Genomic DNA, 72,089 nt, shown 5'->3' with positions numbered 1-72,089 from the left:
TGGCGCATCTGCCCGGCCCTGGCGACCGTCGGCAATCCTTAATGTAGCAGGGGTGGGTGTTGTCACCTGCCCTGCTGCTGCTAAACTCGAGCACTGAGACCACTTGTGTCCCCTCTGATTGCACTGAAAGCAAATCATATATGATACTATCGTGGTAGTGGTAGTAGCTGTACCATCTCTACTCACATGTCCAGTTTGGTTGCACTTGAAGCAGCCTGAACTTCCTGCCTTGCACGTCCCCCCGTGCAATTTGCCGCATTTTCCACAACGGCTGCGGCCCTGCTGGCTCCTAGGTCGGTGGTCTGATACCTTGGGCTTCTTGCCGAAACTCCCTGACTGAACCCCCTCGGGTTTCCTCTTCCTCTACATCCCAAAATCCAACTCCCTCTCTCGAGCCCTAGCAATCATGTCCTCCAGTGTCTTGCAGTTGAAGCGGCTCACAAACTGGCAGATATCACTCTGCAACATCTCGTGATATCGGGCCTTTTTCATCTCCTCGTCTGCCATGTACTGCGGAACGAGAAGGGCCCTCTCCCTAAACATTGCGGTGATCTCCTTCACCATCTCCGTCGTCTGCTGGAGATCCTGGAACTCCCTAGCAAGTTGTTGCACCTCTATCACAGGTGCAAACTCAACCTTGAACCTGGCCGAAAAGCCACTCCAAGTCATAGCATCAAGAGTTGCATCATCACCAATGGCATGCCCGACCTCCTCCCACCAGTCATGTGTGCTGTCCTTCAGACGACATGACGCAAGTCGAACCTTGTCCCCCTCGGGACATCTGCTGGTGCGGAATGCGTTGGCGACATCTGCCAACCATCTGGTACTCGCAATAGGGTCCCGAGCCCCATGGTAATCAGGAGCTCCACAAGCTCTGAACTCCCTGAATGTCAGTGTGCGCGACCCCATCATGGCCGCCATCTCAGTACGGAAGGCACTCAGCTTCTCATCCAAAAGATCTATAATACCCTCCTTGATCGTGCCAAAGATCACATGAGTCTGATCCAGAATAATGCATGTAATATCAGAGGAGATGAACTCCCTAGTCTGATCATCTAGCTGCTTGGCTCCAGAGCCCGAGCCTGATCCCTCACCGGTTCCTGAACTGCCGACTGGTCTAGTGCGTAGCGTCACCATACTGAAAATACACCATAACAAACATCAGTATATTCATCATAACTAGAGGGATCTCACATACTACAAGTTTCCTGGGTTCATCTCAGCCTTCCTTGATTCGAGTACGGAACCTCTACTATCAGTAGTACGGGCCCATACTACCTTCCACATGTATCCGTACTTTCCTGAAGAACTGTCTTGACTCCACCAAGTCCCTTCTACTACTACTGCTCTCTGCTAATCTCATCCTAGGCTTGCCCTAGGGTAATCACCAACCCACTCTCTGCCATTAGCTGCGTAAGAAGTCCATGCTATCTCCCCCTAATCAACTCGCGAATACCATTACATATCACTAAGACTAGATAATTCTTCGAATGAGAGGTCCTACCCTACAACGGTTGGACTCAGACAAGAGCTACGAAATAAAGCTAAACCTATCCTTCTGAAATTATTTAGTCCTCGTAATATGTAACTTAATATATTCATTTACTAGTTAGTTGAAGATAAATAGAACCCGTAAAAGAACAAAGCAAGCATCATTCGGGCATTGAGTAAACATAATCAAGCATATCCTAATCAGGCCATCACGTCACTGACTAATCTGTACTAGCATGTAGTTCACAAAGCTGATATACATATAACAGGCACATAAGGCATCCTTCCTAGATCCTTAGTCATAATCCAGCATGCAGTTCTCATAAACATATCATAACATAAACTTGTATGGGTAATTTAGGGGTACTTACTTGAGCTCACTGATTGTATGCACCACACCCTTTTCTCTTTTCAAAGTTCTTTTCTCTTTTCAAAATTCTTTTTTATAAAAATGATTTTCTTTTGAAAATTTTCATACCAAGTCCTCAGTTTGAGTCTAGACACACCTAAGGGTGTGCCCAAATCCCCCAACCCAAGGCTCTGATACCAACTTGAAACATCCCAAAAATACGGTCCAAAATTTTAGTTTTAAAATCATTTAAGAAAACCATAATTCATCAACATCATAATAAAATCACAAGTCATGTATCCCCAAAACATCATATCAAAATACTGTATCAAAACCATTTTTCAAAACATCATAGTCTAAAACATACCAGTCTGAAAGCTGTGGTGTGTGCCATGCAGTCATCCCGAGCTTTTCCCCTTACTAGCGGAAGTAACTGAAACTAAAACTGATAACTGTAAGCACGAAGCTTAGTGAGTCTCACCAAACTACCACATACCATGCACATAATCACATAATAACATACATTGGGCCTTGCCCGCTACATCGGGCCCCACCTGGCATCGGACCGAAGTCCGGCATCGGCCCCGCCCGGCATCGGACCGAAGTCTGGTATACATATATCATATCAACAAGCATATAACATAAACATATAAACATTCCTCAGGCTTGCCCCGGCATCGGACCGAAGCCCGAAACACATAACACATAACATATAAGCTAAAAATTACTCGGGCTTGCCCCAACGTCGGACCGAAGTCCGGAACATATAAACAAACACATGCAAGAATCACGAAGACATCAAGCATACAAACATTCCTTGGGCTTCCCCCGGCATCGGACCGAAGTCCGGAAACATATAGACTACATCGGGCTAACCCCGACATTGCTAACATACATAAATGGGCCGGCCTTGGTGCCTTAGATCCGTTCCTACTTGAAGAGGACTCATCTCTCAAGCTGGCTACTGAAATATCGAGTGAGGAATCTCTGATGGATGCTCCAACGACCCCCCGACTATCATTAACACAATAATCACTTAGTAAAAAACTGAGGATATTTCTAAGGGTAAAATGACCATTTTACCCCTAGTCAAAGTCAACATTCTCGTCAAAGTCAACCTTCTGGTTGACCCAACTCGTCGAGTTGCTCCATTAACTCGCCGAATCCTAGAATCCTGAAATCGTGATCTAACTCGTTGAGTCACCCCTGACTCGCCGAATTCCATGGCTACTCATTGTCACGATTTATCGAATCAACTCGTCGAGTCCCTTCTCCGACTCGTCGAGTTCTGCCTTAAGCTAGAACGGGAAAACACAAACCAACTCGTCGAGTTCCTTTATGCACTCGACGAGTTCCTCTGTCAGTTTGGCCATCTTAACAGATTAAGCCTCTATTCTCCAAATCCAAAGTCCATACTTCATCTACATACTGGAAATGCCCTTTTAAGGATAAAGTTTCCAACTTTACCCGTTGATAACCATTCTTAATGGGTTTAGCTAAACCCCTAGTTCTTTTAGGACATAGATCTTTGTCCAAAAGCCTTATCACTCCAAACCAAAACATGAAAACCCAGATCTAGGTCCTAGATACCAAAAGGACACGTAAAGCCTCAGACTTTCCTTCCATGTATGGCCTTTTGGGGCTAAAAATGCCATAACAACACCTTAGAGCTTGCATGGGGGCTTGAATGGCATAAAGTTTGCACCTTTATGCCTTAACAACCGTTAATGATCCCAGATCTGAAAGGATCCTTGCTTGGGACGTCCAAATCCCAAGGGTTAAGGTTCTTGAACCAAAATCCTCAAAAAGTGGAAGTAATGAAATCTAATGAACAAATGATCAAGTTAGAGACTTGATTACCAGAAAGTGAAGGGAATGATATGTTGCTTATGGATCTACAATCTTCTCATGGGATTCCTCTAGATTCTTCTTCTTCAATAAGCTTCAAATCACACAAGATCACTCAAAAATGGCTCACACATTCATACAATGCTCTAGGGTTTCGTGGATTAGGGTTTGGGACTTGGAGGCTCGAATTGAGGCCAAAAGTTGGGGATTAAGATGCTTAAATAGGGTGCAAAACCCCGAATAATGGGTTTCACTCTGGCAGACCTACTCGCCGAGTCGAGGGCTCTCGACTCGTCGAGTAGATAACTTAAAACCCGCGTCTAAAACTCGTTTCTACTCGATGAGTCTGGGGTTTCAACTCGTCTAGTAGCTCTATTGAAATGAATAATTTATAAATAAAAGTGTACCAGAAACCAGGCGTTACACATCTCATTGAACATGTGAAGAACTTGATCATTAGTAACTTCATAGAAAGTACCTGAGACAGGCAACTTCATGATTTGGGCAAAGTGTTTCCTCGTGAGCTTTCTCGTCTTGGAATTTTTCAGTTGAAACGTGATGACCTTCGTGGTTTTTTTGAACATTGTTATAGAACCACCAAGAGAAATCCAAGTCATTGGAACTGCAAATGAAGAAGATAACGTTGTGAGAAGAACATAGTTATTTAGGTTTTGTATCAGCATTCGTAATTGCTCTGGATACTGATCAACCGTTGGAAGAAATCGTAGATTCAAATTCTGAATCTTCATCAGAGGTTATGAGATTTCTTCTTCATTAGTGGTGTTTGTGGGATCAACATTGGTTTGAGGAGCAACCATTGTTAAGATTGCAAGGATTGTTGAAGACGATGAACAGTTAGTAACTTTGGGAAATTTGTTCTGAGAGCATAAAGTCTGAGAATGATACCACCAATTTCCTTTTATAATCGACAATATTTTTGAATTTGAACTAGTAACCAATAATACACTGCCACGTAGTGCGTTGGTTACTTAACCGGCACCGTAAAAATCTTCACATCTTAAAAAGTGATCATCACGTTTTCCTTGAATCTCGTGAAAATCTTGAACCATCATGTCCATTGGATCATTCACTGTTCCCAATCGGATAAGAACCACCACTTATTTCGAACTGTGATCAAGTACACCTTTGTTGTTTCGCTACCAAGAGAACATCATTCCTTCGCATAGAGGATAGGCTCATTCACTTTTGGGATTTGAAAGCGAAATCATATGCCAGACTTTGCAAAATCTTGGTTTTGTGTTGGTAATACCCAAAACCTCAAGGATTCCAGTGCAATTGTGTGCCAAAGAATGAGAAAGAAGCAAATTTTAAACAAAATTTTGGGTTTTGTGATATCATATTGCACTTTGATACGAAAGCAGTTGGATCCCGGGAAAAGATCTCTTCATTCGACATCATGAGAGATGACGGATTGCTTGCGTGCTTTCCCGTGAATTACAATCGAATACTCATTAATGAGCATTGAAGGGCTTCTTTTCCATTGGTTTCACGAAGGTTGTAAAAATCGTTCGACAGTAGCTCGACGGTCAACTAGTGTTAAGGGACTAATCAGTCTTGGCGGGGATTAATCGTGGATTAATCGGGGACCATAGATTATTAATAAAATATTAAAACTGATCAAATATTAATATATCTTAATAAAAACAAGTACTTCAAAATTACAAAATAAGAAATTTTGTAATTTGAAAATTTGAAAATATGAAAATATGAACATTTTGGTATAATATTTGAAATTTTGGAGTAAAAAAAAGTTGATATTTTGAATTAGTTTTTAAATTTTAATTTTTTTGACTTTTTTGACTTTTGTTGACCGATTAATCCCGCCAAGACCGATTAATCCCGCCAAACCAGATTAATCCTAAATTTCCGATTAACACCCTAATCATCGACGGTTGGAGAAAGCCAAACGATTAATCCACGATTAATCGCCGATTAATCCCGATTTCTGCAACCTTGGGTTTCACCATCATCACAGAAGAATGATTCAGGATCATAAACACAGAGTGTTGCCATATCTAAATTCTGATAGTTTTCGACCAGAAATGTCAATGTAAGGCAGTTAAGTGTGTGATCATGAAAGAAATTTTGGTGAAAAAGATTGTGTTTAAGAACTCATTGTACCTCTGCGAAATATATGAACATTGCAGAAATCCCTTTACTCAACATGAGAAGAGTAAGGTAGCTCGTCGACTAATGTGAATATAGCCTAATTAGAAAGAAACTTTCATAGTAAGAGTTCCATTAAGGCTTCAAACACATAAAGTCTATAAGGCTTGAGGTCAACATACAACATCATGCTTCTAGGGACGCTTAACTATTACATTAGTTCGAATGAATACTTGTCCCCTTGATAGATCTGATCATTGAGCATGCACCTCATCAGCACGTTGTTACAATGAGACACGAATTGTTAAACAAAATATGAAATAAAAACAAGAAAATCTTTTTGGATTTTTGTTTTCGGAAATCAAATACAAAAATAAGAAAATCTTTTTGGGTTTTTGTTTATGGAAATCAAATAAAAAATAAGAAAATCTTTTTGGATTTTTGATATTTGAAACAGAACAAACAAAAACAAACTTATAAAATGTTACCAAGAGGCGTTAAACCTAGCAGTTAGCAACCACCGATTATGTTGCTCATCGAACAACTTTTTCCCCCAAAAATCAAATTGAGGTCGAAATGGTTTAGAGGAAAGTCGAATGCGAACGCTGAACTAAAACAGTAACCTCTTATTGGTTCAGAAAAACACAAACGAACAGACACCAATTCGATTAAGAAGAACCTGTAACAGAACTTGCTTCTGTCATTCCCAATCCATTCAAAATCCTTAAGAATTACTTTTCATCTAAAGGTTTTGTAGAAATATCTGCAAGTTGATCCGTTGTTTTTACAAAATGGACCTCAATATTCTCGTCTTCTACATGGTCCTTTATGAAGTGATATGGAAGTGCAATGTGTTTAGTTTTTGAATTTTGAACTGGATTATGGCATATACGAATGGCACTTTGCGATTCACAATACAAAAAAAAAATTATTTATATTGATTTCATAATCGCACAGTTGGCTTTGTATTCAAATAACTTGTGATGTGCATGTTGAAGTAGCCACAAATATGCTTCTGCAGTCGATATTGAAATGCATGTTTGCTTCTTTGATTACCAGCTCACAAGCTTTCCATCCGATAATTGACATCCTCTTGTTGTGCTTTTTCGATCAAGTTGACATCCACCTAGATCTGCATCTGAGAATGCTTGTATAAGGAATCTTGTCTTCGATGGATACCATAAGCCCAACGAAACTGTTCCTTTGAGGTAGCGAAAAATATTCTTTACAACATTGAGATGAGGTTCTCTTGGGTTTGATTGATACCTGGCACAATTACATACATCAAACATAATATCAGGTCGACTTGCAGTTAAATACAAAAGAGAACCTATCATGCTTTTATATGTCATTATGTCCACAGCAGGCTTATCCAACGAAGGATTCAAGTGAGTGCCAACAGCCATAGGTACTTTCACTTTAGTGTTATTCGTCATTCCAAATCTTTTAACCAGGTTGCGTGTATGTTTCTCCTGATTTATAAAGATTCTTTCCCTGCTTTGACGAATATGCAAACCTAGGAAATTATTAATTTTCCCCTTCATACTCATTTCGAACTGACTTTTCATGAGCTCATCATATTCCTTAGATAACAAAGGGTCAGTCGAACCAAAAATTATGTCATCAGCATAAATTTGAACAAGCATAGGGTGATTCCCTACTTTCTTTCGAAATAAAGTGGAATCAACTGATCCTTGTTTAAATTTAGCAACTTTCAAAAAATTGGTTAGAGTTGCATACCAGGCACGAGGTGCTTGTTTCAATACATAGACTGCCTTATCCTGAATACAACAGTGATCAGGATACTTATCATTGACGAAACCAGGTGGTTGTTCGACATAGACCGTTTCCTCCAGAATTTCATTGAGGAATGAACATTTGACATCCATTTGATAAACATCAAAATCTTTATGCGCTGCATAAGCAAGAAAAAATTTGAACTGCCTCGACTCGTGAAACAAGGGAAAAGGTTACCTCATAATCGATACCTTCTTGTTGAGAGTAACCTTTTACGACTAATCTTACTTTATTTCTAATCACATCGCATTCTTTATCGGTTTTATTTTTACAAATCCATTTAAACCAATTAACGAAACATCCTTTGGTTTAGGAATTAACCTCCAAACTTTTTTTCGCTCGAATTCAACCAGTTCAGATTGAATTGCAACAATCCAATCAAAGTGTTCTAATGCAACCTTTACTATTTTTGGTTCTAATTTCGAAATGAACACATTAAACATACAGTATTCTTGATGAACATTTAGTACTTCATTTTTGGCTCGAATTTGTACTCGTGTCAGATTTCCAGAATTTGGATCACCAAGAACATGTTCCTTTGGATGACTTCGTGTCCACTTATCCAACGATGAATATGAAGGATCAATATCTAAAGGCGCATCTTCGAAAATATCATCCACTTCTGAACATTCTTCTGCATTCAAAATATTGTAAGTGACGTCATGAAAATCATTAATTTTGTGACATCCCAATGATGAGATACTTCTAATTTTAACCCTATAATTTATTTATGTTATATTTTGGTCCCTAAGTTCAAGAAAGAGTGCAAAAAGGGCCCTAGTGGAATTTTCATAAAATTGGCCTTGTGGGAGTATACCATGCGTACGCATGTAAGCTGAGCGTACTAGGGCGTGCCCTAGTACGCTGGGCATACTTGCCAGATATGGAAACCCTAATATTTTGGGTTGTAGCTCATATTTAAACCTCATTATAGCCCCTTTTCCCCTCACTTCATCAGCCACCATCCTCTTAGAATGTTTTGCAATCCCAATTCACCGTGTGAAGCCATTCCAAGCTTAAGAGAGTGTGTGTTTTGTGCCTTGAAAAAGAGGGAATGAAGTAGAGCTCATCTTGGAGGAGTAAAGCACTTTGGATCTGGGATTTCTACCTCATTTGCAACCTTTTGAAGGTATAAAGTTTGGAAATTTACCCCTCCATCATATAGATCTAGAAATGGGTGTTTTAATGATGCTTTATGGTCCCAAAATGTTAGATATTGAGCATGACATGTTCTTGACCCATTGAGTTGTATTTCAGACCTTAGTAGAGGTATTAAGTCATAAAAATGGAGTCCCAATGGTTGGTGTTGTCCCATACATGTTATGGAGAGTCTGGAGGCATTAAAATGATGGGTTTTTATGGATTAAGCACTTATTGAGCATGCAAGGTCATAAAGTTGGAAACTTTATGACTCCTAACGACATTTTGACCTTGGATCTACATTTGGACATAATAAGTCGTTATATTAAGCACTTTATGGGAAGAAAATGAAGTCTGGGAATTACGCCCCGTGTACCTGGGAGTACTCCTAGCGTACACAGTCAACAGCTCGATATCGGTCAACAGAGGAGTATGCCCATCGTACCTCCAGAGTACGCCCCGCGTATGCTCACTGGGTTGACTCAGTTGACTTATGGATTTTGGACCAGTTTGACCTTGGACTTTGATTCTTATTGACCCCGTTGACTTTTGACCAAGTTTGACTTAGTCAAACTTGAGGGTTTGGATTAATGATTGAGATTTTACATGGTTTTGATGTTAGTCGATCCGCGGGGGAAAGCAGTGTAGCAGTGATCGGATCGCGGTGTTCTTGGGTTTCTTCATTCCAGGTGAGTTTCGCCTCATTGTACCAGGGTCGAAGGCACCAATGTCGGCCCACTAGTTTTCAGTTTTCTGTTAGTAGAGGGATGCCACAGGGACTGTGTATAGTCACATAGGATGGACTGTGGACTCTTGATCTAGGTCTCTTACCTGTTCCTTATTTGGTTGTGGTTCTAGGGTAGGTTCATCTGTCCGGGTGGCTATCTCACCTCTAGTTATATACAGTCAGGCATTTCTTAGATTGTTGCTACTTAGTATGACACGGTGCTGTAGTGATCTGTTAGATATGTATTCTAGTATCGAGTATGCTATTATGCTATAGTGATCTGTTAGATCTGTATTCTGGTATCAAGTATGTTGTTATGCTATAGTGATATGTTATATCTATATTATGGTATCGAGTATGCTGTTATGCAATAGTGATCTGTTAGATCTGTATTCTGGTATTGAGTATGTTGTTATGGTATAACGATCTATTAGATTTGTATTCTGGTATCGAGTATGATGTTATGATGTAGTGATCTATTAGATCGGTGTCCTGGTATGTAGGATGTTGTTGTGCTATAGTGCACAGTTGGATCGGTATGTTATCTGTACTTACTGTTATCATCTGATGGAGTGCCCTAGGGGCTATCTGTGGTTATGTAAGATAGCCTGAGAACTCTTAGTCTAGGCTCTCTTGCATGTTCCTTGTTTGGTTGTGGCTCTAGAGTAGGATCATCTGTTCTGGTGGCTATCTCACCTCTGGCTACTTATGGTTGTGCAGTTCATGGAGGTTATCTGGTAGTGGGACTCTATGTTGTGAGAGGATTAGTAGGCGTGGGTGAGTTGTATGATTGTTTTTTGCTTGTTTTATGTGCCTTCTTGATCCTTGTTTGTTTACATGTCGACATGTGGTGGTGGTGGTGGCGGTGGGTTGAGGCGTCCTGCTTTGTGCTGTAGGCCAACATACCTTGTGCGGTCTGGATGAAAGCCGAAGGCACGGAGGCTCGGGAAGAGCAGTTGGGTTGAGGCGGTAGGCCAACAAACCCTGTTAGGCTCGGGAGGATCGGTTGGGTTGAGGCGGTAGGCCAACAAACCCTGGTATTCCGGTCTGGTTAGACCGAAGGCCGAAGAGCGGCAATTATGCATGCTTGTATGTTTATCATATGGGTTATATTGGGGGAAACTCACTAAGCCTTATGTTTACCCAGTTGTTTATGGTTTCAGGTATCATCGGTGATTGCGGGAAGGCAAAGGCGGGACTGTACACACTCATCAGCAACATTGAAGATTCCGCGTTTTCTACGATTCTCTGATTTTTAATAAATGTAATTTGGAATAAATGGTTTTTCTTAAATAATGGACTAATAAATTGGAAATTTATACCTTAATTAAAATGGAAAATTTTGGACGTTACAAATTTGATCATTGATATTATCAGGATTCGATCCACTTGCCCCCCCCCCTCGACCAATGGATTTCAGTTCTGATGCTCCCCCTCGACATCAGCATGGTCCAACACATGCTCCCCCTCGACTTGAGTTGTATTTCGCATATTCTCCCCCTCAACAGTTGAATCATGATGTTCATAATGTAATGTCGAAATCAAGTGCTCCCCATCCAATTTATCATCAGTCGAAATCCATACTCGTTCGACATTCACTCTTGAAGTTGATGTAGAATGTGTGTCATCTTCTTCCCTTGTAACATTCAAATCATCAGAATGTTTCGATGCTTCAGGAACATGCTTATCAGCAGCTTGGTTTTCAACATCAATCGTCCAATCTGGAATTCTAAAAATCAAATCATAACCAATATCATAAGAATTCATGATTTCAGATTCATCATTTGTTTCAACAATGATAGGCTTTTGAATGAAAGACTGTTCGACTCTCTTGACGTAATATTCATCGAATGTAAGAATGAAAGTTTATTCGATCTTCCTTTTTCCTTGAAGTTGCATACGTAAGCATGGTTCATGCAGCTTCACATAGAGAACAATTACTCCTTTCGACAACACCATTTTGTTATGGTGTGTAAGGAAATGAAAAGTTATGCGAAATTCCCAACTCTGTTAAGAATGAATCTAGAATTCAATTCTTGAATTCTAAACCATTTTCACTTTAATCCTTCAAACCATCTTCTTCAAACTCAACTCTATGTTTTTGATGAAGTCAATCATCACTTGAGCAGTTTCAAACTTTTGTCGAAGAAAGAAAACCCAAGTAAAGATTGAAAAATCATCAACAATGACTAATATGTACTTCTTATTGAGAGTCTCAACATTCGAAGGTCCACATAAATTAATGTGAAGAAGTTCCAAAGGCTCGATGATTTTGGAATCGATGAGAATTGGATGACCTTGTCGATTTTGATTTCCTTGTTCACAAGCAGCACAAAACGAATCGTTATCAAATTTTAAGACAGGTAAACCTCGAACAAGATCATTTAAAACTAGTTTGTTAACATTTTTGAAATTAAGATGGGATAGACATCGATGCCATAACCAGTTGAGATCTTATGAAGCTTTCGACAACAGACATACTAATGGAATGCCCACGATAGTATTCATGTCGAGAGTGAACATGTCTCCTTTTCGTTTCGACTTGAGTAGAACCTCATTTGTCTCTTTTTTGGAGATGATACTTCCCTCTTTATCGAACACAACTTGATTGCCAGTGCCCACAACAAGTTGTGAAATACTAATCAGATTATGTTTTAATCCTTCGACATACGCCACTCTATTCACCGTGTATTTTCCATTCGTTAATGTGCCATATCCCTTCACTTTACATTTATTATTATTGCCAAAATTTACGACTCCTGCATTTTCTAGCTTTCGTAGATCTCTCAAATTCTCCTTTCTCCTAGTCATGTGACATGAGCATCCACTATCAATGTACCAATTCTCATCATATTGTTCGTCATATAGTACATGCGATCAGTTAGAAGAATTTAGGTCCCCAAGACCATTTAGGTCCTTGGACATTAGCTTGAAATGCATTATGAAATGATGAACCTATAACCCAACTACGAACTTTCGACTTGAAACTGTCAATTAAGTCAATTTCATTAGCTTTAGGCATCGAAATGTAATCATTTAATGGGAAAGGTTCAACATTGATTTTCACTTTTTCGTCATGTTTCTAAAATCCGTCATCTTTCTTCTTAGGAATTTCTCTCCACTTTTTCACAGCCAGATTAGACTGATGTGACGAAGAACTTCCACACATCGAATCATTCAAGTAACTCTCATAAGCAGATTGAATTTGCTCTTGAGAGTACTTTCCAGACTGATATATCTTTCCTTTTCCTTCTAGCCAATGATTGATGTTCTTCACATCACTTCTACCTTTTGTAAATAATAATTTCACCTTCTGCTTCTAATCAGGGTTTGGAAAGTGTGGATTTTTGGGTTTAAAAGGTTCATTTTGCTTTCCTTGAACGTCCAATTTCTCAAAATTTTGTTTTGGAAATGATATTTTTAGTGAATTTTGAAAACGATTTTGATAACCAACAACATTTCAATGAAAAACTTGTTGATTTTGTTGAAAACTTCTTTGATCATGAGTTGCACTAAGATTCCTTCCTCCATTATTTTGAACAAAATTCCTTTGATTCTTGTTTCGAACAAAACTTCCATTTTCATGATTTGGATCATAACTTCTGTGTCGTTGATTTTGAACAAAGTTCCCATTTCCATGATTTTGAACATAATGAGGTCGAAATTGATTTTGAACATTAGTTCGACCTTTTTGAAAACCAATTTTCTTTTGAGATGGTTTGTTTTTAAATGACGTCTTATTTTTAGAAAATGTTTGGACTTGTTTAGTCGATTTTTGCTTAAAAACCTTTTACTTTTTAAAAGCTTTAACATTTTTCCAAAAATGCTTTGTTTCGTGCTTTGGTATTCGAAACACCTTCTTCACAAACCAATTTTTCTATATGTTCCTTGAAAACTTGTGTTTTAGTCTTTTGAGATTTTGAAACATTGTGTAAAGAATTACCACCTTTTTTTCTTTGTTTTTATGATCAACATGATTTTTCATTTTTCACCTTACAAACACATTTTAGTTTTTGTTGTTGAAAAGTAGTTGAATTTTTGTTCAAACCATTTTCGAATGTGTTTTGATTCGAATAAAAACCTTGTTTTGTCACTTCTTTATTGTCTTCCTCAACCAGTTTGTTCAATTCTGGATTCACCTTATCACCATTTATTGAGGTGACAAATACTTGATTTGGAAATATAACATCATCTGTACCCTTGAGTCTTGGATAGACTACTAAGTTTGATTCCAGATAATGTTTTCCTTTTTCTTTCAACACTTTTTTGTTTTCCTTTGACTCTTCATAGACCTGTTCGACTATAACTCTAGGAATAGGTGTTTCATTCGAAGCACCATCCTCATCGCTCACATAGTATTCTACCACAACATGATCTAGAGGATCACAGACTTTGGATGTAGAAGGTTGATCACTGTTAACCTCCGCTATTGAATCATGACATATTTCTTTGCCTTTAGCCATCGAAGTGACATTAATAACAGAAAATTGAGAACAATCGACACTTTCCTCAGCCTCAATTTCACTGATATTATCAGAATTATCTTCGATATCAACAAAATTTTGTTGAGAATCAAATGTCGACTTCTCAATCATGTTTAAAATTTTAACTTGTTTGTTTTTAGTTATAGTTTCATTAACAATATGCACAAGATCATCAGCATTTAAGCATTCATCAATCTTAACTATTCTATATGCATACGAATCATTAGGTACTTTATCATACTTAGATCTTTTCTTTTCACAATCATAAAAATTTTCATCTACCTTTTCTCTCTTATAAGCTAAGAAAGGAAGAAACTTTCGATGTTGTTCTTTGCATATGTCAGATGAATGATGCAACTCGGTCAATTTAGCATACAAACGTTTGGAAGAATTACAGTAAATATTCCTCTGTTTAACTAACAACATGTTATCAATCCTAACAGAATCTCTATCTACTGTAACGTTCTTTGATTGAAGCTCTAAACTCTCAATAACACTCTTCTTAACTTTCAATTTGTTTCGAACATCATATAGCAATGATTTCGATTGTTCAACTTCTTTACTCATGGAAATCAACATATCATTAACATAAGAAAGAGTACCATCAACATCTGTTAAAACTGCATGATATTTATTTGAAGGAATATTAAGAGATTCAAGAAGATCACGAACCTTCGACATCATTGGAGATTTGTTAGCACCTATTGAAATAAAGCATCTTCCTGAGATCTTCTCATCATCAGAACCACCTTCTTCGAACTGAAAATATATATCTCCATGCGTAGGATTTCTCATCTCCTCATCATCAGACCCCGAAGACCAGATCGGATACGTACCTTCATCCTCATCTCCTCCTTTAGCCATCAAGGAGATTCCTTTGATTCGAGCCTTTATTTCCTCAAACTTTCCTGCATAATATGCTTTATCTTTCCTTCTCTCCTTATTCTCTTCCTTCTTTCTCAACATACAGTCCTTTGCTAAGTGATTTGATCCATTGCAGTAATTGCAATCATAACCCGAATCCCCTTTAAGCTTCATCTGCTTCTTCTCAACCACATTCTTTACTTCCTTCTTTTCCTCTTTTGAATCGACCTTTACACTTTTTCCTGTTGAGTTATTCCCCTTGAACTTATTGTTGCTCTTGTACTTCAGATTGAATGGCTTTTTGAAGAACTTTTTCACTTTGTTATTTGAATATTAAGCCACTGCTTCATCTTCAGAGTTAACGAGAAAGCCTTCTTATCCAAGATTTTCTTCTTCAACAGATCCGACTTCAGAGTCCTTGGCAGTCACTTTCGACATCAGAGCCAATGGTCCTCCCAAGTTTAACTTTCCTTATTCAGCGATTTCATTTATCTCACTTTCATGGGCCTTAAGAACATTATACAGATCAGCCAACGAATAACCATCAAAACTGTCTTGAGTATTTGTCATCAGGCTAATGTTTCTCCATTATTTTCTCAATCCGATCAGAGAATTCAGATTGTATTCCAGAGTCGAACGAGTAACACAATATCGTGTGCATTTGAATATCAATTCATTCAAATGATTATAGTAAGACTCCATTGATTCGTTATCTTTCTGCTTAAACTCAGCCATTTCCAACAAACATTGCTTCACAGAGCTTTTCTTTGTCTTTTCATTGCCTTGATATTTTTCTTTCAATGTGTCCCAAATCTCCTTTGTTGTTTTACAACTTTGAATGTAGTTATAAACTACTGGTGGAAGAGCACCACGTAGTTCACGAAGGCTTTTCTTGTCATTTGCTTCCTATTTATACTTTCGCACAGCCACATCAGCAGAAGAACCAACAGTTCCACCTTCCTCTAGCATGCCAGGATGATAATTTCCACTTTTGATGCATCTCCAATGATCTTCATCTATTCCATTTAGACAGTCCTCCATTTTGTAAGCCCACTGTTCGTAGTATTCAGGAATAAGCATTGGAATCTTCGTAGATGATCCAAGAATATGCGAGAAACTCGACATCGTGTTCATGTTAAAGTTCACCATTGTTGTACGGAAAAATGATATTTTAAATTCAAAAAGAGGTCTGAAAGGATAATCAAACAGAAATTGATCGGTAATCACTTGATCTAACAAACAGAGTGTTGAATCAAAAACAAAACAATCAATTGAAACAGTTTTCTGATTCAATATTTCGGAAAACTTTGAATAAGAAAGAGCGATTAAAAAAATATGAAAAACATGAGAAAACTGAAGTTGATTGAATGAATCCTGCTCTGATACCAATTGATGTGAGTTAGAATTTAGTAACGAATATATAATCAATCAAAGTAAACAGAAAGAACACATCGTTTAAATAAGATCTGATTGGCTCATATGTCTGTAAAGAGTACAAGAAGTTGAGAGTGTTTACAAACTTAAAGAGCACATAAGTTACTCTTAAGTCTAATACTTACCCTATTTATAGGGTATTACAGACACAACAAAAAATACAAGGACTACACATTCTAGCATCGAATTCGAAATGTGCCTTGTAAATACATATAGAGTCGAAATCACTTGGATTTCGAACCCTTACAGACTCAATGTATTTTGACTCCTCACTATCTACATTTTGACCCCTACAAATTCAAAATATTCATTTTCATCATAGTATTTATTACATTATGTGGAAACATGATTGTGAATGTGTGTATGTACAGTCGAGTCTTGCCCTTCTCACAAGTCAATGAATTTCCTAAAAAACATTTATAACGATTAGGTAAGCGCTAGGCTTAGTGAGTTCCCCTAATATACCATATACCACAATACACATACATGCATACAAATAATATGTTTATCTTAGACTTACAGCCTACACACCATTTCGTCATTAACACGAGTCTACATGTACTTACGACCTACATTCCATTTCTTTAACACGTGGGCCTATAGGCTCTCGATCTCTTTGTCGTTCCGCCGTCATCCCCTAACTAATTCGCAATTAACTTTTAAGCATATCACAATCACGTACATAGATATTACATATTTGGCTCTACTAAGACAGGCACATAGAAACTATACTATGGGCTCTACACTACTGATTCATATATCCTAACATACACAAATATATACTCGAATACATAATATAGTAAGATATACTAACCTGGACAGTTTCCCTGACAACTAACAACAATCTACTGTCGATACGTACCCGACAAGTATTAACCTATAATATTACAACTTATTAATCACTATGGAAAACTGGTGAGGAATTCTAGATCTTTCACTAATCCTAGTGAATACCGATAGTTCTATCAAAAAAGGATTAGCCAAGCAGGACAGTTGGGAGGCAAGATAATTTCAGCATATAGCTTTTCTGAAATCCAACAACCAAGCCAACATGACCATTTTAGACACCTCTCCTGTAAGTAGATCGATGAGTACTATAACTGAAATTACTGATATATATATATATATATATATATATATATATATATATATATATATATATATATATATATATATATATATAACAACGACTATGAGTATAAGTTACACTAAAAGCAAATGAGTATATCTTAACTTACTGAGTGTTTCTAGCGAAAACTGGGATTTATGATGGCAGAACTTCGATATCGAGAGATTCTACTGGCCCGGCCTAGATGCCTAAAGTCTCACTAAGCTAGGATATAATGAAATCCCGAAGGAAAATCTCAGAAATCGAGCTTATAGGTTTGAGAGAGAATTGAAAATCTCATAAATCGAGCTTATAGGCTGATTTTTCAGCATGTGCACCACGCATCGAGTAAGGTTGGGCACCCCATATGGGGGTATCAAGTTCAAACCTTGGGGGTTTTCAAGCAAGGGATGTGTAATGTCCCAATTTTCACCATAAAATTTTCATTTTTAAATAAGACAAATACTCATTTTCTTAAAATCATAATTAAGATAAAACCATTTGTTCGTAAAACCATAATTCAAGATTAGAGCATAAAGAAAATTATTGCAGTAGTCTAAAAATATAAAATATGTTGATGTGTGTGTACAGTCACGCCTTCACATTCACATGATCAGAAGAAGTTCCTGAAAAATATTTAACCAACAACTGCAAGTCGGAACATAGTGAGTTCTCCAAAATACAACATACCACAATATACATATAATGCATACAAACAAACTCTCGACTCTTGTGTCAATCCGCATACCAATAGGTCTCTCGGCTCTCGTACTAATTCTTCCGGCGCCAAGTAACGACTAACAACTCGGGTGATTGTCTAGTCACAACCAACAGCTCTAGCGCATGTCTAGCCATCCAAGCGGTTAATAGCTCTCGTGCACGTCTAACCCATGAACGCAAGTTATCTAGGCTCTTGGCTCTAGTTCCGATCCACCATCAACTCCCAAACATACATGCAAGGTTGTAAATAACGTGAGGTGTGGGCTTGGCAGCAAGGTCAAAGTTAAGCTTTGACAAACCTTGGCGAGCCATGACGTTTTTCAAGGCGTGACTATTTTACATAAATTAAAAAAGATAAATCATATAATTATTGAATTTTATCAAATACATCAAGTTTTTAGAAGTGTTATATTAATATTTAGTATCAAAAGGCTAACAAAAACTCAATTATTTTAGGACCGATCAGAAAAAACAAAAAAAGAACCCGCGCCTTGAAAAAAACTTGCGCCATAACGCGATAAGGCGTGCCTTGACATGTTATTTGGGTGTCACGCTTAACAAACCCGTCTCGGACGTTTTCGTAACGGTTAGGTCATGCCTCGCGCCATGGCACGCCTTGAGGCGTGCCATGGCGCGCTTTTTAGAACCATGCATACATGTCAGTATATCATACAATTACGAAATAAACATACAATCATACCCCAAGACTTTTGTTAATATCAAAAAATTACCTTTGCAAATGCATAATCATTTGCATTTAAGAGAGGTTATCCAATCGAAAAGATGTTCCTACCTGATAGCAATATATCAGACAAGAACCATGAAATAAGGTCAGATAAAGAGTTCTTAGGCTGTCTAACATAAACTACTCATGACCCCTAGGACATTCGCTCAACGATTTACCAATATTAAGACAATCCCAAATAAGCGATCCACATACAATAGACTATACTAGCCTAATTGCCTAATCAACGTACTACAACACCTTTACCTTCTAATCATACAAGGATGTATACTGTGACTTGAAGTATAGTGAGAAAACTCACATTGCAGTATAGTGACAAAACTCAAATTGCAGAAACCCGGAAATCACAACTGCGTGTCAATAAATGTAAAGGCCGATCTCATGAACCACCTATAACTTTAATTGCAGAAACCCGAAAATCAAAACTGCATGCCAATAAATGTAAAGCCGGTCTCATGAACCACCTAGACATTAGATAAAGGTCAAACATCAGTCTACAACCAAAACTCTAAAGTTTGACCCAAAGTTAAACATGGTCAAAAGGTCAAAAAGTTAACATGTTCGTCAAATGGCACCCTGCATCCCATTTTGGATGCCCAATGCCAACTACGGGACAAAATAGTCAGGTTTCAGACAATGCAAATGCGCATTAAGAAAACTCATATGTACTTTGGCGCCCACCAAAAGACACGACACATCTTTCCAGATTCAGCAAGCATTTTCGAGTAAATCCATTAAATCTAAGCCTCCAACTTCCAGATCTGGATGTAAATGATGTCTAAATTGATCAAGTCTCAAACTTTATCCATTAAGATTCCCCAAATCAACTAGATCTAAAACCCTAAGTCAACAAATGTCCAAAACCCCATTTTTCTTTATATGTGTAGTAAAGAGAGCTCTTGCATGCACTCTCTCACCATCTTTACCATTCGTTCTCTTCTTTTTCTTTACCTTGAGTTTTGTTGGATTTTTAGCTTGAGAACATGTAACCGTGTTATGTCCTACTTGCTTGCATACACTACATACAATTTTTTCCCAACCTTTGACACAGTGTGTCTTGCACCCCTTTCACTTACATCCTTTCTTCTATTAACTTTAGGTCTAGATGGCATTTTTTTATTCAATGGTGGCAAAGGTTCTATGAATTCAGTAGTTGGCCACATATTGCTACCATTCATCCCATACACTGTATACTTTTAAGTGTTCCTATAAAATGCTCCATAGTACGTTGGATCCACATAACTCCCAACATCTCTATTTTGGTATGAGATAGTTGCAACTGAATGCACACATCCATACATATTTAGTTGCCACACTCTACATGAACATTTCTTCTTATCTAGATCCACAACATAGGACTCTGCCAATTTTCTTGTTTCAAACTGGTTTAAACCAGTTGGTAAAACCTACCAATACTTGTTTAAATTGTATTGAAGTTAGTATATAGTATATATAATCAATTAAAATAAAAAATTAAAGTTAATACCTTTGAGCTCTTTTCAACTGATTCGGTAGGATTGTAATAACTGGACATGGTTTATAATCAAGCCATGAACAACCTTTCATGGTCAGATTAAATTTTCTCTCCATAACATACAACCTAATTTCTTCTAACATTATGATTATTTGTTTTTTTCTTACATCTCTAATGACATTGTTAAAGCTCTCAGATAATCCATTTTCAACTGCATCACACATCCTACCCCCTTGAAAGAAAGCTCTACACCATGATTTTGGGTTCTTTTCCATAAGGTAATCAAATGTTGTAGGATTAAGGAGTTGGAATTTATTCATGGTTGCATTGAATAAAGGCTCAGTGGATGCCTTGCATGCATTCCAAAACATGCTCTCATAATGTACACCACTGAATCTTTTCCTGAAGTTGGCAACAATATGCCTTGCACACTGTTTGTGTTCGGTAGTAGGCAATACCTCCTCCATAGCCTCCAACAGCCCCTACACAATTTAAGGTCATTTGTTAAGATAATACAAATTCATTAAGAAATTACATTAAGTTGTATAGTAAGTGACATACCTTATGTTGATCTGACATCAGGGTATAACCAAAACCATTTGCCATATCTTGGTCATCTTTAAGATTCTCCAAAAACCATTTCCAATTTTCTTTATTTTCCACACAAACAACTGCCCATGCTGTTGGAGAAATATGATTATTAACATCCCTTCCTACGACACATATCAACTCTCCACTACATAACCCCTTTATGAAACAACCATCCAGGTTTATTACTCTTCTACAAGTTCCTTTCCAACCTTGCTTCAACCCCTTAAAACATAAATAAAACTTACGAAATTATGTCTTCCCATCAGGCATACTGTTGACATCCATTTTGATTGTTGATCCTGGGTTGGATCTCCTTATCTCCTCACCATATGACCAAAGCTTGACATAGTGCTCAACTAGTGTGCCTTAAATTAGTTCATTTGCATATTTCTTTTCTCTCCTATACTGTCTCATACTCACATCAATTCCAAGATTCTATTTAACTTCTTCCTTAAGTAGCCTAACACTAATTTTTTTGTAAGAATTGTGTTGTGAAATGGCTACCAATCCATGCATAGTTAACAATTGACCCCATTTTCAAATTTCTTGCACAATTATGCTCATCTATAAGAGACTTAATCTAGAAAGAGTTTTCTTCACTCATCCATGAAGACCACATTCTAAACTGGCACTGCCCTGAACAAAATTTAATTGAAAGTCTCCTACTGTCATTTTTTTGTAGCACAAATGATAACCTTTAGCAACAACATAATTACACAACATATGTTTTAACTGTTTGGGACTTTCAAATCTCATTCCTAACACATGCTTTTGCTTTTTCCAATGAACATTTCATTAAAAGTTGTTAGCTCCTCAAGTATTGGCTCGTTGTTATCCATCTGAACATATGGATCCTCATGAAGTGGACTGTATGGGGTTGGCTGCTCCTTAGGGCAGAGCTTGTTCAAAAACGCATCATTAAAGGTCTTGTTCATTTGAATGCAATCAACATTTGCAATGTTATTGTCCAGATTACCTTGCACTTGCACTTCATCTAGTTCAATGCCAACTTCAATCACAGCATGCAAATCTTCTATTACTTCACCTACACCAGAAAACTTGTCCTCGACAGTACATGTAACATCCGGATTTTCAGATGTATTATGGTGTAGGTTAATCTTGTGATTAAAGGAGGGACTCGACGAGTTGAGGGTCCAACTCGCCGAGTCGAGTCGGGTTTCTCCCGTGGATTTAATGAGTGGACTCGACGAGTCCGAGGAGAGGGACTCGCCGAGTAGGCGCTGATTAGAGAAATCCTAATTTTCGGGGTTTGGGACCTATTTAAAGGCACTTATAGCCTCATTTGCGGCCACCCTTTCCCTGGAAGCAAACCCTAAAGGTCATTTGAGCTAGAAAGTGAGAGAGAAACTATCTTGCGATTTTTAGTGCATCATTTGAGAAGAAGAGAAGGAGATCAAGCAAGGATCAAGAGGGGGAAAGTTGAATCCAGTGATAGATCGTCCAGAGCTTTTGAGGAAGGTAAAAGTCTGCACCTTTCTCATTATTTTGGTTAGATCTCATGTGTTTGGAGTTCTAGGGCTTTTACCACCTTTGGTTTGGGACTTTGAGTAAAATGGATTAGCTAGAAGCCTAGTCCTCAGATCTGGACCTTGTAAGGTCCCTAGAGTCCAAAGGTCCCAACTTTATTCATCCAAATGAGGGTTGTTGTGCTTAACACCTTAAGAAGGGCTTGTTTTGGCATCTTGAGGCATTTGTGCCATGCATGAACGTAAAGGTTGAGACTTTATGTGCCTCTGGTGTCTTAAAGGCCTAGATCTAGGGTTTGGAATGAGAGATATGACTTTGGACGTCTGAATGAGGAATCAGACCGAGGGGACTCGTCGAGTCCATGAGTTGACTCGACGAGTCAGTGAGGGTTTGTCCCGATGAGCTTGAGCATGCGATAGCTCGACGAGTTGGGGGTCAACTCGACGAGCTGAGCTGGACTGTCACGAGATTTCTGAGGAAAGTAAGTGGACTCGACGAGTCGCAAGGGTGCACTCGGCGAGTCGGGTCAAACATAGACTGTTGACTCGAGTTTGACTTCTGTTGACTTTGGGGCTTTGATCAACATAAGTAGTAGAGACCATGGAGGGGTAAAATGGTCTTTTATCCACTTCAAAAAGTTAAAGAGAGGAAGAATAGCCTTCGGTCATTAGAGTTGTGATTAGAGTATCACTTAGAGATATTCATCCTTTGTGTTAGGTGGAGGCTAGTTCGAGATCCGGGAGCGGGGTCTTTACTTGCTGCTGGCCAGGTGAGTCTTCTCACTATACATTACCTAGAGTGGTATCTATATGTAGACTGGAGGGTCTTGTGTGCTATGTGTATGTATGAGATTATGTGCATTGTGATATATGTATGCTATGTGTTGTATAGACCGGACCGGAGGGTCCAATGATATAGACCGGACCGAAGGGTCCAACGATACAGACCGGACCGAAGGGTCCAACGATACAGACAGGACCGAAGGGTCCAACGATACAGACCGGACCGAAGGGTCCAACGAGCTATGACCGCACCAGAGGGTCCAACGAGCTACGGGACTGGAGGGTTCCGCTGAGACACATCGACCGGAGGGTCGCATTGTAGCCTCGAGTGGCGTATGTGTTGTATGTGGTATTTTGGGGAACTCACTAAGCTTCGTGCTTACCGTGTTATGTGTTATGTGTTTCAGGTTGTTCTCAGGAATCGCGGGAAGGCACCGGCTTGATTGTACACACCAGAGAAAGAGTTATGTTTTGAGGATCCTGGATTTTTAATGGAGTTGTGTTTTGTAATTTGAATAAACGAGATTTCCATACAATTTGTTATGAAAAGTATGCGATTTTAAAATGAAAAATCTGTTTGAAAAATTACGGTGTTACAAGTTGGTATCAGAGCCTTGGTTTGAGGGATTCGGATGCACCTTCGGGTAGATCTGGACTCAAACTGAGGATTTGAGAAAAGTTTTCAAGGAAATGATTTTTCTAAAACGAGCAAGAGTTTCTAAAAGAGTACGAGTTGGAGCAGTGTGTACAATCAGCCAGAGCCCGAACGGTGATTTCCCAAAATACCCTTACGTTTGTATTATGAGATATTTATGAGATATGCTATGAGATATTATGCATGCTAGATATAGGCTAGGTATTTCATATGTTAGGACTAGAGTGGCCTGATTTGTGATGCCTTAGCCTAGGAGTTATTGTTATCTGTGATGTGATTTCGAGCATGTGTTGAGTAAGAGTATCCAGCAGGAATCCTCTAGAGATGGATTTGAGTAGAGGAGTAATCTAGGAGAGATACCTAGATGAGCATTTGAGGAGTCTACTGAGAGAGTAGTCAGACGCCCGCGTGGGGTAAAGTTGCTTGAGTTCGGTGGTATCCTTTGAGTATGAGGAGAGCAAGTGGGTAATAACCTAGAGTGGTTTTACATGTTGGTAGAGATTACTCGATGCTCGAATGTTGCTTGCTTCGTGCTTTGTGGAACTCTTGATGATGAGAGTCAGCTACTAAGTGAATATGACGATATTCAGGAGGTAGATGACTGGCAGCATAAGGAGTTCTTCAGCAGCTGATGGCGGAGAAGTATGAGAACCTAGGAAGAGCCTAGGAAAGGGTGACCCTAGTCAGATGAGTACGCTGACAGAGTTGGATATTTCGCAAGAGGAGCAAACATGCATGACGGGGTTGGTGATTGAGAAGGTCGAGCAGCTACTTAGGAACTCGGGGATGGTGCGTGTGGAAAGTATGGGCGGATGTGGCAGGTAGTATGGGCCCGTACTACTGAAAGCAGAGGACCCATACTCGATACAGGGAACATTCCGGAGGTTTTAAGTAGCAGATCGAGAGGTGATTTCATGGTTCGAATACCATGAATTGTAGCAGATCGAGAGGTGATTTCATGGTTCGAGTACCATGATTTGTAGCAGATCGAGAGGTGATTTCATGGTTCGAGTACCATGATTTGTAGCAGATCAAGAGGTGATGTCATGGGTCAAGTACCATGACTCGTAGAGGATTGAGAAGAGATAACATGGTTCGGGTACCATGATTCATAGCAGATCGAGAGGTGGCCACATGGTTCGAGTACCATGACCCGTGGCGGTTAGTGTTACTGGTTCTACCAGTTATTCCGTTGAAATTGGTTAGACTGAGATCAGATGTGAAAGAGTATGGGGCCAGAGGGCCATGATGAACGAGTTTTAGTGGAGCATCCCTTGAGAGGGAAATCGAGTTAGCTCCGAGGGATTTTTGGTGAGATGCCAATTGGAGTCGCAAGACTCAAGAATGAGTAGAGATGGCAGTTATGGAGGATTACGGCATGAGTTGAGCAATCAGGCGATAGTGGAGATGTAACCTTTTGTGAAATGGATGGTATTATTTCCGTTTCCTGTGGGAAACATAAGAGGTGTTGAGAATTCGGTTTACGAGCTTGGGGGTAGAACCCTGCGGGTTAGCATTGATGGCGACCTTCCATCAGAGTATTTGGGCAGTATGTCCGCCGAGAGGTAATGTTAGAGCAAGAGCAGGTTGTCAGCGGGGACTGAGATGGTTAAGGACCAGGATACACCCTATTTGAGCATAGTAGGACATGTGTTAGCTGCAGCAACGGACGGTCAAGAGGAGTATATTGGAGCAATGGCTCTTAGTGTCTATGATGGGTATCGAGTATGGAAATGAGGTCTCTGCTCTTATGATAACTCACGTGATGGGACGTCAGTTGAGGAGTCGAGGATGAGGAGTATGTTAGTTCATTATTTTCAGACAGAGAGTCAGGGTTACTACTGAACAGTTGAGATGTCCGGTAGTGGGATGGCGCGAGATTTTGAATGACTAGAGGCAGTAATGATAAGAAGCTTCTGAGGATTCCATCTGAGATTCGGGGTATTTGGAGTTGTTTGATCTCCATCGGGGAGACCATCGAGCATAGTGTATCACCTTCCAAGAATAGGTGCGATTTTACTGGTAAAAAACAGTCTGTGGGATAGATTGTTGGTGAACCAATTAGTGATGGTTCGAACCCTGAGTGGGGGAGAACCGGGTACTTTTTTTTTAGGAGATCAGAGGTTTGTTCAAGAGTGGTTAGAGAACTGGATATAGAGACATGCGGTGCGAATTCCCGAGACCAGGGTTATCGGTGGTTGAGGTGAGTTGCAGAGGGAGTTAATACATGTTGTCCGCGTTCAAGGAAGGATGAGTGTCTACACGGCAGGTGGCCGTTGGTCAGAGGCCTTGTGGCAGATAAGAATTTTTTGAGGTGGATGGTTCATAGGGATACTTCGGTAGTTGGGAGATTTTGGTTCGATAAATGGACTATTCTATGCTCTTTGGAAAGGGTAAGAGATGATCAGGCAGCCAATTTCCGGGACGGCATGCGTAATCTCGCTTGGTTTTGAGCAATAGAGGAAAGAGTTTTGGAGGGTCATTTTCGTGTTCCGAGTCGTTGGGGATTTCTCTGTGTTTCAGTTTGGGAGATGGAGTATTCCGGGGTTACAAGTGGCACGAGAGAAAGACCGGTTGCGAGGCTCCGAGGAAGCAATTCGGTATCTGAGTATGATGCCATGAGTATGAGATCAGTGGTAGAGTCAAGACACTGCGAGGCGTTGTGATGGTATTCCGGGGTATCCGAGTTTAATGTCCTAAAATCTCGGATTATTTTGAGTTTGAGTTTGAGATGACGACTGGAGTATCAAGTGTCTATGGTTCCGGTGGGGGCCCTTCAGCTAATTGACATCAAATGGACTTATTTGAGAATGTGAATTGCAGCGATAAAGAGAGGTGTTGTCACGACGATGGTCGTCCGAAGTAGTGATGCTTAGCCCGGATGGGTGTGTGTGTACCTATTTATGCTGGGCCGCAAAGCATGAGTTAATGATCGCAGTATGGTGTCAACCTGAGGGTGAGATTGTGAAGTGGTAAGAGTAAGTGCGGTAAGACTGCGGGGAGCTGAAGTTTCAATGAGTCAGTGCAGAGAGGTGTGGTGATGCTACGGGGAGCCGTAGTACTCACTATTCAGTGAGAGGTTGTGGTGATGCTACGGGGAGCCGTAGTACTCACTATTCAGCGAGAGTTTGTGGTGATGCTACAGGGAGCCGTAGTACTCACTATTCAGTGAGAGATTGTGGTGATGCTACGGGGAGCCGTAGTACTCACTATTCAGTGAGAGGTCATTGTGATACTACGTGGAGCTGTAGTACCCACTAGTCAGCGAGAGAATGTTGTGATGAAGTGCTCTCTGATCAGAGCTTGACGCAAAAGAGTTTTAGGCTTGGGTAGCCCTAATATTTGACTTGTGGAAGCCTAGGGTCGAACCAGGGGCGAGACTTGGGTCTCCATGTTTGTCGGAAGTCGTTATATTCTGAATTGAGTAGTGGTTTTCGTGGCCAAAGAGAAGTAGATCAGTGAGGTTCGCATGGGTTGCGGGTCACGAGTCATGAGCTGAGTGGTTCATTGGGGCGAGTGGTTCCAGCTCTGGTTTAGATCGAACTCACGAGTTTGAGTTTGGCTCTGGTAGTGCGTTGAGTAGGCAGAATGAGATTCCGGATTCAGAGCTGAATTTCATTTGGAAAGGGGTATTGCTTCTATCTGGTGCCTTAGACCTGAGTGGGTCAATTCGTTGGTGTGAGAAAACCGTGAAATGCATGGAACTAATGAGTAGTAGACGACAGAGGTCGAGAGTGAAACGAATTCCGTATTCGCTTGAGGAAAAGCGAACTTCGTGACTTGTGTGTCACACTGGGCCGAGATAGCTAGTGTGAGAAGGAAGTTAGTGAGACATGTTGAGGTGTGCAATGGGTAACCTTTGGAGGTTCAACTGTGGAGTCAGAAGTTGACCTAGTGCTCAGTATTAAAAAAGGGGTATGAAGAACGAAGTTGAGACTTGTGATTGTGATGTCTGAGGACACTTTTGAGCGAGCCTGGTTATTCTCTTGTGTCTGAAGGGCAGAGTGTTGAGGATCCTTTGTTCGGGTGGGTTCTGATAGCAGTTTAGTGTATGATCCCTGGTGGGGTGTGGACCCTTCCGTTTTTGGAGCGTGATTTGGATCATTAGCATGATGATATGAGTGAGCGGTAACCGATGGTTGGATTTGCTCTTGTGAGAATCAGAGGATCAGTGAGTTATCAGGGTTTGATATTCGAGGAACGAATATCATGGTGATCGCTTGAGTAGGCGGTCTGGCGGCGGGTCAGGCCACTAGAGCTTCCGGATAGTGGGAAGGAGTATATTAGCGACGAAAGAGTTGGTTCAGTTCTGGTCTTGGGAGTTTTGTGTGGTTTCGGGTGTCCATAGAGAAAGATATCGGTGTAGTATGAGATCCTTTCGGTGGTGCCTTTTGGGTTGATGATTTCATTATGTGAGTGGTTAAGGAGTGATTTCGAGGGCGAAATCTAATTCAAGTGGGGGAGAATTGTAACATCCGGATTTTCAGATGTATTATGGTGTAGGTTAATCTTGTGATTAAAGGAGGGACTCGACGATTTGAGGGTCCAACTCGCCGAGTCGAGTCGGGTTTCTCCCGTGGATTTAATGAGTGGACTCGACGAGTCCGAGGAGAGGGACTCGCCGAGTAGGCGCTGATTAGAGAAACCCTAATTTCCGGGGTTTGGGACCTATTTAAAGGCACTTATAGCCTCATTTGCGGCCACCCTTTCCCTGGAAGCAAACCCTAAAGGTCATTTGAGCTAAAAAGTGAGAGAGAAGCTATCTTGGGATTTTTAGTGCATCATTTGAGAAGAAGAGAAGGAGATCAAGCAAGGATCAAGAGGGGGAAAGTTGAATCCAGTGATAGATCGTCCAGAGCTTCTGAGGAAGGTAAAAGTTTGCACCTTTCTCATTATTTTGGTTAGATCTCATGTGTTTGGAGTTCTAGGGCTTTTACCACCTTTGGTTTGGGACTTTGAGTAAAATGGATTAGCTAGAAGCCTAGTCCTCAGATCTGGACCTTGTAAGGTCCGTAGAGTCCAAAGGTCCCAACTTTATTCATCCAAATGAGAGTTGTTGTGCTTAACACCTTAAGAAGGGCTTGTTTTGGCATCTTGAGGCATTTGTGCCATGCATGAACGTAAAGGTCGAGACTTTATGTGCCTCTGGTGTCTTAAAGGCCTAGATCTAGGGTTTGGAATGAGATATCTGACTTTGGACGTGTGAATGAGGAATCAGACCGAGGGGACTCGTCGAGTCCATGAGTTGACTCGACGAGTCAGTGAGGGTTTGTCCCGATGAGCTTGAGCATGCGATAGCTCGACGAGTTGGGGGTCAACTCGACGAGCTGAGCTTGACTGTCACGAGATTTATGAGGAAAGTAAGTGGACTCGACGAGTCGCAAGGGTGCACTCGGCGAGTCGGGTCAAACATGGACTGTTGACTCGAGTTTGACTTCTGTTGACTTTGGGGCTTTGATCAACATAAGTAGTAGAGACCATGGAGGGGTAAAATGGTCTTTTATCCACTTCAAAAAGTTAAAGAGAGGAAGAATAGCCTTCGGTCATTAGAGTTGTGATTAGAGTATCACTTAGAGATATTCATCCTTTGTGTTAGGTGGAGGCTAGTTCGAGATCCGGGAGCGGGGTCTTTACTTGCTGCTGGCCAGGTGAGTCTTCTCACTATACATTACCTAGAGTGGTATCTATATGTAGACCGGAGGGTCTTGTGTGCTATGTGTATGTATGAGATTATGTGCATTGTGATATATGTATGCTATGTGTTGTATAGACCGGACCGGAGGGTCCAACGATATAGACCGGACCGAAGGGTCCAACGATATAGACTGGACCGAAGGCTCCAACGATACAGACCGGACCGAAGGGTCCAACGAGCTATGACCGCACCAAAGGGTCCAACGAGCTACGGGACTGGAGGGTTCCGCTGAGACATATCGACCGGAGGGTCGCACTGTAACCTCGAGTGGCGTATGTGTTGTATGTGGTATTTTGGGGAACTCACCAAGCTTCGTGCTTACCGTGTTATGTGTTATGTGTTTCAGGTTGTTCTCAGGAATCGCGGGAAGGCACCGGCTTGATTGTACACACTAGAGAAAGAGTTATGTTTTGAGGATCCTGGATTTTTAATGGAGTTGTGTTTTGTAATTTGAATAAACGAGATTTCCATACAATTTGTTATGAAAAGTATGCGATTTTAAAATGAAAAATCTGTTTGAAAAATTACGGTGTTACAGTACATACTTCAGCTTGCTCATCAATAATCCAGTGATGGACATTGACACCAAGATGATCCATGTACATAGAAATTACACAACCACAAGCATGCCCTACTTCGATCAACTCCTGGTAGTCTTTTTCAGTTGTTATTATCCTCAATCCATCAGGGAACTCAATACCGGACATGCAAAAGTACACATTAACGCATGTCTTGTTTGCGAATCTTTGAAGTAACAACACAAATTCGTTCTTGTCCATTCTAGAAAAATCGACATCCTCAAACCTCTACTCCACTCCATCTGAGTAATTAATCATTGGGTACCTCGTAAACATACCAGTAAAATGAAGATCTATCTTCATGTAGACGGCCATAGCAAGAATCCAAATTAAGAGTTTTTGCAAGGAATAGTAGAAAAAATAGAAGAAAGGGGCAGAAGAAAACGACTGCAGAACGATGTAGCTTCTAGAAGAATGGTTACGTACCTCATTTAACGATACATTAGGTGGCATCTGATTTGACATATGAGTTGGCATTTTTCAATGACATGTACAATACACCAGGTGACCCCTTCACTTTCTAGAAAATGACCTTAAAAGCAGGCAAAATGTGAATTTATACCCTTAGAAAGCCAAAAAAACCAATAGGAATGTTTTAAACCAAAATGTGTAAGATCGTGGGGATACAATGACATTTTCCCTTCTACAAACCCTACAAAAGTTCTCCAATTCGTGAAGTGGAATGGGGCAAGATAGGTGTAACAAATCTCTTATAAAGATTGACCTTTAGGTTTTACCATCGGGATTGGGCCAAAGGCCTATCACAGACCGTGCATGTTTTCTATATAGAAGGCAGAGACCATGCTACGAGCAGCTTGGGGTCAATTAAGTTCATTATTTGTTTTAGGTGCTGTTTGTTTTTCTGGGGCAAAATGTCTGCAGTCTGCGGACCACATCTGGAGACCTCTACTGTAGAAGAGGTGGACCAAACGTCTGCAGTCTGAATTAAGAAGATTGTTTGTTTTTTTAACATCTACAAACTACTAAAATAAACTAAAATCTAAATAAACTGATTTTTTTAACTTCAAAGTGGTTTTTAAATATTTTAATGACTTTATTATAAATAATTAACAAATCTAGATCAACTTTTATGTATTATTGTATAAAAAATGAAAATTAAATTGTACGAATACAACGTATATATTTGCTAAAAACAACAATTTTGGTCGTAAAGTTATACCTAAACATTGTAATTAGGGATCAATGAATTTAATAAAGTTATTTATCATTAATAAAGTTGGAATAAATATAAGTTAAAAAAAAACAAAGATATATGTGTTTATCATTAATAAAGTTGGAATAAATATAAGTTAAAAAAAACAAATATATATTTGTTTATCATTAATAAAGTTGGAATAAATATAAGTTAAAAAAAAAAAAAAAAACAAAGATATATGTGTTTTTTTTAGGTTAGAAGATGTCTGAAGAGGTTAGAAGACTATGGTCTACATCTGCGCCAAGAAGATGACGCACAGACCTTTTTAGGTTTGCAGTCTTCGAAAAAACAAACAGTCTGCGAAAGCTGATGTATGCGCGTGGTCTACGCGGCGCAGACAGAAGATGCCAAAAAGATGCCAAAAAGATCTGCAGACAAAAAACAAACAGCACTGTAGTGTGATCCAATATGTTCAGATGATGACGATAGCAATAACAACTTCTTGTTATATGTATACAAATACTCCAATACTCCAGCAATACGCCGCTAGGGCTATTATTATGCTAGGCACTTTTAGATATTAACAGTATTTAATAGAGGTATAGTTTTTGGTAAAACACGTTCTTTAACCATCTAATTCAATAGTCTAATCATTAGGTACATTTGATTCATTATTTTGCTCTCATCTTCTTCTTTTTTTTCTTAAAGCATTGAAAACTTAATTACAAAACTAAATACTACCAAATTTCATTAATATACTAGACAAACTTTAATTATTATAACCGATAAAAAATGAACCAATTAGAACATCTATACTCAATATTAGCAGCCTAATATTGCCTAATAATTTTGAGTCCACTGATATTTGACTGGGGTTTTGAACGAATATGGTTTTGTAATTAGATTTATATGAATTTTGAAGAAGTTCCAAAGGTATGAGGATATACCTGCCATTTTTAACTATTAATTATTTATCATAAAAATAATCAGTATATAATAAATAAGTAGAATATCGATATGAAAAGCGATTATTAATTAAATATTAGATTATCTTATATGACTATATGTATACCTAGCTATAACGATTTTATTCAAATAACAGCAAAACAGCCTAATCTTCATGGATTTTTCCCTTTTCACACCCATAATAAAATAATAAAAAGTAAACATATAAATAAATAATGATAATCCCACTTGCTAAAATACAAAGAGAATAAACTGTACACGAACAACTCCTCGATATAAGCAGAGATCACGTCTCTTACTCCACAAACACATCATCCTTTCAAATTCTAAAATATCTCTATACCTTATTCTTTATAAACCTTTTTCCAATTCCATTGCAACAAACTTCTTCTTCTGTCTATCAATCTCCATAATCTCAGGAACAATCAAAATCAAAAGCTTGTGATCTTCATAAAGATTTCAAGAACACTCTGTTCCATGGTACGTCTCAGTTCATAGATTTCCTATTTTTTTGTTTCAATAAATTCTTGTGTTTTTATGATTAATTGAGTTTTTCTGTTTTGGGATTTTGATGTTTGATCATTATTAGGCGACTGAAGCTTCAGATTTCAAATACGAAGAGGTAATATTCAATAATTTTGATTCTTTAACGTGCTCTGTTTACTGGTTTTGTTTATGAACATGCATGAACTAAAGAACACGTTTAATTTACAGTCATCTTGATGTGATAATTTTCAGGAATATATCGTGAATTCGAAAGGATTGCAGATATTTACGTGTCGATGGCTTCCTGTTGACACTGAACCAAAAGCTTTGATCTTTCTTAATCATGGCTACGCCATGGAATGCAGTGTCTCCATGAAAGGTCAGTTGACTTTCTTCTTAAACTCAATATTACGGTAGAGATTTTTTTACTTCATGCTTCAAAGTCAATAACCATAATAAACTTAGTGAGAATTTATCAAAATACAATCATTATGAGTTCCAAAATCGATGATGTGTGGATCGATTTTGAAGTTGAAATTCACTAGGTTTGACTTACTGTCCTCTATATATTAATTGGATTCAAATTAAATCTTAATAGGAGCTGCATTAAGGCTTGTGAAGGCGGGATTTGCAGTTTATGGGATTGATAATCAAGGCCATGGGAAATCTTCTGGGCTTCAGGGTTATATCCCATCTTTTGATGATCTTGTTAACGATTGTTCGGATTTTTTCACAAGCGTTTGTGGTAAGTTCTTTTGTTATCTTTTTTTTAAACAATTATAGACTTCTAGTTTATTAAATTAAACTCAAAATATTGAATTTTCAATATTGACCTAGTCAATCAAATTGAGTTGAAAATGGATTTTGAATTGCTTTCTTGTTTTATAGGATAGCTATGAACATATAAGATTATGAAAGTAAAAATAGTGCATCTTGACCGACTTCACTGATTATTTTATTTTGAATTTATATTTTAAATAAATATGTTAATTAATGGGTAATTTTTATTTCTTTCAGAAAGGAAAGAAAATAAAAGAAAGATGAGAATATTGCTTGGAGAATCCATGGGAGGGGGAATGGTTCTCCGATTACATAGAAAGAACCCAGAGTATTGGGATGGTGGAGTCTTGGTCGCACCCATGTGTAAGGTATGTGCTACTTTTTCTATCTTTTTTTATTCAAAAATGACAACTATATATATATATATATATATATATATATATATATATATATATATATATATATATATATATATATATATATATATATATATATAATCAAGTGTAAACTAAATACAATAAGAGAACATTGAACTAATATTAAGCATCATATATGAACAATCAACGATTGTTATTGGTTCAGGATTAATATTAACGACAGTTAATACTTTCAAAAAATAAAACCTTCTATTTTTTGATAAGATTTGATTGAATATCCAGTTAGAACTGATGATGCTCTGGATTAAATATAATGTTCTCACGTTATATTTGGTTCACACAAGAGATACTATTTATAATATTTGTTAAGTATGTTTATCATTCTTAATAGTTTGCAATTAGGTCATTATTTCGTTTTGATGTTACTTTATTTTACATATTTTTTTAACATATTACTTATAAAATAATATAATTTATGCACGATTTTTAAATGTTTGTGGTCAACTAGAATGTTCACATGCGCGTTACTATGAATGATGAAAAGAGTTCATGGTCAAATAGAATGTATTAAATGTGAAAAGTCGAATATCATCTTGAAGGCTCTCAAGTTGTCAATTTTCATGTTTAATCCTCTTATGTCCTGTATTTATTCCGTAAAGAGAGTGGCATCCAAGATAAAAGTCCTTAAACATATATCTTTAAAAGTACCACTTTTTAATCATGGAAGTTCTATAATAACAATTAAAAAAAAGTAAAAAAAAAAAGAATAAATTACATGAATGGTCCCTATGGTTTAGGTAATTTGCGTGTTTGGTCTCTAATTTATTTTTTTAACTCGGAAAGTCCTACTATTTGTTTTGTTACGCACTTGGTCCCTGTCTTACCTAAAAAGACTATTTTTCCCTTGATTTTTTAATTTATTTAAATACACATACCCCCAACCCCACCCCTCACCTTACCTTACCTACTCCACCATTTTTCCCTATTTAAATAATAGTCTTTTTAGGTAAGACAGAGACCAAGTACGTAACAAAAACAAATAGTATGGACCAAGCGCGTAACAAAAACAAATAGCAGGAACCTCCCGAGTTAAAAAAATAAGTTACAGACCAAACGCACAAATTACCCCAAACCATAGGGACCATTCGTGTAATTTACTCTAAAAAAAAGATATTCTTACACCAAAGATACCACTTATTTCTAAAAAGACCGCTTTAAGTATTTTTTTAGTATATCTTAAAAAGTAGGAAAATGACATAAAAGTCCTTAAGTTTTCACAAAAATGTCGGTTTTACCCTTGGACGTGTTTTATGTCCAGTAAAGCCCGAAGTTTTGTTTAATTTGTTCATTTTTACCCTTGTAGTCGGGTTCCAGGTAACTTACCGGTTACCTAATGCCAGTAAAGCCCTTGAATTTTCAAAAATGTTTGGATTAACCTTAAGTTTTTCAAAAGTGTTCGGATTTACCCTTACATTGATTGTTGTTGTTATTATTATTATTATTATTATTATTATTATTATTATTAATACATTTTTAATTATATAAAAATGTTTTATACATACATTTTTAAATGTATAAAAAAATTTTATACACACATTTTTAAATGTATAAAAATATTTTTACTAATATAAATATATTTTTAAAAATATATGTACTTGTATTTAGTATTTATATACATTTGAAAACCCTAAATCTTCATCTATAATTGTTGAATCGAACAGAAAAAGCTTGATAAAGTAAAAAATGTCGTCAATCACTGATTTTGCAAAAACAAATGCTTCAGATCAATATATAAAATGATGCATTTCGTGATATTTTTTTGTGAACTTACAACAAACATAAATGAAGTTTACACTCGTATTTGACATTTCGTTATCAATTTTTGAGATAAAAATAGTTAATGAATGATTTTAAGTTGATAATACTTAATTTTTACAGTGATCAAGTGTTTTTGTCGAGGGTTTTTTTAATTATATTATGTATTTTCCATTTACGGGTATTATTTGTTGATCATTTTTAAATTTTATACTAAATCTTATCTATAATCGAGTGTTTTTATTGAGGTTTTCTAATTACGAGGGTTTTATAATTGTTACGTTATGTTTTTAATTAACGAATATTTATTTTGCTTATCTATTTAGTATGATGTTTGATAATAAATACATATTTATACTTGGTAATATGTAGAAATACATATAATTATATCTTTTATATAATATAAACCATATAAATATGTATTTTTATATTTGTATGTATATAATATATTTTTATATGAAATAAATATATATTTATACTTATACCTACTAAATACAAATAAATACATTTTTAAAAATGTGTGTATAAAATATTTTTATACATTTAAAAATGTATTAAAAATAATAATAATAATAATAATAATAATAATAATAATAATAATATGTATAAAAATGTATTAAAAACGTATGAAAAATTTTATTCATTTAAAAATGTATGTAAAAAATATTTTTATACAATTAAAAATGTAATAATAATAATAATAATAATAATAATAATAATAATAATAATAATAATAATAATAATCAAAATAAAAATCAAGGTAAGGGTAAATCCGAACATTTTTGAAAAACTTAATGGTAAATCCAAACATTTTTGAAAATTCAAGGGCTTTACTGGCATTAGGTAACCTAGGTAACCGGTAGGTTACCTGGAAACCGGCTACAAGGGTAAAAATAAACAAATTAAACAAAACTTCGGGTTTTACTGGACATAAAACACGTCCAAAGGTAAAACCGACATTTTTATGAAAACTTAAGGGCTTTTATGTCATTTTCTCTAAAAAGTACTACTATAGCTTTTGAGAAAATTCCATGATTGATTTGAAATCTAACAACTATAACTTTTGAACAATTTCATGATTAATTTGAAATCTAACAACTATAACTTTTAAAAATAGAAAATTGTTTTAGTCTTGTAATCAGTTAATTGTTAAATATTGATAATTATTTATATTTTGATCATTTTATCCGATAAATTGATCACAATAGAATATAAAGATTTTTTTTATAGATATGATTAAAATATATTATTTTTACTTTTTTATATTATATTATTATTTTAGTATATTTATTTTGTGTCTCGAATTGTATTATCTTACTTTAATCTATTGTATTTTTTTTTTGTCAAACATAAAATATCTATTAAGAAACTAATTTTTTTTAATTAACCGTTTTTATAATATTTGTCTAACAATTATATTATCTTACATTAATCTTGTGATATTTTCTTTCATTTATATATGATTGTTTTTCTATTTTGCAAAATCGTGATCTTAAGATCTTATGTAGGTTTTCAGGAACGTAAAATCTATCAAAAAGTATTTTAGAACATAAAAAATATATTTTGTCTGTCAGTTCACCATTCAATTAACAATAAATATTTTAAAACATTAAAGATACATCTCTAATAGGGATCATTTTACGTAGGTGATCATACGATCATAGGATTAGAATCATTATTTTAATAACCGTGATATCATTTGTTTAACAAAGATTTTTTTTCTAAAGATAACATTTTTTGTAACTTTTAAATTCTTATGTTTATTTTAAAAAGAATATTGGAAGATAATATTAGAGAAATAAAATAAGATAAATTAAGATTATACTAAGAAAATAAGATAATATTATAAAAATTATAAATAATATATTTAAAAAAAATTCTTATATTTTGATTATATCTGCAAAACGTCCTCGTATTTTGTTGGTGACTAATTTAACATGTAAAAGGGTAAAAAATGTAAGCAATTTACAGTTTTTGTGACTTAATTGAATATATATATATATATATATATATATATATATATATATATATATATATATATATATATACGGTCCGGTTCTGGTGATGACTTTTTTTCGGTGAGGACTCGTGAGGATACCTTCAAAAAATTGAAAAAAATATATAAAAAATACAAATTATAAAAACGAGTATAGTACTATATCGGAGAGAAAAAAAATTGAGAAATTTTTTTTTGAATTATTAAAATTGAATCATGGATCATAAAAAGTGAATAATGGATCATAAAAATAATCCATGCTTAAATTTTAATGATCCAAAAAAAATGATCTATGATTCAATTTTAATAATTCAAAAAAAATTTCCAATTTTTTTTTCTCTCCGATATAATACTATTCTTGATATATATATATATATATATATATATATATATATATATATATGCCAAAATATAAAAACTTTTTTGGAGATTTTTCCTTTGAAAAACAAGCAAATATAGCGTATATTAGCGGTGAAATGATCTCGCCAACAAAGACGACAAGGATATATTGTTAACATTGAAACTAAGGTCATCCACATCAGTGCAATGCCACTAATCTTTCGATTGTGACACATCAGTTTTGCAATGACTACTCACATCAGTGCAATAACACTCATCTTTCAAAAGTGGTCCCCACTGCCACATCAACTATTACTTTATATATATATATATATATATATATATATATATATATATATAAATCAACATAAATTACATTAGTTAAATTTAAATCTTTTATTTAGTTAATAAAATAATTACGAAATAGATAATCTAATAATAGTATTTTAATCGACCAATTACTTAAGTAATTACGAAACGAGATAATGATTTAAAGATGTGTAATATATTAACTAGCAAATTAGTAAATAAAAATCACGATGGTGCTTTAATCAATTAAACAAGTGATTTAATTAAATAATTGAAAAGCATTGTAATATAATTATATATAGCAAGTAGCACGTTGATGAGTGAAGGGACCTACTTTTGCATTTGAAAGCCTTTCTATATTTGCAAGAACTTGCTGAGTTGGATTTGCCATGTCATGTTCACAGAGGTTTGCAAGTTCATTTGCAATACCGCTGTGGATGCTCTAATACCGCAAGAAGTACCTAATTTTCAATTTTTATACCTAATTTTTCATTTGTTTAATTTCTCAGATTGCAGACGACATCAAGCCTCCTCAATTCGTAATTAACGTGTTGACAAAGCTTACAAAAATAATTCCAACATGGAAGATTGTACCCGGTAAAGATATTATTGACGTTGCTTTTAGAGATCCTAAAATCAGGGAAGAGGTATGAATTTTTTTTTTGTTTGTATATTTGCTTTATTATAAAGATTTTAAACGTTTATGATTCACTTATATGTATGTTTGTGTGACATATAGGTTCGTAATAACCCGTTATGCTATAAAGGGAGATTTCGTCTAAAGACCGCCAATGAGCTACTAAATGTTAGTTTAGACCTTGAAAATAGGCTCCAAGAGGTATGTTAGTTGTTGTATTTCTACTTTTTATACAAAATTATCAACTATGAAAGTGTTTTGTTTATTTAAGTGCTGGTTGAATAAAATGATCTTTAAAAATGTTTGAGAAAATGACAACATTATAGATGAAATGAAAAATAAAATGAGTGCAAACTTGTAAAATAATTGAATTTAATAAGGCACGACTCATTTCATAAGTTTTTCTATTAAAACATTCTTACTGTATTAAATTAAACAATTTATATGTTGTTACCACATTAAGTGACGTGTTTATTAAGTAAAAAAGAACAAGATCTAAAAGATTTACAAGAAAAATTCCTTTGTAAAATATCATTTTACGAGATATTTTATTTTACTAAGACCACCATATACTGATATACAAATCCTATAAGTAACATATTTTTATTGAATCAGGTAACATTTCCATTTTTTGTTGGTCATGGAGAAGCAGACACGGTGACTGATCCGTCAGTAAGCAAGCTTTTATACGAAACGGCTTCTAGCTACGAAAAGACCTTTAAGTTGTATCCAGGAATGTGGCATGCTCTCACATATGGAGAGTTTCCTGAAAACACAAATACAGTATTTGCAGATATTATTGGTTGGATTGATGAGAGAATTTCAAGTGGCAACTCTAGATTAGAGAGAGAACAAAAACATGCAAATGATGAATTTGATAGCTCAAGCAAAAAAAGTGTACTAAATTGACCACAAAAATATCATACTTCAAATGTATACTTCAAATTTATCCTTCTCGACTCTAATTTGTATACTAAAACATGTTATTACAAAAAAAGGATTGATATTGTTTTTATGATAATTCTTTTTATTTCTTATGTCATGTCAATACATACTATTTATACCAATATTGATGACATATGAAATGTGGTCCTAATGCGATGAACAGTGTTTTAAAAACCGGTTGAACCGGTCGAACCGGTCGAACCGGGAACCGGAGGTGAGGACGGTTCGATTTGGACCGGTTTTATAACGATTTCCTGACCGGATAGAACCGACCGGTTTTGGTAAAAAACCGGTTCAACCGGCTGAATTGAACCGGAATGGACAGGATTGAACCGGAGAGTCTTGGATTTTTGTTTTTGTTTTGGGCTTCTTTGTTTGATTTTGGCTTCTATAATGACTGTTTTTATATGTTGCATTCTATTTATGTTTGTAATACTAAAAAGATGACAAGTTTTGTAATCAATGTATGCAGGATAATTAAAAACATATAAAAATATAGAACCGGTTTGACCATCCGGTTGAACCGGAAAACGTCACCTGACTTGTTCAATTAAAAAACCGGTTTTTAAAACATTGGCGATGAACAAGTTCTTTAAGAAGTCTTCTAATAACAACATACATGCAATGATAGCATATATTAATTTGATTGTTTATAAGGGTGCTATTCGGTTTTTTATATCTTAAATCTAACCATAACTAAACTAAATAAGATTTAGTTTAATCGATTTTGGTTTATTTGGTTCGATTATCGGTTAAACCGGATAAAATTTTATATTTAAAAATAAATATTAAACTATAAGAAAAAAACCTTACTAAACTTTTAAATGACAAAAATACACTAATATATAACATATTATATTCGGTCTTTAATCACTTGTTGTCTTGAACCGGTGATGTAATCACAAAAGTTGTTGAGATAGATCTTTAGTCGTATACAAGGATGAAAGAAAAGCTGTTGAGATAGATTAATTGGTGTCTGGCTTATTACTTGATGCTTTTGAATACAAAATATAAAAAAATATATATATAAATTATAAATTTATAATGGTTAAAAGTTAAAGAACAAGTTACGAAAATCTTTTGTATAAGAAATCTATAAATTTAAATATAAAATGTTAATTCAGATATATAAACTATAAAAGTATATATTAGTTAATAATTTATTTGGATTTTTTTAGTTTAACCAAAATAATAAAAATTTAACGAAACGAAACAAAATAACATTATTTAGTTAACCCCAAAATCAAATTAACTAGAAAACCAAATAACCCGAATCAAATAAAATAAACATCATTTGGTTCTCTTTAATTATTTACTTTCGGTTTTTTATTACAACCTTAATTCGTTAGGTCTTACCTTTGTCAAACAAAGAATTTAGAAATGTACTATAATTCGTTTCAAAAAAGTTGTTTTACATAGATCTAAAGAGTTAAGAAAAAAAAACAATTACACCCTTGATTAACTAATTTAAGTAATTTCAATATCTTTGGCATCTCGACTTTTTAGGCTTTGTTTGGTTATAATTAGTTGTTTTAAGTTTTTAAATTTCATTGATTATTAAGTATGTGATTTTACTATCATTTGATGTTTATTTTTATTGCGAGACTTTAAAACCTAATATATATTCATTATAATTATATTTCGAGATAGAATTTTAAAAATAATCTCTCGTTTCAAAAAGTGGCAATGAGATGATGACTTTCAAAAATGCTTTATAATAACCCATATGGTTTTAAAAAATGGCATAGATGATCCCTTTTTAATATCCATCTAATTGTTGTCGTTACCTTTTTAATATTCCATCTAATTGTTTTCGTTACTTTTTTATGAAATAACTAATATTCCATCTAATTGGCTTTCGTACTTTTCAAAAATTGGCATGTTCGTCCTTTTTTAACCACTACCACCAATATTACTTTCGGCCACTCTTATCGCTGTAACACTCGACTTTTTAACAATAATTTTTAAATGTTTTTAATAACATTATACAATATTACAAAAAACTGGTTTAACAAAAACCTCAAATTTTGTTCCCAAACAATACAACCAGGTGTACAAACTATCACAACCATAATCTAAAACAACTAGAATACATCATTACAAAAAACAAAAAAAAAAACTTTGTTTAGTCATTGTCCATCTTGTTGCTATTATCGCTTACCCTACTGCTTTATAATTTGGAACACATCAAAATAACAAAACACATATAAGACAATTTGTCTATGAGTTGAACAATAAACACATCAATATTAGAATAATCCTTCTATTTGCAATTCACTCATCATGTCCCATTTGGACTTAATCACATCTTACTACTCATATCTTTTGACCATTACTAAAAGAAATTCTCTTAACTAAAGTCTCACATACAATACAAAACCTTTTCTCGATGAACAAACCATCCGGTCGAGGCCCCATAGTTGGCTCTCATACAGACATCTATATACCCGACAAACACTTTCACTATGTTATCGCTTTTCCATCGCTTACTCTATGTAGCACATATTCAATATGTAGCACACATTCAATATGTTAATATACAATAACATTTCATTCACATAATCACAGTGAGTGAGTGATGTCATATTCACATAACATTGCATTCAACATATCATAAGACCAATTGAGTACTTAATTCATTAAGTACTAAGCTATATATTAATATAAATACACATATGGAACTCACCTTTCTAGTTAGTGATAACTAACTCTAATTCAACTTCTCGTTGCCCCTTCGATTCTCTTGTTTTCTTTCCTTGTCGACACCTATCAAATGATCATATTAAGCTCTTTAGAATGAATCCTAATTCATTAAGAGCTTGATTACAATTTCACTATATTATAATCTAATTTATAACCACCAAAGATATTTGATAATTTCTAATCTCCAACCAAGTTAAACTTCATAAATGAAGCTTCTCTACAACTTAATTCATTAGGCGCTTTACCTAATTTTTCAATCCCACACTTTTCATCATTTAAGGTTTAAAACCCTAATGATTCACTCTAAGATATAGAGCATGAAATCACTGTATTAAGCATGTAACTAATCGTTATACAACTACTATACATCACACCCAAGTTATTTATCAACTATTTTAAACTTCTAATTATAATTACATATCCACCATTGGGACTCATAATCTCAAATGAAGAAGAAGATTGTACCTTTTTATGCTCTTAGATGCTAATACGTCCTATTCCTTATTCCAATCACACCAAGCCTTCTTCTTGCCCACAAAATTGTCTTGACCTAGCTCTGGAATATTTTGAATGAGTTTTGGTTTGTGGAATTGCAATTTAACATATTAAATATCTATTTTGAGAACAACGTCCTCATGTTGTGGTGTTAATAGGGTCACGCAGCAATCCCTTCTAGTAGTGACTCTTTTGCCTTATGTTGTGATCTTCAACTTTTATATTACTAGTGTAGTTTCTAATTTTCAAATACTTACGTCAAAAATCCTCGCTTCTTTACGTCAATTTCTCCGCTTCAACTATGCGTAGCGACCCTCTGTTTCACAACTTCCGTATTTAGTTAATGCTACTCTTACTTCCATATTTGTAGCTAAGAATTTTCAAATCTTTCCATTCACTCACAATCACTTTTACACATAATAATAACCCCTATTAAGAGTAGATAAGATGTACTAATCACATTATAGTATGAATTCATAACTTTAACAAGACCAAAATACTCTTTGGTATCAAATTTTATACACATATACTCTTACATATAAAGATTCATTCCTATATGTTTCCAACACCTCTTACACACATTTCTAATACACATGATGTCATTTCAAATTCTTACACATTAACATATAGCTAAAATTGTCAAAAATGACAATTTTACCCCTTTATACACATAACACACCTTTACATCATCGTTTTCCAAATTTTACAAGTCGTTACAATCTCCCTCCCTTAAAGAGATCATGTCCTCGAAATCTTATCAAAATTAAGATGAGGGTAACGTTTCATCATTTCAACCTTTTTCCATGTTTGGTTAGGTCCTAAGGAATATTTCCATTGTACTAAAACTAAATCAATTTCCTTATTCATTAACTTGCTTATTTGAAAGCCAACTATAGTTTCCAATACCTGTAGTAATCCATTAGGAGATTCCACCTTCAAATCTTTTAATGGAACAATTTCATCCTCTTTTCCAAAATACTTCTTTAAATAAAATACATGAAATACACCATGTATTCCATTAAACTTTCTGATATACCTCGAACTTACTTTACCTTTCTTTCTAAAACACATGACTCCTTTCCAAGGATGTAATTTTAATATTACCAAATCACCGATATTCATCTCGAAAGGTATTTTTTTTTCAAATCCGCATAGCACCTTGACGATCTTGTTCCATTTTCATATGAGGTTAAATTACTTCAATCTTTTCATTGGTAATTCTTACCAATTCTGGGCATGTCAGTTTCTTTTCACCCGCTTGTAATCAACACAATGATGTTCTATACCAACTTTTGTATAACGCTTCATACATGGGAAATCCAATACTTGAGTGATGACTATTATTGGAAGCGAATTCCAAAAGCAGTAAAAACTCATCATATTTGCCTCTGAAATCAATTACACATGCCCGTAGCATGTCATAACTGGTTTGAATGGTCCATTCACTTTTTCTATCGATTTGGGGATGGTATGTGGTACTCAAATGATTTTTGTTCCTAATTCCTCTTGTAATGCTTTCCAAAATTTCAATGTGAATCTTGCTTCTCGATCAGACACAATAGTCAATAGTACCCCATGCAATCTCACAACCTCATCCACATATAATTTGGCTAACTTTTCCAATGAATTCATTTCTTGGATTGCTAAGGATAATGCACTCTTAGTTAATCGGTCCATGATAACGCAAATGGCATTGTGACCCTTAATGGTTCTTGGTAATCCCATGTTGAAAATAGTGATCTCATCTAGTTTTCTGTTGGTACATGCAATGATTTTGACTACCCGTATGGTGTCACAAACAGTTTCATCAGATGCCACCAATATTTACACTTTAAATCTCGATAATTCTTCGTTATCCTAGGATGAATTGGGTACTTGGATTTATGAGCTTCTTATAACACCAAATTTCGATGGCCTCCAAACTCAGGAACCTAAATTCGTTTTAAAAGGTTTTTAAACCTCGATCATTTTCTTCAAAACAAATTTTCTTCCTTAACTTCTCTTACTCTATATTTTCTTCTTTTAAAGCCTCCATTTGGGCCGTCTTTATTTGCTCTAATAGAGTAGATATTAGCTTTATTCTCATAGATCTTCCTTTTATCTGAGTTTTCACTGTTTTTCGGCTCAACATGCCAGCTACTACATTTGGTTTTTTGGCATTGTAGATTATTTCACAATCATAATCATTGATTAGTTCGATCCACCATCTTTTTTGAATATTGAAATCCTTTTGAGTAAACACATATTGAAAATTTTTATTATGAATGTACAACTTACACTACATACCGTACAAGTAGTGTCTCCATATCTTCAATGTAAAAACAATGGTCGCTAGCTCTAAATCATGCGTCGTATATTTTGTCTCGAATTCTTTTAATAGCATTGAAGCATGGTCAATCACATTTTAATGTTTCATCAGAATACATCCAAGGCCTCTAGCTGAAGCATCACTATAAACCACAAAGTCTTATGTATCCTCCGGTAATGTAAGATTGGTGCTTCACATAACTTCTTATCTAGATTAAAAAATGCTTCATTTTGTTCTATAACCCAATTAAAATTCATCTATTTTCTCTTTAATTTGGTAAGTGGTACCACAATACGAGAAAAATATTGAATAAAACAATGATAATATCTTGCTAATCCAAGGAAGCTTCGAACTTCCGTTGGGGTTTTTGGGGGCTCCAACTTTATAATTGCTTCAATTTTCTAGAATCTGCTTGATCTCCGACACGAGAAATAATGTGTCTCAGGAATCATACTTCTCATAACCAAAATTCACATTCAGAAAATTTAGCATATAACTTCTTTGTTTTTAAAATTTGCAATACATCCCACAATTTTTTTGTATGCTCTTCCTCCGTTTTCGAGTAGACAAGAATATCATCCATAAACACTATAGCCAATTTTTCAAGAAACGGTTTACACACTCAATTCATGATATCCACATATACTACAGGAGCGTTTGTAAGGCCAAAAGCCATTGCGAAGAATTCATAATGACCGTAACGGGTCCGAAATGTTGTCTTCTAGATATCACTATCTTTGACTCGCACTTGATGATAACTGGAATGGAGATCGTCGATCGTTAAAAACAATCAGATCCTTGAAATTGATCTAAAAAATCATTAATCCCTGGTATAGGATACTGATTATTGACTGTTACCAGATGCATATTCTCATCGACCAATCTTTCTTTTTCATTAATAATACCGGAACACCCCACTATGATGAACTCAGGCGTATAAAGCCTTTATCAAGTAATTCATGAAGTTGACACATAAGCTCTCGCATCTACGTGAAAGGTCTAGTATGCTCAAGAGTCATATTAAAGTGATATTGTTAATTAACATGCGATAGTAATGGGTCACATTAACAACGACTTGATATAATTGATTATTTATTATAAATTGATTTTAATAAATATTCAATAAAACTCTTATAACTAAATTGGAAATTATTTATTTCATGGAAATAATAATTTTCATTAGCAAGTAATATTAAATAATTCATATGGTATGAATTAATAAGTTGTGTATAAATATTTGGACTAGTTGAAACCCTTTCGTCTTTTACTCAAAAGACAAAGTTTATATTTTATAAAACTTGAATTTATAAAATTTAAACTAACTCTTCTTATATATATATATATATATATATATATATATATATATATATATATATATATATATATATATATATATATATATATATATATATATATATAGGGAAATGATCAAATGAGAACACCTAAAAGGTTGAAAACGCGAGAACAAGTATATTCATTTGTGATTCCATGTATTCATTTGTAGAGAAATGATAAATTTTTACGCACAATCAACGTGAATATGCTTTTTCTATTCAATTGAAATTAAAGGCGTAAAAATTTATCATTTCTCCACAAATGAATACATGGAATCACAAATGAATATACTTTGTTCTCGCGTTCTCAACCTTTTTGGGGTTCTCATTTGATCCTACTCCTATATATATATATATATATATATATATATATATATATATATATATATATATATATATATATATATATATATATATATATATATATATATATAATTCCGAAAATTAGATAAAGATAAAGGAGTTATGGGCTTTCCACTAGTTTATTCAAAAGAAATAAAGCATGGGAGACATGTTTATGATCTGGGGACATATGTGCTTAAAGTGTCAAGAACTAATGGTTAATACTTTCACTTTATGCATATAAATAAGAGGCTTGCATTCTTGAATGGATTGCACCATTCCTTCCTCTTAAAACCGTAACATGCTGAGAGCATGTTACTCTCTCCCTTTTTGTTCTTCTTTTCTTCAAGAATACTTGCATCTTCATGCCTTCTTTAAGTTCATATTGGTTATGAACTTAAAGCTTAAAGGTTTAAGAGTTTTGGACTAACATCTACATCAAGTTGAGTCATTGTTGGTGTCTCAAAGGTTCCACAATATTCTCCATCAACTTCCAAGCCTCCCAAGAAGACCCAAAGAACTACAAAGGTTGTTATTTCTTGACCTCTTCTTTGGTTGGTATTTTAATCTTTCTATAACTTGCAAGAAGATCCTTGGAGGGTATAAAATGTTTATGTTATTTCAAAAATTAAAGTTTTTCTGTTGCCATATTTTTCAAGTTTATGAAACTATTTTTGAACTAAAACCCAACAATTGGTATCAGAGCCACCTTGCAAGTTTGGTTAGATTTTTTGATTTTTGGAAATCTTAGTTTTTGGAGAATATGGATAACTTGTTTTTGTATAAAAAATAAGTTCATACATATTTTCTATGACAACTTTTTTAATTGTTTCTTTTATGTGACAAAAGTTTCATGCATCTTTCGTCATTTAAAGTTGTCTTAGAAAAACAAATGTTGTTTTATATGTATGTTGATGTGTATGATGTGCATAAACTAGCCAATGGCCATTATGTTTGTTGTGTTGTTGTGTTTGTTATTTTTGTTGTAAAAATGGTTGTAATAATTTATTTATTCATATGGTATGTAATAATTAAATAGATTAGATTTTCTTGTTTATTTTTGTGAAGTAATAGATTAGTTTTTAGAATAAATTTATTTGTACAAAAGTGTAACAAGAAATGAAGTTGGAACCATTTTTTTTAAGACAAAAGAGCAATTTTCAAGTCTAAAAGGTGTGCAGGATTTTCAATGACATTTTCTGAAAAGTGTCACTAATGCTGTTTGTAAAGGGCTGTTGGACTTTTAGCGACAGTTGCTGAATTTTAGCATTCAAGAAGTTTTTCCTAACTTTTGCAAGCAATGGGTGTTTACTCAAGTGGGAGCCTCTACAACAACATTACAAGAAGCTTTTTGGTTCCCTTAAATGTCCCTTTAGGAATGGACTTGGCATCTTTTGTGTTGGCTCACAAAAAAATGTCATTAGTTGCCTATGTTTATGCACATATCTTTTAATGCATGTTTGTCTTGGTTATTTTATACAATTATTATGTGTGGTTGATAAATTAGTTTTTCACATGCTTAAATAATTTTGGACAAAATAAACATCACATGGAGTTTGGGTTTTCAAAATTGGACATAAGATGCAACAAGTTATTATTTTAAAAATAAAGCCCGGTTTTATAAAATCGTTAATAACAACAAATTTTGAAATACTCCATTATAAGCTTTAAAATTGTGATTTTTGTAACTTATAAAAACTCCAAATATATAAGTAATAAAATGAAGTTTTATTAAATATATAAAAGGTTCAAATACACTCAAACTTAATTCCGGTTATTAAAATTGAATTGTGTCAAATTATATAAAAACTAGCTTTTTATATAGAACCTTTAAAAGTGATTTTCTTTTGAAAATTGATACCATGGTTTATTATATGCATGTAATAACAATGATATCATATGTTTTTAAACTAGAATTATAAAACACATAAAGACCCTTATTTTACAAATGTCAAATCTATGCAATCCTTTTGAAGAACACTCGCACATCTCTTGTATGCACTAGTATGATAAAAGATACCTAACCGATTAGTGTTATCTTTTGATGGCCGGGGTGTCTTCGCGATTTCTATAACCAAGTTATAGGTCGATTGCACATGTTTTTCAAATTGGATGATTTGATCGGAAATCTTTTGTGATAAAGGATACCTAAGCAAGAGAGTTTTGAGGCATAGATGAGATTAAACATGTCTAATTAAATTTGTTATTAGAGATCCCATAAATCTAGAAATTATATAGTGAGATATAATTGATAATCGATATCTACCAAGTTGGATTCAAATGGATGTGATAAAGGATACCTAACCATTTATTTGTTTTGCAACTTGGATCCTAGACTTTGATAATTAATATTTTTGGAAACTAAAAGGGTATTAGTGATTGAAGATTAAATATTGAAAATACTAAATGAATTTTGTTAAAATTTTGTCGTTGAATAATCCATTCTCACTATCATGAATTGTCATTTTCTCTAATGACTTAATGAAACAATAACATTCAATAGATACAACTACAATGAATGAGTTTATGTCTTAAGAGACAATATCGTGAGAGATATGAAATTGTATACACTTAAAGGTCATAGTCCTTAACTATTTGCTTTGAGCAATTAAACATGAATATGATACCTAGTAAAGGCATCACTGTGATGCTAAAGATGCTTCTAACATCAAGCTAGGAATAGTTATTCATGACTTCTAGGAAGTCTTAGATAATCTAAACATATATCTGAGGATATAACAGGTCAAACAATATTCCAATAAATATAGTGATATTTTATTTAAAGCTAGTTTAAACATTGGAATAATACAAGGCTAAAATAATCACCTAGTGTGATCTAAAAGGCCCATGTTTTATGGACTGAATACCTTTAAGCCCAAGAAATCTACTAAAGCCCACATAGATGGATCTTGTTTCTTTTGTGAAGAAACTGGACAATGGAAGAAGATTTACTTCTCTTATTTGGAAAGAAAGTCTGGAAGAGACTAGTACGTCTTGTATCTACTAGATAGAACTCATACTTTGCATATAACACTTAGGTACTTGGTACTTAAATGTTCATCTAATATTTGTAAATGGATTGCATATATTTACTGAAGAGTAACCAGCTGAGCACAACCAAGTTGGAACTACACTCTCGGAGTCTAGTTTATTATTTATGCTTAGAACATAAATTACTTGTAATGTAAAACAATATTTGTTTTGGAACAATGTATGTTTTAATTTAGCATGTCTAAATTTATGTCTCAATTATTTTATTCAAATGTTTGATAATTTACTCAATCGTTTTTCATAACGATAATATTCATATTCTGAAATGATTAACTTCTATTTATGAGACTAGATCTCTTAATAGAATTATGAAGTAAATATCAACATTTTATAAATAAAATTAAGTTCTATATGCAAACACTTTTGAATTAAACTTGTTTTAAATCAAACTCATCTTTGACATTGTTATCTTTATTATATAAATGGCGTTCACCTATTCCAACTTCAAGAAAGGGATATTTGAAGGCAAATAATGTAGTTTATTTGACATATGTGAACCTTTTTTTATATGTAAATGATTCCTAATGATATTTTCACTAAGGTGTAGAGAAAATAATTAAGGGACTATACACTTTGGTGTATGACTTCCTTTCTAATGAATGTCTGAGATTAAGCACAAGATACCAAATCAACTTTATCAACAACTATAGTAGTTTTAATTATATTTTATGTGGTAAAGCATAATTGTGAAATCTTTGTTGAAGATTTCAAAAGTTGAGATGCAAACCGGTAAGAACCATCTAAGGCCTTAATATTAATAAAGGATGAATTAAATCTTACTTGGTATGATTAAATTTCTAATCGGTAGAAATATCCTCCTTTAATATTTTTTGGGAGAATACTTCAATCACTATTAATTGTATCTTGAATACAAATAACAACTAGTTTAGATTAAACACTTTATAAGATTTAGTATGGAAAGGCTCCATCCTCATCTTACTTAATATTTTGTGGATTTGAAGCCGATGTTGGACTAAAGCTTCTAAACCCAAAATATACTAAATACATATTTTTGTAATACTCTAAATGTGGCTTAGATTATCATATGTAAACCCAACAAGAATAAGTTCTCTTATTCTTGTGAAAACCAAGTTAGTAGAAAACAAACTTCTAATGACATACTAGAAAGAGAAAATGATTCTTCTAGAAAGAATAAATTACATGGATAACTATACATATTTAAAGCAAAACTTGCAGTAAAGGGATTTTCTCATACTCATGTCATTGACTAGGGTCCTAATCATACTCATGGTATTGACTGTGATCAAACCTTTATTCACAAGTAGCTATGATTAGATTAACAATGATATTATTTACTATAAATTCATATTCTTAATATGAGATATAGTAAATAGATTTCAAGAAAGACCCCTTTTCACAAATGATATCTACTAGAAGATATCTATATAGATTAGCCTAGAGGTTTACTTAATCCATGTTATCCTAACAAAATGTGTAGAGCTTGAGATCTACTTGTGGATATAAAGCAAACATCTCAATGTTGCAATAATAATTTTATGTAAAACCACAAGGTATGTTTTTATATCAAAATGAATAGAACATGTGTGTTTACTAAGAACTAATGGAAGCATAGTGAAATTCCTAATCTTTTATGAATGAGACATACTTAATCATTTGAAATCACATTCTGACTAAGCAAGGTCTTTTTTCACCTTGACTCAGAAAGCGTTTCTAAAATGAAAGACTTAGGAAGGAGAAGATACATTCTTGGAATGTAAAATCTATAAGAGATAGATAAAATGAATGTTAAAAGTTTCATGTCCTTATACATATATTGGCAATATTTTGAAAGGGATCAAGACACAAGATTCTTTTGTAGAATTCTTGGCACTGTCATATGGCACCATTTTGAGCTAGCCTCAAAAGTACATAGCTCATAGGCTTGAACTAAATGAAATGATTTATATTCTATTTGCTTGGTAAATGAATTCATCATTTACGCCATATTATACATAGGACATGGTATTTGATCATGCTGTAAGCATGTCATAGGATACTAATTGAATACATGGCTAAGTCACTGGATGGCTAAAAGAGCATTCTAAGAGTAATTTAGAAGAAATAAGAGAATGTATATGAGACAATCAGTTTAGAAAGGATCTTTATGGAAAGAGCTACACAAGATGTTAATTTCTAAACAGATATAAATAATTATGAATGATAATTAGATTTTGACTTCATTATGGAGTGAAGGGTAAGTCTTGTTGGAATGAGGTCCAAGCAAAACATAATGACATAATCTACTACAAAATAAGAATACACTACTTTAGAATTTGAATTCAAAAATGATTGGATGAATGGGATCATTAAAAAAAACTATGTTGATTTATGTCATTCAAGGATCACATAGAAATCTTTGTGGCTTCGAGAGTATATTCTCCAATACATTTAACTATACTTATAGTAAAGTTAAGTATGGAGATGATAATATTCACAGAATTCACACAAATTAAATTTTGTCAGATCCATTGATAAGGTCATTCTTTTAAGCTAAGAATGAATGGCCATACTTCAGCTGTAAGACTTTATTATTCTAGAAATGGGTTTTTGATTTGGATTTAGTATTTGGATATTGGAACATTATAACAACAACTATTAGATAATGTTATGATATATTGGGATATAGTCATCACATTAATACTTGTTGTGTTCTATATTAACATGTTTAATCCATGAATAATGTTATTACTATAAAAGTTCATAGTCGGTTATAATTATGGGAGCAATTATGAAGTCAGATTAATATGAATTGGATCGGTTGACTCTCACTGGATGAAAATAGGCAAGTGGTTGTAACCAAGTTTCATAGGTACTTGTCAGAGAACTAGTATTGAACTGACCCGCATCAAGATCATCTCATGGATCGCTATCAAGAATGATACTTGATTAAAAGGTACTATCTTTGTATCCTTAACACCTGAGATACGTAGTGGGACTTAAGTGTAGGGAGTACTATGCTTTGATATGGTCAAATGTTGTTCCTTACCCGGGCAGTTATAAAAGCCATTTTTAGGTATGGTGTGAACTATACAAGAGGCTTATGTAATCAAGATGGGATTTGTTCCTCTTATGTGTTGAGAGTTAGACATCTAAGGCGCCTTACCAAAAGTTGAACAACTAATGAGATTGATTGCGATCTGTATCTCATGTTCAACATGATGTCTGTAGCAAAGGGATAACTGATAAACTTACCTTATACACCAATTGTAGCTTTGAGCTTTTTGGGCATTGGGTGTTGATAGAATGGCACAAAGTCGAATGTTGTTGGGGGCAATGAAAAGTTGCTAGACGTTCACCACTATCTATATCAGTCTAATGTGAGTCTTGCGCAAGTGGGAGATTGAAAGGTCTAGTATGGGTCACACTAACAACAACTTGATATAACTGATTATTTATTAGAAATTGATTCTAATAAATATTCAATAAAACTCTTATAATTAAATTAGAAATTATTTATTTCAAGGAAATAATAATTTTCATTAGCAAGTAATATTACATAATTCATATGGTATGAATTAATAAGTTGTGTACAACTTTTTGGACTAGTTGAAACCCTTTTGTCTTTTACTCAAAAGACAAAGTTTATATTTTATAAAACTTGAGTTTATAAAATTTAAACTAACTCTTCTTTTTATATATATAATTCCGAAAATTAAATAAAGATAGAGGAGTTATGGGCTTTCCATTAGTTTATTCAAAAGAAATAAAGCATGGGAGACATGTTTATGACATGTGGACATATGTGCTTAAAGTGTTAAGACCTAATGGTTAATACTTTCACTTTATGCATATAAATAAGAGGCTTGCATTCTTGAATGGATTGCATCATTCCTTCCTCTGAAAATCGTAACATACTTAGAGCATGTTACTCTCTCCCTTTTGTTCCTCTTTTCTTCAAGAATACTTGCATCTTCATGCCTTCTTTAAGTTCATATTGGTTATGAACTTAAAGCTTAAAGGTTTAAGAGTTTTGGACTAGCATCTACATCAAGTTGAGTCATTGCTGGTGTCTCAAAGGTTCCACATTCTTCATCAACTTCCAAGCCTGCCAAGAGGACCCAAAGAACCTCAAAGGTTGTTATTTCTTCACCTCTTCTATGGTTGATATTTTAATCTTCCTATAACTTGTAAGAAGATCCTTGGTGGGTATAAAATGTTTATGTTATTTCAAAAATTAATGTCTTCCGTTGCCATATTTTTCAAGTTTATGAAACTATTTTTGAACTAAAATCCAACACTACGTAAAAGCAAAACAATATTGTTAAGACGAAAAACGAGATGACGAATGCGGAATCTGAAGAAGAATCATGAATCAATCACCATAAAGTTGCAAGTAATCTGTCAAAGGTTTTGGATATTATTGATTTTGAATTGAACATACAAAGAAACCTTTTTAGGAATAAGCTTACCTAACAAGCTAAGATAAAGACTATATATAGTGAAAATAAAACATTTACCAAAAATACAAAACCCTAAAAAGTCTTCCATAATTAACAAAAATGCCAAATCAGTTTCAATATCTCAAATACCAAACAATCTCCCCCTAGATGTTGAAACTGATGAAGATCATGATTTCCAATCTTCTTGGCATTTCTCCTCCTAAATTGTGAGACTTATCAAAACATGGGGTCTTCAAAGAGAGAGAATCAGATATCATCTTCCAAATGCGAACTCCCCCTTGAATCTTCAACAAATGCCATGGGAAGAATCCGGAAAGTTAAGAAAAATCACCAACAACCTACTCTATCACAAAGAGCAAGTCCGCTTATAACCTACTCTGTCACAAAGAGCAAGTTCGCTAAAATGAATCTTTAAAACCCATCAGATTTGAACAAATAATGAAATAAATTCTTTTTGGATTTTCGGGTTTTCGAGGTTTAGACAAAAGAATAAGAAACAATTATTAGAAGGGTTTGGAAAAAATTAGACCAATAAAAATAAGAAAAAAAATATTTTGGGTAGAAAGGGTAAAAAGTGGTAAAAACCCAAGAAATTTGTAAAGACTTGTGAAAGTAGATTGAAACTGCCAATTTGTTCAAACTCTGGGGACCGAAATTGTAAAACATTCATCTTCTTCTTCCCCTTGAACTGAGTAACATGAATAGCAACTCGTTCTTTGACTTAGAAAAGTCAAAATCAGTTGAATACACCGAAATCTGAATACTCCAATGCTCAGTTCCGATTTTCATATAAAAGACAAGTTCCGATTTCATGAGAAATTTCGATTGCGATTTTCAATTCCGATTTCGGCTTTACTGTTCTGACTGTGAAATCAATTCCGATGACAGCCAATGTCCGATGATTATTTCTGAACACATTTGTGACATCGAATTCCGATTTCGTTATGAGATTTCTGATTTCAAAGTTCCGAAATCAAGGATTGCGAACGATTCCGACGCTCGGAAGGATTCGGATTTTGATTTCAAAAAAAAATTCCGATAATGCTTACATATACTTCCAATTTCAGAATCGATTCCAAGGAATTCCGATGATGATTCCGACACCATACTTCCGATTTCAAGAGCCAAAAATTCAGATTGCGATTTCTGAAAGCAAATTCTTTGTTCAATACCGATTCCAACAATCGGTGACTTCTGAGTACAAATCTCCGATTCGTTATATCCAATTACGAGACTCACAATTCCGATTTCTTAAACTTTGAATCACAATTCCGAAATTGACCCTTATATTTCAATAAAAGGACAATTACAACTCCTTTTTGCAGCTTTTGTCAGATTTCCGCCCCTGTTTACCCTTTTTGACAGCTTTCCCATTTTTCAAAGATCGGGCAGAAAAATTAGATTTCCAAAGTTTTGTGCCGTCAATATCATACATTTAAATCAATATAAATTGATTTTTTCAACAAAATTTCACAATTTCTATTTTTTTTAAGCTTTTGGAACTTTTATGAAGATTTTGGAATCCATTTAAGATTCAAAGTTGAAAAAGACTTCTTGCAAACCCATTTCTTTGAAGAAAAACGCTCATCTTCTGAAAATGATATCAACTTCTTAGTTGGATAACAAAAATTACCAAATATCTCATTGAACCAATCATAAACCTTTTTCTCTTTTCTCCAACTTCTAACATCTCTATCTGAACAAAAGTGATAATTGAATCTTCTTTCAACATGCTTGGCTTGTATTTTCTGAACTTTTTCACAAGCATGAAGGACTTTGCCTTTTGGCATCCAAACCTTTTTCACTTTCTTCTTCTTCTTCTTCTTCTTCTTCTTCTTCTTCTCTCTTTCTTTTCAGATTTTGAGACTTCACATATGGTTTTTGGATCTGAACATGTTCATTACATTTCGTGATCTGAACATTAAAAGTCTTTTGAACACAATCATTTGGAGTTTGGTAAATCTGAACATCTTGAATAATAGGCTTTCTTGTTTGAGTTCCAATAGAACAAAACATCTTCACTTTCATGATTTCCGAATTTTTACATTGAGATTTGTCTTCAGGAATACTAGATTCGGATTGTGACACTTCTGAAAAACTTGAAACACTTGACTCACCCTCAACAAGAACATCTGGAGACACCTTTTCTTCAGAAACTTCAGAAACTTTATTAAATTTGTCAAGAACACCAAGAACATCTTCTTTTCCTTTTTTTTTTGCTCTTTTCATCTCCAAAATCCGTTGTTCATTTTCCAGATCTAAATGTGCTTTGATAATACAAAATTGTTCAATAAAGTCTCATCTTCATCCAAAAATTTCATGTATTTTGATTCTTTATTACGCAAATATAGATGTTTATAAATCTTGTCATCTACATAGTGATTATATAATTCAATGGCACTATGCGAACATGTTATCTTACCATATACAAGATACCAACGATTTGTATTTGAAAGTCTAAATTTCGGATCTGTAACTTTCATTCCTTACTCTTTAATTGAAGTTAACAACTTTGAAATTGATGAATCCATCATATCTTCAACTAGAAATCTGACCTTGAAGAGAGAGAAAGTAGATCTGATAAAATTTCTAGAGATAGAAAATGGATCTGAGATAATTTCTAGAGAGAGAATACAGATATGAGATGATTTCTAGAGAAAGAAAATGAATCAAAGCACAAGTCTGATAATAAAACACGAATTTCTTCTTCTATTTCACTTTCAAAACTTGAATCAAGAACAAATCAGATGATAGTATGTGTAGAAAATAACATATGTGAATTGAGTTTTGCAAAAACAATAGATATTTCACTTTTCTCTTCAGAAAACTTACAAAACTTGAAGAACAGAGCGTGATTCATGAAAAAATTTCGCCATATCTGAAGGGTTTCTTGCAATAATCGCTGAGATCTAAAAGAACCCACTCTGATACCACTTGTTAGGACGAAAAACGAGATGACGAATGTGTAAACTGAAGAACAATCATGAATCAATCACCATAAAGATGCAAGTAATCTATCAAAGGTTTTGGATATTATTGATTTCGAATTGAACGTACAAAGAAACGTTTTTAGGAAAAAGCTTACCTAACAAGCTAAGCTAAAGACTATATATAGGGAAAATAAAACATTTACCAAAAATACAAAACCCTAAAAAGTCTTCCATAATTAACAAAAATGCCAAATCAGTTTCAATATCTCAAATACTCAACACTAGACACATAAATTGAAGGGTGCTAACCCAATCTTGCTAAAGGTTCAGAAGGTTCATAACCTTGTCTTAAGTCGCTTGGTTTCTCGGCTCGACTCCATTATAGCGGCAAGCTCCGCTTGCAAGATTCAGACATAACCTTTTCCTTGAGCTACTTAGCTTCTCAATCCAACTCCATTACTACGGCCTGCTCCACCTACGAGGATCATAAGGTTCATAACCTTCACCTTGAGTCACTTGACCTATCAGCCTAACCCCACTATCATGGCGTGCTCCGCAACAAGGCTTGAGGGCTCACAACCTATGTCGATCCTCTTCCACACAATACCATCCCACGCGAAATATTCATGAATCGTTGGCTGCTAAGCCCAATCCTTTTCCTCGCGATGCCATTCCGTGTGATGAATTCATGATTGCTGGCTGCTAACCCCGATCTTTCATAGGTAACGCTCTCCCGCGTGACATCTCCACGATCGCTGTCGGCTAAGCCTGGTCCATTATGCTAATCAACATTGTCTTACTATGCTCAGACGATCAATAAGGCATTTCCTACATCTTACTATGGCAAGAAATGATATCACGACAGCAGCCCTAGCTACTTACAATCCCTCAACATCTCTGCAACCTGGCTCTTGGCAACAGTATTACTGTCTGTTATCATGAAAACAACCTTGTTGTGTATTCTTATAGGAACCTTGCCATATGTACCATAGTTTGATATGGCTACCTACGCTACCTACATCCCGCTGGGCGGAAATTAGCTAGGTATAGCCCACATAAGAAACACCTTGAAGATGGATATCAATGCTCATGAAAAACAGACTATGTAGATGATTAATTGGCGACATCCTACCAAGACACGATATAAATGCCACAACATCCATTACTAGAAAAACAGCCTTTTACGACGCGTAATGCGTGTCGTAAAACGCTCAGACGACTTGCAAATGTGTGTCAAGGAAGACCCTGTCATAACAAGAGACGAAACGCTTTTGCGCGTCGTGTGTTTACGACATGCATTTACGACGCACATTTATGACACACATTAACGACATACATTTATGACACGCAATGTGTATGAAGGAAGCCCCTGTCATAAAGGAAGACGACACACATTTGCGTGTCGTAACCTTACGACCCTCGCATTTATGGCACACAATGCGTATTAAGGAAGCCCTTGTCATAAAGGAAGACGACACGTCATTGCATGTCGTATCATTACGACGTGCCTTTACGACTCGCAATGCGTATCATTAAATCTACTGTCATAAACAAAGATGACACACATTTGCATGTTATAAATTCCAGCTGCCAGTGACTATACACCTTTACGACGTGCATTTACGACACACATTTACAACGTGAATACACATAATAAAAAAACAAATATATATACCAAAACAATCATTTTCATCTAAATGTCAAACAAGTTACCTAACAACATTACATATATGTCAAATTACCTAAGTTACACTACATGTCAAGTTACCTAAGTAACATTACTAAAAGTTAAAAAAAAACATGTACACGCGTGTCAAAAGACTACCTAACATTACACCACATGTCAAAAGACCATACCTAGCATTTCACTGTTAACCATAATATTGTTTTGCGGATACGAATATCATCGATAAATGAAGCCTGTAACAAACTCCGACCATTCTTCATGTATCTCATCGATATCATCAGTTGTGTACTCAACTTTGCCACCCCGAGCTGAGAAAAAATTTGCATATTGTTTTTGTTATAAAAAAATAGCATATTAACATATTCTGTAACAGTAAGTTGCTATATTTAACAAATAAACATAAAATGTAAATTCTTCTTTCTTAATAGAGCATTGTACTTTCAAATGAATGAAATCACATTGTTATTTTTTCATGTAACCTAATATTTCAATTATAACTAGAAAGGTGTCCCCCCCTTGGGGGGGGGGGGGGATTGGAAGTTGTCACTTGAAATGGTAGCGACAATAAAGTACATTGCTATTCTCTGCAATTCGTCTGTACATTGCTATTTCTTAGATAATATGCTAGTCTAATTGGACGTTTAGATAGTATCCAATCCTTTACATCATCAATCCCATGAGCATAATTGGCACTCACTGGTATCACTTCATATACAACAATAAATTTGCCATACCACTGTAAATAATTACTATAAGTATTCATATAATTTGAATAATCATGAAAAATATATTTCAACAAATGAAAATGATTGAACAGTTGAACCTGAGTAAGCAGTTCCACACAAGTCCTCATGCCATGAGGATCATAACTGCACAGTAAAAACAAAAATAACTTCAGAACAATGGAATAGCAATGCAATTGATCATTTCCATTATAATTACAAAATAACCTACTTTGGTTTCTAATATTATTTGTTCCCAGGTAAGAGTTTGGGCTTAGATACAGTAAGAGGCTTCCTCATTATTCAAGTACTTATCTACCTCCTGCAATGTAAAACTCCTACCAAGAATACCCTTTATAGTTTTACACGACATCTAAGGGAAGAATGGAAATTAATCAGCACCAACACCTATCATTAATGAGAAATATTACATAATTAGAAAAACTAATGCTTATTTTTACAAGTTTAACACGGTTATTAAATGTCAATCCACTATAATATTAGAGTTATTATAGTCAACTATTTCACACAGAAATACACATATACACAAACACAAATGCTCACATAGAAATTCAAATAGAGTGACTGATAACAAAAAACATACCTTTATAAACGGTGATGTTTTTTGAGTTTTAGGACTGTTGGAAAAAAATGTTAATTTCTTAACTTTCTCCTCTTAAATCCATTATCCGACTAAGCCTCGAAACAGAAAGAAACAAAATAATTATTTTCTTCAATAAGTTAACAAAATATGAGATTTCTTACCAATTTCCTTCTCTCGATTTCAACTGTAAACACAAAATTGCATCAAGCAATAAAACCTTGGCAAGATATACAACCAATAGAAGTACAATGGCTTACACAAATAGACAAACTCTGAAACGCATGAAAAATTAGTTGTTCTTTTATTACTTGCAGCCTACTTTAAGCTTCATAGCAGTACAAATTAATTATTAATTAATAAAAAATATAAATAAAATCTACCATGCATAATGGCTTACATAAATAGACAAACTCTGAAACCCTCTAACTTTTCCTTCCACTTTCTCAAATGTGTTTTCATTAGTTTTCAAATATTTTTTGAGCATCATTTATCCAGACAACACTTTAACCTAATGGCGATAAATAGGGAAAAAAAGAAAAGGAAAGATAGTCGTAGTCTCAGAAGTAGACTAACCTTGCCCACATCTGATACGCATTACAGCTTCCCAGGCAGTTTTGTTAGTGAGATTTCTAGCGAAATCATGTCTCAGTTTGTCCATATGAATGGTAGAATGGAAGGTTGGATAATAATATACCTTCTCACCAGTGTATTTTGCCAAAGTACATGCATGATGCATCTAAAACGGTATAACAATGAATTTACACCACAAAGAAGTCTTTTTTAAAACTTACAATACTTTAATATATAACTTATTTTAGATCAATTATTACTTTTTTCATGACAATTAGTTTCTTTTGGCTGTATGGTATTATAGAGACGTTACCTTTATTGAAAAAAAACATAAATCAATAAGAATGAGCTAAACACTGCAATATGTCGATCTTGACACCAAAATTTCTCATGGAACCTAATTAAACTCCATCTCTGATTCATATACTGTATCACTGTATTAAAAGGAGCATCAACAACTGTCAAAAGCTAAAAAAAATCAATGAATAGATTTTATGAGTTCATAATGAATAGATAAAGAACCGTATTGGTTGAAAAAGAAGATACATATACATACAAGGCTATTTGAAGAAAACACATAAATGCATACAACGGAAGAAAGAGATCAAACAATGAAGTAGATTACGATAGGGATGGAGAAGAAACACCCTAGAATAAGCCAATCTACCCATAAGTTTAACCATGCCATCGTTGGTGAAAAACTCTGAAGTTGAAGAATCATATATTGTGAGGAGACAAAAGTTTTATCACTTGAGTTTTGTTGGACACAAGGACCGGAGGTGACTTCACTTTGTGGCACACTGCAAAAGGCACAAAATCAGTGAAGTTTCAGTTCGAATTTTGCAATTTCAACAAAACACGGATGAAATTGAACACAAACGAGATGAGTTTGAAATAGCATCCGATGTTTCCACTTTGGTTTGTAATATAGAGAAAACGAACACAACGAAACACAAGAAGACAAAGATAGGAGAAAACTTGCAATTAGGGAGATAACTCCGCTGAGAAATAAAAAGAGTAAAAAAAGTCGGTATTGTACTCCGCTGGATAAAGATGGAGCAGAGGGAACTATTGAACAGTCTCCGACGATGTCAGGAGAGCCCAAGGTCGTCGACGAGGCAAAGTCAGCCGGAAGAGAAGTAACCTAACGTCGTCAGACGAGACGTTGTCTGCAAGGCGAGGTGAGAGTCGACGATCGATTGCAGAGAGTGTATTGAGTGATGATCAGTGAGTGTTTTGATTTTTGTTTGAAAAGCCCTAGGATATTTTAGCAGATACCTCGATTTTTGTAACAAGCGCAATTAAAAGGCGACGGTTATAGAGGATGCACGTTTAATATAAAGCGCCCTCCGTGTTTTTGATTTTTTTCTTTGAGACACTAATTTAAGGGCACGCAATAATGCGTGACCTAAATACTTAAATTTTTTGAAGAGAGGACACCATTTTAAGGTCCCTCTCTTTTGCGTAACATAAATCACCGAGTGTCGTGCTTTGCGCGTCGTAAAAGGGTCTTTTCCTGGTAGTGATCCATGCTGCATATTCATATAGGAACCTCATCTATATGCTATCATCGGGAGGACTTTTTGATGTCAGGTCCATTAGCATGGTCTGGACAGCTCCAGCCTACCGGTCGGATAATGGAGACGCACCAGAACGGAGCTTGCGTCTTGGAAGCACAAGATAGGAGGTCCATCCCCCGGACTTGGAACGCGCACAATTTGTGCCACTCTTACTCCTAGAGAAAGGAAAAAAACATAATAAGACACAGCAAGGGTGAGGGCAATGTGATCTAACTCCAAGTGGATAATCACACCCCAAAAATTAATTTTTGTTCTGGGCCCATTTTCGTGTCAAAGTTTATTATTATTATTCAAGATTGATATCATCTCAATAAGTGGTTGTGCACATTTACCAAGTGAGAACAAGGAGAAATCATCCATGTCACTTGAGCGAAATCGATGTGAGAATGCAACCAACAGGCTTCAAAGGCTCATGATCTTTCCCTAAACATGTCAGTCTAATCCAAAGGACGAATACATTTTCCCACGACATGAACAAAGGTTTTAAAGGCTCATAAACTTTCCCTTGATATAAAGATACCTAAGTCCTAAATGCCTTGAGGTGACGATATCGACTTAACTTAGATGATTAGGCCTGGAGTGCAACACTGGTTGGCCCAAGACTTAGAGCAAAGTTGTAAAGGGTAACTAGAAAACTTTTCCTAAAGGCGAATACCCTAATAAAAGTGAACCATCCAAGGTCCATAAAAAAAGATAGCTAAGACCTAAGCCTAAAAATATAGGCTAACGGCTTGAAGAAAGGAAGAACCCCGAGCTCGCGTACGCGAACTTCTGGGCCAAAGTCAAAAAACTTTTGTCAAGTATGAATCCTAATTCGCTGAACCAAACGACTTTCCCCTATCAAATGGAAGCATCCTTTGAGTCTTAACACCCTATAGAGCAAGTAGGAGTCACTCTCAGTCAATTCCTAAGGCCAAAACAAACCTTTGGAAAGAAATTGCTTTGATGGGAAAAACATGAACAAATAAATCTCATGGACCAACATTATCCTTGGTGAAGAAACCAAACCCATGGCCAACATGAACCATCCAGGAACAAAGCAAGAAAGGTTAAGACAACAAATAACCCACCAACTCAGCAAGACAAAAATCAGTCTCGCTCAAGCGTTCACGCTCTACAACCCCGCTAAACAAGATACACTTTCAAAATAAGCGTTGCAGCTTGGTCCACTAGGTTTTTGAAGGAAAGGGGGGGGGGGGGAAGTATGCTACTACTGTACTCCGTAAAGCGTTTGGAAATGACCGCAAGAGAAAATTCAAATCAACTGATGATTTGACTGTGTTGTCTTTTCAGATAACCGCTCCATGTGTCGCGAAAATTAGAGCGTTCCGGCAGCAGGCTTGCAGAGTGTGCACTATTGGACTGTCACCCAAAGTTTCCCATGGGCATAGAAACATAACCCCCTACCCGGCGCTGGCCACAGATCTCATCCCCCTCGACGGGGCATGCGTGCTTTCGTCAATAATGTTTCTTTGGACAACTTTCGACTATGATTAGGAGACAGGAATCATGGATCGAGTATGTTGTAGTTGCTTTACGAACTTCGAATCTTGGCACAACAGCTGCGCCGAGTAACAATCTCAGAAACTGTATGGTGAGGTCGCGCTTCCTACCTACATTGGCATATCATCTTATCAACACCATTTGTTACATTAGCAGCCTTACCCTGCATAACAATAGTAGCATCCTCGCTCTGCATAAAGATCATTAGCAGCCTTGCCCTACATCACATTACTAGCAACAACTACGTTGTATCACATCGATCAGATCATGCTCTTGAGAAGAAATGAGTATCAAGACAGTTAGTGTTGCATGAGCATCGCTCAACACCACGTCTCTCGTGGTCGAGGTTCGTGATGAATCAAAGAATCGAGTATAAAATGAATCAGAGTTAAAATTGAAGTAAGAATGCGAGATTGAACAACGGAAGTAAATATGATCTTGTTTCAGCTCTATTACGCTTTCGAATGTTTACAGAGTACAAAGACAGGTCTGTAAAAACTCTTATCTAACTCTAGTAAATATCCCTATTTATAGGAATCAGAAAGCGTATAAAAATATACTAAGGCATAGACACTTAAGCTTCGAATAAAAGCGCCTTAGTAAAATAGATTACAAAACATTCGAAGAGTGCAAAATATACTTCGACTATTTACAAAATTTTTGATCCTTACAATCTCCCCCTTTGTAATCATAGTCGAACTTCTTAATTTGTAAGAAGCTGGATGGAATACAGCATCACTCTTCGAATTTCCGTGTACCAGGAAATTATATTCTTTAGCTCTTTCTTATCTCCTTCATTGTTCTTCTTACAATGATTCATACGAAAAATTAAGTTTGTATATTGAGACGTTGAATATCTCTCCACTTCGCATGCCTGAAATAAGAAACGTTTTGCTTTTCCAGCCTTGTCCTTTCCTGCGAAGACTAACCCAAAAGGCTTCAAGCAGATTTCACCATCAGCATACTTTTTCAATTCTGCTTGAGTCTTCGTAGGTGCCATTGGAGTTTTTATTTCCATACCTTTAGCTGTAGCTAACTCCACATCAGTTAGAGCCAAGCACTCATTATAATTTTCGATGAAAATCTTGATGTGAGCAACCCCAAGCTTAAATTCATCAGGTTCAGTGTTTTGAAGATATGAAAAAGATTTTTCTTTCAGAATCAATGCAACTTGTATAAGATCATAGAAGTTCATTAATGGAAAATCTACAATTGTAAATTCGCAAATACTTCCATTTGCCCTGGCCACCACGTACTTGATATTTTGGACTGTGTTTTCAAACACCACATCCTTTTTCATACTGATAACTTTCTTGATCTTCACCAAAGACCAAACTTCCTCAGGGGCTTTTGCAAGAACAACATGAAATCTAATTTTCATGTGAGTACCATCATCATTTTCTTTGAAATTTCCTTCTGCTTTAAATTGTGGCATGATGAACATCATCTCATTCACTGGAAAGTCAAGCTGACTTGTATCAGTATTCGTAACCATGTAACTCTGCTTTGGTTTCTTCTCAAACGAATACATATGATTATATGCAACCTTGGCTTCAATTGTTTCGTAATTGTAGTGTTTGGAGGGATCACCTTTGTCCATACCCTTAGGATCACTCGCACGTTGAGTCATTATGCTTTGAATCAACCTTAGCCTTTCAATTTCAGCTTCTGCTTCAGCTTTCCTTTCTTCTTTCGACTTTTCCACAACTATCGTTTTCCCTTTATCTTTCAAAGCTGAATCATATATTACTTCTTTTGTTTTTGAACCACTCCCACTAGTATCAACAGATTTACCAATCACAATTGCTTTCGAAATTGGTCTTGTAATTGGCATAGTTGTTACAACTGTTGATGTAACTAGCCCAGCAGATACTACGATTGGCTTTGTTGTTGGCATCTTCGAAGAAAACACCTTTCCCACAACCTTCGCATCTTCACCACCATCCTTCGTATCTTCAATTTTTCTTTTTCCCCCTTGCACCCCTGTGAAAACAGGTGGGGCATCTGTTGTTGGTAGAAGGCTTGAAATACGAGAAAGAGGGGCCAATTGCTTGTGGAGAATAGCTTCGAATTGTGTGAACTTCTGGGATTGAAAGTCTGGAGTAACCAGAGAAGACGAAACTGGCTTGACAGATAGATCTTTTAACTCCTTCAGTAACGTAATCACTTCCACAAAGTTTTTACTGTCCATTGTAGAAAGTTGAGTAAGTTGAGGACTTAAACTTTCGTACAACTTGACAAATTTCGTGACAGCATCACAAATTATATCAATCTTCTGATTCAGAGACGCATAATCCCGTGGGACACTAGCAATCTCTTTTTGCATGTCTTCGTGAAGTTCACGAATCTGCAAATTAACATCCTCCCTGACTTTCTTAACTTCCTGAACATAGAGAACATGTCTTTCCTTGGCAACTGTCTTTAATTCTTTTAAGTCTCCTACAAACTTCGAATTTTGAGAATTTATGCGTAGCTCATTGTTTTGATCAATATGATCAACCTTCTCTAAAATTCTCGACTCCGAGTCTCTAATCATCCCAAAGACTTTACTCACTATCTTGGCTTCGAACATTTGCAACATCGTATCAACTTCCAAACTCGAAACCGATGAACCACCCCCCAGATCAGCTTTAGATTGAATTATGGAATTCAATTTCTTATTCAAAATTTTAAACTGCTTCATCGTCATCAGCATATGATCTGGAAAATCTTCTTCTTCGTCATCAAATTCTAATTCATCAAACATACCTCCAAAACCCTCGTTGTCAGTTTCTGTTTCCATACGAATGGTTTCTTGAATAGGAGAATTAATTTTGGGTGGATCAGTAGATTGAGAAGAAAAAATGGAAGTAAAGGGTTGATTGATGATATTTTCGAATGTAGGTGAATCAGTGGTTGAAGTAATCAGAGTGATTGGTGGAGGTAAAGAAATAATATTTTCAAAGGAAGTAGGATGACCTTGATCTTCTTTCTTCGAATCTCCTTCACCCATATTGATATTTACATCCGTATCAGATACGTTTTCAGTGATGCTTGAAGTTCGTACCTCCTCAGAAACTGATTTGGCAACCGAATCTTCGGGTGGTATGACTATTTTCTGCTCAGGAGTTGAAGTTTCTTTGTGAAGAGTTGCTTCTGGTGTTTCAGGAATTCGTTCATCTTCATCTTCTGTGGACTCAGTGGAGAGCACAAGTTTTCTTATCTTCTTCTTCTTCGTCTGTGAAAGATGTTTGGCCATATCTTCAGCCCTTCGTTTCTTTGACGATGGAGAAACAGGTGTTGGTACTTGACAAATTAAGACACCTTGATGAGTAACCTGAGGTTTTCGTACCACGTTAAGTGTTGGAGACTTGCGTATATGCTTAGACGTCATTTTGATTCTTCGAAAAATACCGTTCTTCGAAGGAATGACCACTTTCTCTTGAGTATCTTCAACAACAGGCTTAATCGATTTAGTCTCAGCAACAGACACTTCGTGTACCACTGACTCTTCAACTGTAATTGGCTTCTTCTTTGAAGATTTCGTAGATTGCAATTCCGTGACTTTCTTTTCAGAAGAACCATATTCATTCTTCTTCGAACGCTTGGATTTATTCTCTTCTCTTGGCAATAATTTCCCAGTTTCCACAGTAGAATCAATGTTTTTCAAATAAGCCACCAAGACTGAATTCGTAGAATCAACTCGTTTGAGCATAGCATCAGGAATACGAGCCACAAAGAGAAAATCTTCAACATTATCTGTGACATCCTTCGGACAGTGGTATGTCTGAAAAACAGCATTTTCTTCATCATTGGGTACCAAAATCCCCTCCTTGTTGTAGAAATATTGTAGAATCAAGCTCCAGTACCTCGCACATGAAATACCATGAAGAGCATCCGTGTGTTCTACACTATTTTGAAATTACTTCCATAATTGTGTAGAATAATCCACTTGAAGGTCATAGTATAGCCCAACAACCATGGCATGTACCTCCATTCGTCCTTTATCAAGACCAACAGTTCTACCAGTTAAACACCTCAGAAAAATACCAAATAGAAAATTCCAGATACAAGGAAGACCAGATTTCTTAAACTCACTGATCTTAGTTAGTTGTGGTTGATAACACATCTCATTGAACATATGGACAATTTGAGGGAATGAGAAATCAACATACGGTGGTGAATTTGGAATGTCAAGAATTTGGCAAAAGAGTTTCTTGGACAATCTGACCTTTTTGTCATTAACCAAATTAAAAGTAATGGCATCAAAAGCTTTGTTGTATGTAGTCGTTGATCCTGCTTGAGAAAGCCATGACATCGGAACTGAAAACGAACTGAACATAGCCTTTGGCAGAACAGAACTCTTTAAAGCAACAACTAACATCTTCAATTCTTCAGGGTATTGAGAAACATCGGCCTCCAATTGATAGTTAGTTCCTTGAATCTTCATAATCGGTAATGAAGTCACATCTTCAGTGGTTTGAGAAGGGTCAGCATCGACATGAACAGAAGTCGCCATTGTTAGGGTTTGAAAGCTTTGAAGATCAGAGAGAATTGGGATTTTTTCCTTTGAACACGTAAACTGATAATAGACCCTTGAATCCCATTTTATATGTAACCATAGAATTTGAATTTGAAGCGGGATGTGCAATTAATGATATCCGACGTGGCACCTTAAAAGTCGCATCAGTCTGCCAAAAAATTTCCAGGTGTCAAAAAGTAACTGTCACATCTCCTTGAAACAAGGAAACGTCTCCTCCCACAGTCTGTACGTGGCTCGTCAAGGAATAGTAACCGTTAGCATCCTTCGGATGGAGGAAATGCTCTTTCACTTTTGAGATGAAAAGCGAAGTCATATGCCAGATGTTTGAAATCATCAGCCTGAGTTGGTATTACTCAGAACCTCAAGGATTTCGTGAGTGTAGTGTTCCAAAGAATTTAGACAAGAAGCAATAATAAGAAAAATTTGGGATACTGTGATATCAAAATATCAATTTGACACGAAGGCAGATAAAACCCCAGGCAAAGATTGCTTCGTTAATCACCAAGAGAGATGATCAACAACTTGTGTATGTTCCCGTGAAATACAATCGAATACTTGAAGAGAAGTATCGAAGGGCTTCTTTTATAAGGTTTCATGGGTAGCTATAAAAATTTCGTTACATATCATCCTAAACATAAGGTGATAAATTGTAACAGAAATTACTTGTTTGACCAGTGTAGTCAGTGACAAGTTTGCTTTGAAAAATTTTAAGTGACTTTGGATTTCGAATGAAACTCACACGGAAAGCATATTCATGAAAAAAAAATTTGTGTTGGATCTTGTTGGGTAACAAACATCATGGGTTTCGAATGTTTGATCAAGACCACTCATACAAAATGAATATGATTTGGAGTTTTGAATTTGGGTACTGAAACAAAGGTTTCGTGAAATCTGGAACATAGTTCCTCGTCAATTCCTTAAAAGTTTAGAAAATTGGGTTTCACTTTCATCACGGTCTCATGATGTCAGATCATGAACACAAATTTTTGATATGTCTAAGTATCGATTGGTGGGATCAGAGACCTCTCAGACATATGTCTTCGTGTGTGATCGTGTAAGAACTTTTTGGATGAAAAAGATGGATGAAAGACACGAAATGTACCTCTATTATATTTGGACAAAACTGTAAACTCTTAACTCATTGTGAAAAGAGTCAGGTAGCTTAGGAGACTAATGTGAATACAAGCCTGATTGGGAAGAAATTTTCGTATGAAATATTTCATTAAGGCTTTCGTACACACACATTGAGTCAATAGAGGCTTTGGACAACATGCTGCAGCATGCTTCTAGGGACAACTTAACTAGTTCAAAATATTCAAAAATTTAAAGATTCTTATGATAGATTTACCTGCCCCTGGAACTGCAAGCATTATCCACTGTGTATCATCATGAATATCTGCAACAAAGTACTAAAAAGAAATAAGAAACAAAATATTTTTGATGTTTTGATTTTTCGAAAATAAAGAACGAAATAAAGAGAAAATCTTTTTGATGTTTTTGATTTTTCGAAAATAAAGACAAAACAAACGAAAATATTTGTGGAATTTTGAAATTTTCGAAAATAAAATGACAAAACAAAGGAAAATCTTTTTGGATTTTTAATTTTTCGAAAATTAAATGACAAAACAAACGAAAATCTTTTTGTATTTTTGATTTTTCGAAAATTAAATGACGAAACAAACAAAAATCTTTTTGTATTTTTGATTTTTCGAAAATAAGTGACAAACGAAATGTACTTGTTGCAAATACACAAAATTTTATCAACCCTTGAAAAGTAATAAATCTACGAATTCGAAGGGGTCGAAGCGTTGACTATGAACAGTAACCTGTGAACCCTGAATGACATTGCTTTGTCTTTTATTCAGTGCCTCTGAATCATTCCTGGTCAACCATCATTCTTCTTTTTCGCATGGAACAGAATTTCCATCGATCATTCCAAGTCCTTCTAAAAGTTTTACAAAGGATTTTTCATCTAAAGGTTTCGTGAAAATATCAGCTAACTGATCAGTTGTTTTCACGAAAAGTACTTCAATATTTCCATCCTCCACGTGATCCTTGATGAAATGATAACGAAGAGCTATATGTTTAGTCTTTGAATGCTGCATAGGATTATGACAAATTCTTATTGAACTTTGAGAATCACAATATAATGGAATCTTTTTCATATTAATTGCATAATCACTCAATTGACTTTGGATCCATATAATTTGTGATGTGCAAGCAGCAGCAGCCACATATTCTGCTTCAGCCGTTGAAATTGATACACATGTTTGCTTTTTCGACTGTCAGCTCACCAATTTGCCATCAAGAAATTGACATCCGCCACTTGTGCTCTTTCTATCAAGATTACAACCACCCAAGTCTGCATCCGAATAAGCTTGTACAAAGAACCCAGTTTTCGAAGGATAGCACAATCCTAACGAAATTGTTCCCTTAAGATAACGAAAGATATTCTTCACAGCAGTGAGATGTGGTTCTCGTGGATTTGACTGATACCTAGCACAATTTCACACAGAGAACATGATATCAGGTCTACTAGCTGTAAGATAAAGTAATGAACCAATCATGCTCCTGTATAGAGTTAGGTCAACTGCAGGTTTATCTAACGAAGGTGTCAACTTTATGCCAGTTGCCATAGGAACTCGTAACTTTGTGCTATTCGTTAATCCAAAATTTTCTAGCAGATTCTTCGTATATTTTTCTTGATTAATAAAAATTCCTTCTCTGCTTTGACGAATATTCAGTCCAAGAAAATTATTGATTTTTCCCATCATGCTCATTTCGAACTTACTTTTCATCAGATCTTCGAATTCTCTAGACAAGGCATGGTCAGTTGAGCCAAAAATAATATCATCAACATAAATTTGAACAAGCATCAGATGATTCCCAACTTTCTTTCGAAATAATGTGGGGTCAACAGATCCTTGTTTAAATTTTGATTGCTTCAAAAATGAAGTAAGAGTTGCATACCATGCTCGTGGTGCTTGTTTTAATCCATAAACTGCCTTATCTAAAATATAAACATGAACAGGAATTTAGGATGTTCTTCGTTAATAAAACCTGTGGGTTGTTCCACGTAAACTGTTTCTTCAAGCTCTCCATTTAAAAATGCACACTTCACGTCCATTTGATAAACATCAAAGTCTTTGTGAGCTGCATAAGCCAGAAATATACGAACAGCCTCGAGTCTTGCGACAGGGGCAAAAGTTTCTTCATAGTCAATTCTTTCTTGTTGTGAATACCCTTTAACAAAAAGTCTGGCTTTGTTTCGAACGATATTTCCATCTTTGTCGGTTTTGTTTTTGAAAATCCATTTTAACCCGACAATCGAAACATTTTCAGGTTTAGGAATTAATCTCCAAACCTTGTTTCGTTCAAATTAAGACAATTCAGATTGCATCGCAACAACCCAGT

The 72,089-nt window shown here is 35.3% G+C and overlaps 1 protein-coding gene across 1 annotated transcript; it reads left to right on the top strand.

Annotated features, from left to right (window-relative positions):
• The first annotated feature begins 32,473 nt into the window (after positions 1-32,473).
• LOC145138518 (caffeoylshikimate esterase-like) lies at positions 32,474-39,995 on the top strand. The gene is made up of 8 exons (XM_079072599.1): positions 32,474-32,699; positions 32,809-32,841; positions 32,958-33,084; positions 33,304-33,450; positions 33,723-33,853; positions 38,831-38,968; positions 39,061-39,159; positions 39,574-39,995. The coding sequence occupies exons 1-8, from the start codon at positions 32,697-32,699 to the stop codon at positions 39,865-39,867; spliced, it is 972 nt and encodes a 323-aa protein (XP_078928725.1). The 5' UTR covers positions 32,474-32,696; the 3' UTR covers positions 39,868-39,995.
• The last annotated feature ends 32,094 nt before the right edge of the window (positions 39,996-72,089 follow it).

Source organism: Lactuca virosa, chromosome 9, assembly GCF_052849685.1.
Source record: "Lactuca virosa cultivar CGN04683 chromosome 9, Lactuca_virosa_CGN04683_v6, whole genome shotgun sequence".
Taxonomy (NCBI): Eukaryota; Viridiplantae; Streptophyta; class Magnoliopsida; order Asterales; family Asteraceae; genus Lactuca; species Lactuca virosa.
The sequence above is the reverse complement of the archived record's forward strand: the minus strand, read 5'-3'. Positions and strand labels throughout refer to the sequence as shown.

Excerpts from the sequence above, each read along its gene's own strand:
- LOC145138518 (XM_079072599.1), top strand. Across the intron at positions 32,842-32,957 it reads CAGATTTCAAATACGAAGAG|GAATATATCGTGAATTCGAA; the intron begins GTAATATTCAAT and ends GATAATTTTCAG. Across the intron at positions 38,969-39,060 it reads ATCCTAAAATCAGGGAAGAG|GTTCGTAATAACCCGTTATG; the intron begins GTATGAATTTTT and ends TGTGACATATAG.